The 72,089-nt window shown below is 36.0% G+C and overlaps 4 protein-coding genes and 1 non-coding gene across 13 annotated transcripts in view; 3 read left to right on the forward strand and 2 right to left on the reverse strand.

The window, feature by feature from the left end:
* The first annotated feature begins 18,907 nt into the window (after positions 1 to 18,907).
* On the forward strand, positions 18,908 to 24,800 carry LOC132040806 (heat shock 70 kDa protein 15-like). Its single transcript, XM_059431483.1, has 10 exons — positions 18,908 to 19,046; positions 20,613 to 21,827; positions 22,319 to 22,546; positions 22,669 to 22,764; positions 22,893 to 23,096; positions 23,243 to 23,437; positions 23,515 to 23,661; positions 23,737 to 23,886; positions 23,989 to 24,119; positions 24,331 to 24,800. The coding sequence occupies exons 2-10, from the start codon at positions 20,658 to 20,660 to the stop codon at positions 24,554 to 24,556; spliced, it is 2,547 nt and encodes an 848-aa protein (XP_059287466.1). The 5' UTR covers positions 18,908 to 19,046; positions 20,613 to 20,657; the 3' UTR covers positions 24,557 to 24,800.
* Positions 24,801 to 30,216: 5,416 nt separating this feature from the next.
* LOC132039841 (pentatricopeptide repeat-containing protein At3g16010) lies at positions 30,217 to 37,152 on the forward strand. Of its 6 annotated transcripts, none has more exons than XM_059430372.1 (5): positions 30,217 to 30,501; positions 31,732 to 31,854; positions 32,398 to 34,245; positions 34,317 to 34,504; positions 36,560 to 37,152. In XM_059430372.1, the coding sequence occupies exons 2-3, from the start codon at positions 31,779 to 31,781 to the stop codon at positions 34,233 to 34,235; spliced, it is 1,914 nt and encodes a 637-aa protein (XP_059286355.1). In that variant the 5' UTR covers positions 30,217 to 30,501; positions 31,732 to 31,778; the 3' UTR covers positions 34,236 to 34,245; positions 34,317 to 34,504; positions 36,560 to 37,152. The 6 variants fall into 6 exon arrangements, with proteins under 6 accessions (XP_059286355.1, XP_059286357.1, XP_059286351.1 ...); XM_059430368.1 differs by having other exon boundaries at positions 30,218 to 30,501; positions 34,356 to 34,504; XM_059430373.1 differs by lacking the exon at positions 36,560 to 37,152 and adding an exon at positions 35,582 to 36,542 and having other exon boundaries at positions 30,218 to 30,501; positions 34,356 to 34,504.
* Positions 37,153 to 37,781: 629 nt separating this feature from the next.
* On the reverse strand, positions 37,782 to 39,999 carry LOC132038962 (trihelix transcription factor ENAP1-like). The gene has a single exon (XM_059429469.1). It carries the CDS (start codon positions 39,199 to 39,201, stop codon positions 37,969 to 37,971), a length of 1,233 nt encoding a protein of 410 aa, XP_059285452.1. The 5' UTR covers positions 39,202 to 39,999; the 3' UTR covers positions 37,782 to 37,968.
* Positions 40,000 to 44,775: 4,776 nt separating this feature from the next.
* Positions 44,776 to 44,849, reverse strand: TRNAR-UCG (transfer RNA arginine (anticodon UCG)). The gene has a single exon. It is a non-coding gene; the product is annotated as a tRNA-Arg (tRNA).
* A 16,280-nt stretch (positions 44,850 to 61,129) lies between these two features.
* LOC132040319 (uncharacterized) overlaps positions 61,130 to 72,089 on the forward strand; it is a 12,777-nt gene continuing 1,817 nt past the window's right edge. For 2 of the 4 annotated variants that reach the window (XM_059430957.1, XM_059430958.1), the window contains exons 1-2: positions 61,133 to 62,405; positions 69,524 to 69,750. In XM_059430957.1, coding sequence (XP_059286940.1) covers positions 62,182 to 62,405; positions 69,524 to 69,750 — 451 coding nt within the window. In that variant the 5' untranslated portion in view covers positions 61,133 to 62,181. Of the gene's footprint in view, positions 62,406 to 69,501; positions 69,751 to 70,267; positions 71,245 to 72,089 lie in introns of those variants that run through there. The other 2 variants (XM_059430956.1, XM_059430959.1) reach the window with 2 other exon arrangements.

Consider the following 72,089-nt stretch of genomic DNA (forward strand, 5'->3'; position numbering starts at 1 on the left):
TTCAATACTTTTTTAAGAACCTTCAAAATTGTTGTCCATTCGTAAATCATGTGTGTCCTTGAATCAAGATTACATCAAAATTAAGGGAATTTAATTGGAGTTATCATCAAGACCAATTATAAACACAGGTGCAAACGAATTGGCTAATAGTGCCTACGCTTGAGCAAAGTCCATTTTCGTTGTTTTTCTCAAAGCATTCCTTTTTACAGTCATTGACACATCCCTTTGGATTCAGAAATTCAATATATATCTTATGTTCATTTACATGAGTATCTACCAATGCAACTAAAATAATGGGAAGGAAACAAAGAGCAGAGTTTACAAACTTGGCCATTGTTATAAACCATCGGGCTTCTGATGGTCAGCTTTCACTTGCTTACAATTTGGACCACTTGGCCACAAAATCTACTACGTTCTTTTTCATGTCGTTCCACTAGTAAATCTCTTTAAGATATTGATATATCTTGGTGCAACCTGAGTGAATAGAATACCTGGAATTGTGTGCTTCTAACATGATTCTTTCCTTAAGTCCAACCAGATCTGGAACATGTAACCTGCCATGGTACCTTAACGTACCATCATCTCCCCCTTGATTCCGAGACAACTATTTCCACCCAAATGCATCCCGATAGGACTTCATATGGCTAAAATGTCACACTAATACTCATTTAACACATTCTCACCTAACTCGGATTTACGGAGTGTTACATTATCTCCCCTTCGAGATCATTCGTCCTTGAATGATGGGTGATGGTTCTCATGGTCGAACTTGCACGCCGTAAGGACATGGTTGCGTGAATTCTGGAATGAATGTTTGTTAAACTGAACGTATTTACTATACTGACTGAATACTAAACTAAATGAGTAAGTTGAATGAGTACGAACTGAATGAATACCGAACTGCATGACTACTGAACTGAATGAGTACAGAACTGAATGGATATCGAACTGAATAAATGCTGAACTGATTGAGTGCTAAGGACATGGAGATTATAGCTTAAAGTCTGAATACAGAGCAGGCATGAATATTTGAGTGTTGAACTGACATGAATATCTGAGTACTGGATACATGAATGTTATAACATAAAATTTGAATACTGGAAACGTGAATGTTATAACATGATAATGAGTGTACGGCGACCAACTCTGGTGGAAATTTTAGCTCATAAACCACTTGAACAGTTCTTCATAGGATCCTTTATTGTCTAATAAATATGGGAATAAGATTCCCTTTCTTATCAAATTGCATGATGCTTTTCATAGGCAAAACTTTCAAGAAACTCCCAATCGTTGACAAGAAACTCTGCATCTCTGCGCTGCATATTTGAATAGGACTTTTGGTGACTCTTAGCCGCATTCAAATGCTCCTGAATCAATTTAACTTTTTTCCATAGCCTGATGGACCAAGTATGACCCTAGCAATTCTATTTTGCCAACTTCATACCACCAATAGGTTATCTACAACTTTTCACATACAATGCTTCAAACGGTGCCATCTTGATACTGACATGATATCTATGATTAGAAACAAACTCAATGAGGGGTAAATGATCATCCCAATTAACCTTAAATTCTAGCACTCATGCTCACACCATATCGCCAAACATCTGGATAGTGCGCTCTGCCTGACCATCTGTCTTAGGATGAAAAAACGGTACTGAGATTTACCTTGGTACCCAATCCTTTCTGGTAGGACTTCCAAAATTTGTTATGAACTGGGCACCTTGATCCGAAATAATGGACACTGGAGTCCCATGCAATCTGATAATTTCCTGAATATACTACTTGGCATAGTCTTCTGCTAAATATGTGGTCTTCACTGGCAAAGGTGTTCTTTCGATTTGGGTGATTATAGAGCCACATACTAAGTATTTATCATCTCCACTCAAGAATATTTGTATATTGTGCTAAACCGCCGGTTTTCTGATACTCAGCTTTCACTTGCTTACAATTTGGACCACGTGGCCACAAACTCTGCTACGTTCTTTTTCCTGTCATTCCACTGGTAAATATTCTTAAGGTCTTGATACATCTTGGTGAAACTTGGGTGAATACAATACCTGGAATTTTATGCTTCTGATATGATTCTCTCTCTAAGTCCATCCACATCGGGAACATGTAACCTGTCGTGGTACCTTAATGTACCATCATCTCCCCTTGTTCAAAGTTGTCGTCTTATGCTTGTGAATTCTCACATGCAGGTGTAATAAGTAGGGATCCCTATACTATTTTCTTCCACTTCGGCTACTAAGGAGGATTCAGCTCCGTTTTGAACAAAACTTCACTATTTTATGAGTCCAAGAGTTGAACTCCAAGATTTGCTAATCAGTGAACTTTCTCACCATGATTCCCTTGTCTGTCTCAACATGAGCTATACCCTTCATACTTGATTTCTTTCTAAGACACTTTCTGAAAGACTCATATTGGTGCACGTTAAGAATTTGACAAGTACCATGAAGATTACAGTCTCGTGCAATAGCACTACCCTAATAACACGTAACTGGGCATGATCTTATATTTTTTTATTGATCGCTTAATTGAATACAACTGGTCTTTACATGAGTCGATCGACGGTCATTCTATTCGCTTCGTGTTTCTTTGTACATGCGAGGCACATTCCTTGTGGAGACTATCTCATTATGCCCTTATTATTGAACTGTTGTTCTTCATATCTCATGCTAACCCTTCAATTTTTAAATACTCAACTGGACTTACTAACGATGCATACATCTCTCCCTTAGACCAAAGGTTAAGGTCTTATACTTGCCAATCCTTCTCTCATGTTGGGATCTGACCAGCTTTCCTTATCTTTTGCAATTCTTTGCGCTCTATATCACTGACAACTCATTTTTCACCTCAATTCTGAGCAACGTCCCTTACTAGGAACAAGTGAATTACTTACACGGACTGGAACTAATGTACTTTAACTGGCATAATCCGTTTTAACGACTTAACTTTTCTCCTATTGTCAGTCTTAGTGATAATCCTTTTTTTATAACTATTAAAGACTATTCTTCTGTTGTTTGCTCTCTTATTGCTTAGCTAAGTTTTTTCTACCACTTTCATAGTACTTCTGGTTTAACTTAAACTCGTTGGGTTCTAACACGCATTCGGTGTATTCAAACTGTTACCCACTCACTAGTGTTAACCTAACTAAGACATCAAATCGTACCTCTACTAGCTCTGCTAAAATTGCTAATTCACTGTATCTACTCAATACTCACTATTCTTCTACTAACCACCTGCTAGCATCATGTTCTCTAATTTTGCTTCGAATACTAAAGTGAAGCATAATGTTATTTCTAATTTTCCCGATCATCTGACCCTATTCTACGGTCGTATACTACTTTCCTGAATGATAGACATGGATCAAACTTAGGGCAATTACGTCTCTCTTAAATAAAAAATTGAAATACCTAGCCCCAAATTTTCTATACACTTTAAAATCATGTCCAATTATACACATCTGGGGTAAACATGTAATTACATAACCTAAGAGGGAACTATCAGATCTTCTTATCTCATAATAATACCTACTTGTTGTAGTAACTTACTAGCGTAGTACTATATAGTTCTGATCTCAATAAACTTGAACAAATTAAAATTATTACCTGAAATTCAATATCGTCTGCTCTTGGTTCTCATATCGTACACAATCTCTTCTTAGTCATGTGCATGGGTTGTACCAATAAATATACATCTTTGAAAAATCTAGACAATCTCGAATCATAGGTGGTTTTCCCTTAGGCTCTATTCTGTTCAAAATCATAGTGATCAACTTATGCCCACTGCGGCTAAATTCATAACGGGCTTCCCTATGGGGCCTTACGTTAGAGCTATCATCATACGTGTGGCAACATAAAGGATGCATCTGAAGCCTGACCACCTGCTAAAACATTCAAGCGGTTCTGACTTCCACCTGTATAACCAGACTTAGCTGCATTACGCCCGGCTTGGGCTTGAGAATTACGGGGAGCTGCTGAATTTGCGGACTGAGCCACGTTACCTCTGGTGCCCTTGCCTCATTGATGGGCAGTCCCTCAGATAGTGATCCTGCTGGCCACACCCAAGACACACATCCATGCCTGAACGATACACCCCTAGCTATCTCCTATCACATTTGTTGCACATAGGATTCTGAAAACCCCTGTGGCCTACACCAACCTGAGACTGAAAATCTGGTGCTCTGCAACTCTATTTCTGGCTGAACTGATATTTCTGATCATATCAGGACCTCGGGACTGGTGCACTGGCTGCAGATGGAGTGGGTCCTGATGACCTCTTATTAAGAAACCATCTACCTTCACCTCCCTGAGATCTTCCATGGCTAACGTTTCAGGTAGACTTAGCTCTTTTACTAATTTCTCTATCTTTCTCTTCTTGCAATTTTCTCATTCTCCTTTCTTAATTACGTCTTTATCATTCGACTTTCACATCCACGATACAACTGCCCCTTCTCGGGTGACATGCACCTTATTCCACTTTCAATATCATCTCAAGTCCCATCCGTTACTATCAGACACTTCACAAATTTACCCCAATAGTAATCATCCTTGCTTGGACCTTAGATTTCTTGCTCATTGCTTGCGCATTCGGTACGTAAGAAATTCGATAGAAAGAGAAATTTGCTTACTACATTAAGCTTCATGGCACTATCTATAGTAGAGATTAGTGAGACAACCCTGAATGTCTTGGTAGTTAACCATTTATATGTGTGGCCAGCACACACATATAAAGAAAACTCCATTGGACACGGTTTCATAGACTCCCTAAGACACTTGAACCTAATGCTCTGATACCAAGATTTGGCACACCCCAAACCATGACCTGGACTTAACACGGCACTCGGTGCACATTTGCATACGACCCAAATAACCATATGGCTTAATTTGAATCAACATGGGACATGCATTGACGCGGAATATAAGTTAAAACATGAAAAGTCTAAATAAAGTATGTGATATCATAATAATACTGAAAATAGTTTTAAAACATAAGTGCGGAACATCAGGAATATGTAGCCAAAAAGGCTAACCACCAGTGAGTGTCTAACATGACATGCTAAACTAGTCTAAGAAACCTCTGACATGAATCTGAATACCAAATTGTTCACTGGGGCAAGGCCCCCGGCATACCTCTACTGCATGACCTAATATGAAAGTTAAATAAGGATAACACCCTGAATTAAATGGGGCTCACCAATAGCTGATACGTGTGAAGTCCTAACGAGCTGATCCGTCATCCTGTAAATCAATGCCTGCATCGTGAAATGCAGGCCTCGGGCAAAAAAAACGTCGGCATATTTGAATTGTACAGATATGTAAAGCAATTAAATGAATAAACATGACACATGAAATAATAGAAACTGAGATTAAACTGTAAGCTGAACATGATCATGAGTAACATCGACATGAATATATATATATATATATATATATATATATATATATATATATATATATATATATAATTACGAAAGTATTTTAAGTGGGAGAGCATTAGTATAACCGACATGTAAGCACCCACGTGAACACGTGGCATCTGATCTCTGCCCGATCAGCTAAGCTATCTCGTACCTTGCGGGGGTACGAGACATGAACATGACATGAATAGATCCATAAAATATCCTATAATGGGAAACATGAAGGCGTCGTCCTAACTAGGTATAGCGACCCTTATCCTATGTCGGCATATATATTTTCAGGCTATCTGAGCCTTCTCGGTAATATGAGCAACTCTCAAAAACATGAACATGAATATAAGTGGAATCTGAGCCCATGGTTTATAAAACATAACTTTTGAGCATTGCTTGTAACATAACTTGTAAACATGGTTCATAAACATGACTTGTAAAAATAATCTAACATGTATATATATACATAATATAATTTGTATGAAACATGTAAACATCCATGACTCTTGGAGTAGAGTAATATTGGTTCGTGACTTATAATTGAGTACCCATATGATTCAAAGCATGGGTATTCATGGATTATAGACAGGTTCATCACAATCGTAATGATATACATGAATACAATTACCTGAAACATAATTAAGCATGACAATACATATATATAATTAACTTGTATCTGAGGTATTTCGTGAACTGAAGCATGATTCTCTAACTCTGAAGAGAAATAGGGTTTCATGAATTAACGTGGTATGGGTAAGAACATAAATGTTCCCACACGTAGATAGAATCCCTACATACCTGTAATCGCTGCAATCTAACGAACTAAACTGCTTCTCTGACGAAGCACACCAAAACCCTAGCTTTGAATCACTTGAGAAGGATTTACCTTGGAAATCCTATGTTTTGGTTGAAGAATTAATCATGTTACTAATCATGAATTAATGTTAGAATTGCCTAGGAATTGTTAGAGTGATCTTACCTTGACGTTAGAGATGAAGAGAGGAGAAAAATGACTGCTTAGGGCCTTAGAACGAAATTGGAACGTCAAAAATGACATAAAATCATCTAAGGGTCCCTTTTATAGGCCTGGGTCAAAGTACCCCTTGGCTCGCTGAGCGAGCTCACCCCTCGCTTTGGACCTCCCTGAGCGAGCTCTAGGGCGAGCTCAACCCTCTCTTTGGCACTCGCTTAATGAGCTCCCAGCTCGCTTTGGAGTTGCCAAGTGCACTTCAAGAACTGGGCATAACTCTTTGTACAGAGCTCCGTATCCACCATATATCGTTGGAAAGATACTTCAAAGGGCTACAACTTTCATGGTTTAAGTTTTCTCAAATTCCTAACTGATTTTCGTGAAATTAGGCTGGAAGACAGACCTATCGAAAACTTAGCCGATTCTATCGAATCTTATGCACCTCGCTATCCGTCTTGATTCCGAGACAACTATTTCCACCCAAACTCACCCCGATGGGACTTCATATGGTTAAAATGTCACACTAATACTTATTTAACACATTTACACTAAATCCGAATTTACGAAGTGTTACAAATGATATGACAAAAGAGTTGTACAACTGATGACGACAATGAAAACATAGTTTTTCACTATAATATAACATTGATGACATTTATATTTCATTGAAAACTTGACAGAATACAAAAGAGTTGAGAATGATTGTGTTCAGAATCAAGTCAGCATCTAATCCATCAAGAATAGCAGGTATATTACCCTCTACGTAACATTGAAAAAATGAATGGCAGCCCACCTCACACAATTGCCAAATCTTTATGAAAATGTCTTTAACCTACAAAGGTACTTCAGTTCCTTTTTTGCCATCTTGACTGACAATAGGAATCTCGAACATACTTCTACAAGGCTAACATTGAACTACATTACAGATTATTACAAGAAAAAAAAAAGATATTCTCTATGATTGCCTCAAGGAACAATATTATACCAAACTGTCAATGAAATTAAAAATGATCAGCATAACAACAGTAAGTTGTTACTAGATTGTCGCAAAAAATAAGTAACTATTTAGACTACACATATTCCAACATCTACTGGTTGGTTGCAGCCTTGATGCAAAAACAAATTCAATACATAGAGAAGAATTCCAAAATTTGCATGTTAAACCTATCTAACAAAATCACATTACTATCTCTGCCAATAACAACGATAATGAAGCACATATCTGAATTTTTTAGACCATGACTACGTTTGCATAAATCATTATCACCATGTAACATCTGTTTTTTCAAAGTTTCCACAATCAACATTGAGAATACTTGTTTAAATCATTAAATAAACATCCTGCAATTTTGAAGGGAAAAAAAAAGTCATATATCAATAGCAAAATAAGAAGAAAAATAAAACATATACGAAAAGTATCATAAATTGTGTTCACTAACTCTTCGGAGTTGAGTCAGACTTCCATTGGATGATCCTTGAGACACCTCTGAAGGACACCGTGAAGGAAAACTTCCTTCTACCATTCCACTAGTATTTAAAAGATAAAATAAGTTTTTATGTTATAACAATAAATAGGGAAATTTTTAAATAGCATGAGATATCGTAGTCATTGATGCATTGGATAAAGGTGGGAGTGAGGCTTCGAGGTATGAAAGGTGGTCTGGTTGTTGGTTTATTTGTCATTGAGAAGATTTTGGGGACGAAGTTATTTTTCCTCTGGGTCTTTTCCACAAAACTCTTTGGTAGAGTATTAGATTGATGAGTCGATTGCTTTCTTTTTAATCCAGTCACCTTGGTGACATTTACATTATCAACAAAAAATGTCCACTTGATTCATTTTGAATATAATCGCTTGGGGCTGACTTTTCATGTGATTCATCTCTCTTGTTTATATCCTTCAGCTTTGGAATTATCTCATTAGTACACATTGCAGCCAACTCATATCCTTCTCTGGATTCTGAAGCTTTACTTTAAATATGGACAAAAGTACGCATAAGTGTCTATACCTCGCAGTAACTTCAACTTTTGGATTAGAGTCTTTCGCTATTAGACTAACATCTATCTCATTCATATTGATAACATCTTTTATCCACCTCCTTAATATATAATGTGCATGAATCATAGCTTTTACATTCAGTATATTCAAGATCTTTAAAGCATGTCTATATAGTATACCCTTAAGATCAAACAATTTGCAGCTGCAGGAAAATTGAGTTATTGATCGCTTAATGGTTACTACATGCTCCTTAACACTTCCAACAGTGCTAACATTATATGTACATAATTGCCCTTTTGTTACACCCTGTACTTTCGCACGATATGTTTCTTCATGAGTTAGTTGCTATAGATTCGAAAAATGGAATTATTTTCGAGGATATGTGAGATTAGACGTGTTCATCTTGATTCCTGCACATTATATATTAAAGATAAAGAAATTTGATATTGAGGGGATAAATACGGACTGTAATGACCCGCTTGGTCGTTATAGTCTTTCCGGCACTTTCGCCCCTTTCCCGAGCTTGGTTAGCTCACTTTTGAACCGAGGGGACCGTTGACATGCTTCCCGAGGTGTTTATATTTGATTCGAGAGACATTTTGTGCAATTTGGGATTAAAAGAAAAAGAGTTGACTTTTAGGTAATCGGATCTTTTTCGAAAATTCGTAGATTTCGAGAGGTTTAGATGGTCTTTTAGAACTTGTGTGTATATCTGATTCGGTTCCCAATGCACTCGGATGCATTTTGGGACTTGGGTTGGAAAGTTAAAATTGTGGTATCGGGGTTGACTCAATCAACGAGACCTTTGTTGGAAATTTCGAGGCCACGAGCGCGTTCATATCGTATTTTTGTGTGTGTCTGTGTATGTGGTTTATGAGCAGATGGCCTCGGAATTAGTCAAAAATTTGATTTTAAGTGTGAAACTTGGGAAAGTTTCTGGTGTCTGGTGCCCGCTTTGGCGGCACCAGCACCGCGGTATCGATATCGTTGAAGCGGTCACCCTGCCGCTGAAGTGGTCTGTGCCTTTTGGCATGACCGTTGTAGCAGTCATGGGACTGCTGGTGTGGCACTGCTGAAGCGGTAATATGGTCGCGGAAGCGGGTGACAGGCAGTTAGTTCATTAAATGAAGTGTTAAATGCCTTAAGTCCCTCATTTATTTCCATTCCGAAAATTGAGCTCTTGGGAACAATTCTAGAGGATTCTTGAAGAAGATTCTTGGTGGTAAGTCCTTCTAATCCCCTCACTATTTCATAATCCCTAATCATCTTAGAATCCTTTCCATCTTGGTAGTTCATTAAGTAATGGAAGATTAAAAGTGTGTTTAATGGATATTCTATCTAGGCTTCTAAATGATAAAATTGATTGGGTTTATGCTAGATTATGATGTATCTAAGGTTGTTAATCATATACCTTCCTTATTAGTGTTGAATTCTTGAATTTAAGAGCTAGGGTTTATACCCAAAATTGGGGGTTTGCTTGGATGTCTAAATTGGGTGAATCCTTGAGTTAATTTAGCAATTAGTTGTTGGGTTTTGATCACCTAGTGTTTAATTGGATAATTCACCCCCGAATTTCCCGTTTTGACCTTGTGGGCCCCGTTTCCCCAAATTCTAGGGTTTGTTTTTGACCCAATTGAATGATAGCAATATAGGTATCGATCTTCATTATTTCTAATCTAGATTTCGAATATACCTAGACTTTCTTAATCTTGAGTCTCACCGTGAGACTTCGTTTAGCGAAGCATATATTTAGATGATATTGTCGGAGAAAGCATGTAAACCTTCGGGTATAAAGTCGGGTTGGATATTGTCTTAGGTTGGGCCCTGTTGTGTGATTGGGGCTAGGCACCCCGTTGTGTTGTGACTTGATTGATTTATTGTTATTGGCTTTATGCCACGTGGTAATAGTAGATATTGGAGACTATTGATATATCTTGTTCATGATATTGTGGTACCTCACTTGTTGATGTTGATACGAGGATAGTATTCTATATGACTTGTGTAGTCTCTCATGATATGGTTGGCGTACCCATGCTTGGTACTTGTGAGATTGATCTGATTATTGATGTTGATTCATACATTGCACGCATTCTCATCTCTCATGATATACTATTGATACATTGTTGATACTTGAGGAAACACTGTGATAAGTTGGACTCAGTTTGCACGAAAGTGATGTGAGAAGTCTGATATCCGATAGTTGTCCCGAAATCATAGATTGAGTGGAGTGATGTGAGAGCCCGATATCCGATGGTTGTCCCGGAATCGTAGATTGAGTGAGGTACATGGACTTCGTGGGTCCCTCATGGGCTATGCTACCGAGACGTCGATACTTCTGTCCGGAGTACATGTGTACACAGCATTGCATTGCATTTGCATTCATACATAATTGCATTGTAGTGCATTATGGCTAATATTGTGATGATCTGGTGATTTACTTGTGTTGTTGGGTTCGGATTGGATATATTGAAACTTGACACACTTGGGTTTAGATGCTTCCACCTAGGTGATGACGTGTACTTGGTTCTGATTGTGTTTGACTTATGCTTGTTAATTTATCTGCATCTCTTGCTTTATTGTTTGAATTATGTTAGCTATACTTAGTCGGCCTATAATACCTACCAGTACTGTGGTTTTGTACTGACCTGCACTTGCTATATTCTTTTATGAATGCAGAGTTCCAGGTTGGATCTGCTTCCATCTTCCGTGGCTGATAGTCGCTATCAATATAACTTAGAGTTTACAAGGTGAGCACGAGACATTCGTTGCCTTAAAGACTCCTCTTATTTATGTCTTACTTTCCATTCTGAGACATATACAAATTTGATATATTATTATATTTCCAGACTTGTATATTTCTAGTTAGATGCTCTTGTATGGATTAGACCAGACCCTGGGTGTACTTCCTTATTTCCACACATTTTCTATTTTATTATCGTCAGACTTACGTGATTTATTCTCTACCGCTTATTTGACTTATTTAATTACATCTTTATTATCATTGGTTGAGGGTTCGCTTATCGAGGTGGGAAAGGTAAGTGCTCGCACGACTTAGCCAAATTGGGTCTTGACACGGACTATATCTTGAGAGGTCAACTTCACTAATGGGAATTACAGTAAAAAATTATGGACTGTATTTAAATATATAGTCCGTATCTATGGTCGTATTTTTAAGTGGGCTGCAGTTATATTTTTTTATATATTTCATATACTTATCATTTTAAGTCATTTTTTCCACTTACCCTGATCTCGAACATTCTAGAACTCTCTCCAACAATATCTAATCAACTCCTAAGAAAAATCAAGGATCAAAAGAGAAGATCAAGTGTTTAAAGGTTCTAAAGTGATTATGGAAACTTGGTTCTCCTCTTGGTAGTGGTTTTGGAGGATATTTCAAGGTGAAGCACTCTTAGATTGATGTGTTCTTGAGTTTGAGGTAATATCCTATCTTAACTCCATGTTTATGAGTTTATATAATGGTTATGCTAGGTTTGGAGGGAAAAGAGTTGGAGGGAAGGTTCAAACATGAATTTCAGTTTATGTTGAGATGTAATCTAACTTGAGTCATTGTAAATGTATTTTTAAGCTAAGACCTTGTTGTAAGGATATTAGTTGGTGTTGAGATTGTATTGAGGATGTTATACTTGGTATAATTAGAAGAAGAAAGTGTATAAGTGTTATAGAAAAAACGTATATTGGGTTATTTTGATGTAAATCCTGGGGTGAGTAGTAATGTGGAATTAAAGAGACTCATATGGGATTATTGTTGTGTTGTTGGCTGCTAGGTGTACTGTAGTGACTAAGGAGATTCGAATACTAGCCCAATAGTTTCATTGTGGGATTTTGTTGATGTCTTGCGGTATGCTAAGGCTAACTTTCCTTCTTTTGGCATGATCATTATGAACAAAACGTAAACGTAACGCTACTCTATAATGATTCTATTCTTAATAGCTAGGGATGGTCCATGTTGATTCATGTTCTAGTAATGTTGTTCAGTACGTCTTTCTTCCAATTCAGTGTGATTCATAGAGTTACCTGTTGATGAAAATGCTATCTCATAACGATGTTCGGACAACGACCTTATGTCACTCCGACAGATTCAGGATGTACTCTTATCATATATATATATATATATATACATACATAAAGTAGTATGTAAGGCATGAAAGTAACATGAAGGAGACATAAAAGTACATAGGATAAAAGGAATGCAACCTGTATGTCTGAACTGCCTCTGAGGGCCAATGATATATATAAATATTGTGCATGTATACATATATGCGTATATAACACACAGTACACACACACACACACACACACACACACACACACACACACACACACACACACACACACACACACACACGCGTATATATATATATATATATATATATATATATATATATATATATATATATATATATATATCGTCATCACTACGTGACCGGATGATCGGGTAGTAGTGCGTATATAACGCCGTCACCTTCCCCATACCTCACATAGATAATACATAATATATGCGTATATAACGCACGAGGGGTCATAGGTCCGTATGTGTATATATATATATATATATATATATATATATATGTACTTATGTCTCCTTCATGTTACTTTCATGCCTTACATACTCGACTTTGTCCGTACCGACATCTCTCTCTTTTACGGGGCGCCGCGTTTTATGCGCCCGTGTTCGGGTAACGAGGTTGATGATCCGCCTCTGTAGGTTGCTGCTCAGCTGATATTGGAGCACTTCCCTTGTTCCGGAGTTGCTTTTGTGTTTTGGTACATTATATTTTATGTACATACGGGTATGGAGGGGCCTTGTCCTGACCTTTTTATGTCGTATACTCCAGTAGAGGCTTGTAGACATTTAGTGGTCGTTTGGGACGTAGACAAAATTATCCCAGGATCATAATCCTGGGACTAATTTATCCCATCTCTTGGGACTAATTTATCCCATTTAGGAGATGGGATAAACTAATCTCAGGATTAATGGGATAAGATGGGATATCTCATCTTTAAGTTTGGGATGCACTTTATACTTTGTTTGGTACAAGGTATAAATTTATGCCAGGATAAATTTATACCTTCTACCAAATATGGTACAAAATTAATTCCACAGTTAGTGCTGAGATATCCCAGCTAATACCGTATACCAAACGACCCCTTATGGTATAGGTAGACGTTGTTTGGCCCCCTTAGCCTATATTTTTGCTGTATAATATTCCATGATGGCCATGTTGGCTTGCACAGTTTTGTCCAGCATAGTTATATAGTATTTCTTTTCGGGCTCTTCCATTTTTTCAAAGATATTTCTCTTATGATCTAGCAGATTTCCATTTGATGACCCTCGTGGTCCACCCTTGTTTATGATTATGATATGAAAGCATGGTTGGCGGTGCTCGGCAGGTAGGGCCCGAATGCCGGTTATGGCCATCCGATTTGGATCGTGACACTCATCACAAAAACCTTTGATTGTAACTAGCAATGATCTTTCCCATTCATTTTGAAACATGTCAAATATAGTTGAGGTGTATACTTCCCTAGCATGAATCAATAAAGGAAGTTTAACCTTTAAAATAGAAATTCTTTGAGTCATGTCAAAATTTGATTTATTTTTAGTTGCACGCTTATCATCAATTGACCTTTGAAAATGCTTAAAAATTAAACAATAGCTAAATAAGATTTTAAATACCCCCTCAAAGATCCATTAAAACTCTCGCTTAATTGTGTGCTTCGCATACCTGCTGAGAATGCATTCCTGCCATATGTCATGGACCATTTCTCCCTTATAGCAAATATGTTTTTTCAACAAGCTTTTATCCTCAAGGTCATATTTCTCGAGCATTTCCTGCCTTGCACTTAAGAAATCCTCCTCGTACTCTTAATCATAAAGCAATTTGCTAAAATCTCTTGGAAATGATGCATTAGCTCTAAAGATATGATTAAGATGTTTAAACATATTTTTTTCCAAGTGTCATACACATAGGCGGTGATATGTCTCTCACATTACTGATGAGATAGCAGCAACTATTGCAGGATCTTGATCAGTCATGAATGTTTACAGTTTATTTACAGACATAATACTAAAGAATGCATTAAAAATCCATTCAAATGATTCACTTGTTTCTTGGTATGGAAGGGCTGCACCAAATATAATCATTTCCCTATGATGATTCAAACCAACAATGCCAAGGGTCGATACTCTTTATTTGTTCTATATGTTGTATCAATGGACACAACATCTCCATAAATCTTAAAAATCACTTATCATCTTTCCGTCAACCCAAAATACATTAGTTATCAAAACCATCATCATCTAAGTCTAAAGAAAATCGAAAAGCGGGATCTTCTAGTGTTCTTTTCTCAAAATATCCCACCAAACTACGAGCCACTCCATATTTCAAATTATCTTTTCTTTTGTCCCGGAGATAGTTCTTGAAATCTCTCTTTGTGTAACCTAGAAAACATTGTCCTCCAACTTGACGACCAACATATTCAAATGAAGCTTCAGAGCGTATTCCAGAATCATCTAATAAGTCCATTCCATATGCTTGAGCAACTTTTATCTTTCTTTGTGAAGGTAACATATGAGCTAAAGAAGAATCAGCAAGAGGATGATTATGGTTTTCTTTAAATGAAGTGCTGCGATACTTTTCATTCGATTGACGATTCATAGTAATATGAGCTAGGCACCCCGTCCTTGTTTCCTTTCTATGTTTTTGAATCGTCGGCTCTCGTTTGTCTTTGTCTCGATAGCCTTCTTTATAACAAGTAAATTTTCTTGAAGTCACGTACCCGTGGACTCTATGTTTGTTTGCATATTCTTTTCTAATACTAAAACCAATTGTAGCAGCGTATTCATATGCATGATCATCTGAGTCAAATTCCATCCCAAGTCTTATGGGCACGTTGCGTCCACTTTGAGACTCGCTAGATGCAATCTCCATAAATCTAAAACAAAAGGCACAACATGAAACAACATCATCTGTCATCTTGGATTTTTTTTTTTAAAACTGTAATTTTAAAGAAACCCGATTAAAAAGCAAGTCTATAGAATGAATCACAAAACATATGGTAGTAACAGATGAGAACGTTTCACAATGGAGTCTATTTTTTAATTAACAAATGGAGAGCAAATTTGATTTATCTCAGAGGAATTTTTTTGGCTACAAATACATATGTTTATGTCAACATGTTAATAGAAGCATGTCAATCAAATTTATGTGAAATAGTTTGCGAGCTTTATTCAATATATAGTGTGCTTTAAGGATTCTCAATTACTTACTGTAATATTTTTAAATGGTCCAATTGAGACATTTTATCAAGCACATTATAGACATTCTTTCGTAGTGACAATTTTCACTACAAGATTCACAGTTTGAAGCAACAAAAATGGTGTAAGAAGGAAGAAGAACCTGTTTTAATGCTATTACTTGTTCTCCGGAGAAAATTTGCTCAGCAACTTAGTTTTCTTTTTCCTTGCAATCTTTTGTCTTAGTTGTACCTTGCATTAGTTTCTCATTGCTACGAGCAGTTTAGAACTATAATCTCATGTGGTCATGAAAGTTACATAATTTTTGCATTACATCGTGTTATTATTTCATCTAATATAATGAATTAGACATTCTCTACATAAAAACCAGTAAGGTATAAAATTCAGAATAACTTATACAATATTTTGATTGGGCTTTTAAGAAAAGTTTAATTTTGATATAAAATTCAGAATAACTTATACAAAGTTTGTTTAGATTTTCCCTTTTCTTCAAATATAAATACTTGTATAAAATAATGAGGAACTTTATGTATTATTTAATATAGAATAGAATGTGAAATAAAAATACTAATATTAAATACTTTTGAATTAAATTACAAAATAGAAAAATACTTCTATTCGTTTAGAATTAAATCTTCCTTCTCTAAACAAATGAAAGAACTATCTGGATAAAGATTTCTTTTCGTGCATAATTTATTTTGCATTGTAGGACTAGTTTTTACAAGTAAAAGAACTATTTAAAGGAGGGCAACAATTTTAAACTTGAATTGATATGTGTGATTTTCATTGAATGTTTTTTTTATTTCGCCCTTTTACTATCTAAATTACATGATTTTTGCACGAACTTGATTTCATGTACAGATTTTCATGATACCCCTTACAACCAAAGACCATATGGTGGATTGGAAGAATACATATATGAACACACAATTTAAACTATACTAAAAGATGTACTAATTTTTAATACTACAAACTAAATATTTAATAAAAAAAATAATCTCTGTATTAAAATTACTGTATAATTAATTCATTCATTACTAATCAATGTATAATTAGTTATTTCATTATTATACAATATATACCATTTCTTTGAATCAAACCTTAAGCTATTTTTTAAAGAGCAAATTTCACATTTGACAGTTACGATCAAATATTATTACATTGGCATATATATATATATATATATATATATATATATATATATATATATATATATATATATATATATATATATATATTACATTAACATTAACATTAATATACAAAAAATATATATTTTTGTAGGCTATTAATTTAGTGTCGGCTATTTATAAGCCCGTTTGGCTTAGCTTATAAGTTGCTGAAAACAGCTTATAAGTTATTTTCAACTTTTGTGAGTGTTTGACTAGCTAACTTATAAGTCATTTTGTGCTTAAAATAAACCTAAAAAATAAATTGGCCCATTTAGCTTAAGCTTAAAAAAAAGGCAAACTTACAGAAATAACTACCTTAAAAGGTTCAACTTACTCCCCATAGCAACCTTTTCTAATTTACCATCCGTAGCTAACATTCAGCTGTATTTGATGTAGTTCAATGATTTTTTTAATGTATTTTAGTGATTTTTTTTTTTTACTTTGATGTATTTCAGTGATTTTTTTTTAATGTATTTCAATGTTTTTTTTTTTTTGCTTTAATGTATTTCAATGTCTTTTTTTTATGTATTTCAATGATTTTTTTAAATGTATTTTAGTGATTTTTTTTAATGTATTTTACTTTCTTTTTTTTTGGCTTTGATGTATTTCAGTGGTTTTTTTTTATGTATGTCTTTGATGTATTTTAAAATACACTGTGTACGTTCAAAATACATTTGAGATCAAACACATTCAAATTTTCGTGTATTTAAAAACATTGTTCATATATTCACTGTATTTTAATCGATTCAAACAAAATTTCAAATACATTATGAATATTTCAACTACATATGAAGCCAAATACATTCAAATTTCCATGTATTTGAAAATACTGTCTTTGAATGGATTTCAACAAATACATTTATATACAAGACAAACACATTCAAATACATGACAAATACAATAAAAAAATAGTGTGTTTGGCTTTTAACAAATATACTAAAAAATACACTCAAATCTGCAGATCTGAGCCAGCTAGAGCTCACAAACACACTTTTTTCCGGCCATATCTGAAACACAACGGCGACACCACCGTCACCGTCATTGTCACCATAGATCTGAGCCGCTGCAATACGTCGCCGTCACCAACAACCTCCCGTCACAGTCACCGTCACCAACAAGATCCCTATCTCTGGCGATGAACACGACGGTGAAGCAGATGTATATGAATACCACCTTGATGTATTTAAAAATTAAATAACAATATCCAAATAAAATACCCACAAAATTTTTACGTCTTAATCTTAAAAAATAAATGGGTGTTAATACTTAATAAAATTTTCTTCTTAATTGTAGTACTTGTACAACATGAGTCTGCAAATTGCTTAAAAGAAAAGATTTAAAAAGAAAGGGGAACGAAGTTGAGGACAACGAAGAGAGCACTGGTGTGAGTAGGCATAATATCCGTCTACAACTAAAATCCAACCAAAGACACCAACAAAACTCGTAGTAATGAACCCGTTCCTTTTATACCTTCATGTTGGTTTTCAAACAGAAAGAAAACGTTTGAATAGATCTGTATGAATACCTTCAAATATGTGTTTCACGCCTGGTTGAGAGGCTGTCTCCGGTGGTGGGGTAGTGGCGGCGCAGGCCGTGATGGTGGTGGTTATGGCGGCACAGATGAGAGAAGGGGAGAGAGAGAGAGTTTTATAGGGTTTTGAGAAATAAGAAATCTGAAATGAGTAGTGAGTGAAAATAGAGAAAAATATATGCATTTGGGTATGTATTTTTAATATAGCTATCAATTATAATTTAGAAAAATTAATTAGCTACTAAATATAATTAAATAAAAAAATAATTAATATTAATAATTAGATCTTAAAAGAAGCTACAATGAGTAAAAAAAAATTTAAGCGCATCCAAACAGGCTGTGTATGAGTTTCCAATTCCTTAAATATAGGTTCTAAATATGGCTGTCTTGGATCCACGAAGGAAGAGAAGTTTCTAGAATACGTCTAGAGACATCTAGGACCACTCGAATCTCCCCTGTCAATTAATTAAATTTAAAAAGAAAAAGAAAAAGAAAAAGAAAAAGAAAAAGAAAAAGGAGTAATATATTTTTAGTAATTTAAAGAATAAAACTCGAGAATTCTACACAAACCCCTCCTCTTCTCCTTTAAAACCCTTGTATTTTTTGAGTATTCCTCCGTTTGGCTCTTACACTAACAGAGTGCGTGGAACAGAGATTCCAGAAGATTCTATTCTTCATCTTCAAGGTATCGTTTGAATCACAAAACTTGTATCACAATTTTCAGATCTATGATTCTTTTTTTTTTTTACTTTTAGGAATTTGTTACTGTAGATTGTTTGATTGGTTTAGATTTAGCGCTGTTTAGCTGTGGATGTAATATCATCGGTTAAAATTTGACAGATCCCTTTGTAAATTGCATGCTGCATTATGTTTTCTTAGGAATTAACTGAATCTCGACTGTTTTATAGCTTCATGAAAGGCTTTATAATTGGTATTCCCACTTGTCACGTTTTGCCTATCGAGAGTCAAACTTTTTGACCTAACATTTTAAGATGTAGTTTTTCATCATCATATTAATATGACAAAGATTGCTATTTTTCTTATAGCTTCTTTAAATTTTAAATATTGAATTAATCTAATTCAATTTAGCTCCGAAGATTAGTCATGTGATAAGTAAAAGTGAACGGGGTGAGTAGGAAATTTGCAGTTAAGGGCAAACACTTTAATCTATCTTTAGAAAATAACAGAAAGAAAATGAAGTTTATTATCAAAGGTGCAAGATTGAAAAAGGGGAGGATAGCAAATCCGTTAGGCTAGATAGATTGGTGTTGTAATTTACTAGGTAGCCAGTCTTTGCTTAATCCTCAATCAGATCAATTCTCTTGTCATTGAAGATTCTTTTCGGGGGAAAATGAAGCATCGGCATTGGATCAGTGCTGACTAAGTTTATAATATCGAAAAAAATTGTCGGACTAGGTTTATACAAGTCAATGCAAAGAGTATTACATGGTGAATTTTAGGCATGTTTGGTGTATTCCTAGATACAACAACATACCTAGTATACTCCCACAGGTGTGGTCTGGAGAGGGTGGGGGTGTGCTTAGACCTTACTCCTACTTTTGTGGGGTAGAGAGGTTGTTCCCAATAGACCCTCGGCTCAAGAAAATCGTTTTCTCAGAAAATGGTTTGAAAGAAATGCAAGAGGAAAAAGTTATGATGAAAATTATCGAAGAAAGAGAAGTACTGACAGTCACAGAACAAATATTAAAGATAACCAAAGTGAAAGAAAAAACAGTGTAATAAAATCAAAGCATAAGATCATGCTAGTAGATTTAAAAAATCGAGTTCTCATCGGTCCTTTTCTAATCGTTTCCCGCCTTGTTGGTAGGTGTGCAAGGTCATTCATGCGTGAAAGTATCCTTGGAATGAAAATTAGATAAAATTGTAGTTGAACTTTGGATATTGGGGAAACTAAAAAGAGAATTGTTCTTGAATTTTGAGTCCACGTTATTTCGATCTGTTGACATTTTTCAATGACGTGTCTGGAGATTATTGATCACGTCACGCCATCTTATTTGCCCTCTTTACTAAAAAAGCAAAGAAGAAAATTTATTTGCTCTCTTTCGTGTATCCATGATTACTTTATAGTGTAATCACGTTCCAAGAGTGATCAGCTGTCTGTGTTTATTAATGGAACGGCTATCACTTTTTGATGTTGCTCTTGGGTGCTACCATTTAAAACTCATGTTGATTCACCTACAGTGGATGCTGATGTTTTAGTTCATTACATCTTATATTTGATGGTGTCCAGGTACTTTTCGTGCTGTTGGATATCAAGTGATCGCAGCCAGCAAGGATGAGTGTGGTGGGTTTTGACTTCGGGAATGAGAGTGGTGTCGTTGCGGTTGCTAGGCAGAGAGGAATTGATGTTGTACTTAATGACGAATCAAAAAGGGAAACTCCAGCCATAGTTTGCTTTGGAGAGAAGCAGCGATTTCTCGGTACTGCTGGTGCAGCATCAAGCATGATGAACCCAAAGAATACCATTTCCCAGATAAAGAGGTTAATAGGGCGGCAATTTTCAGATCCTGAGCTGCAAAGAGATCTTAAGGCACTGCCCTTCTCAGTAACTGAAGGGCCTGATGGATATCCCCTGATCCATGCGCGCTATTTGGGAGAAATGAGAACTTTTACACCTACCCAGGTTCTTGGAATGGTGTTTTCGGATCTCAAAACTATAGCAGAAAAGAATCTCAATGCAGTAGTAGTTGATTGTTGTATTGGAATTCCAATTTATTTCACTGATCTTCAGAGAAGAGCTGTAATGGATGCAGCCACCATCGCTGGCTTGCACCCTTTGCATCTAATTCATGAGACAACAGCTACTGCATTAGCATATGGTATTTACAAGACAGATTTACCAGAAAATGACCAACTGAATGTTGCTTTTGTTGACGTTGGACATGCAAGCTTGCAAGTTTGTATTGCTGGCCTCAAAAAAGGCCAATTGAAGATATTGGCTCATTCATTTGACAGAAATCTTGGTGGCAGGGATTTTGATGAAGCTATTTTCCAACATTTTGCTGCAAAGTTCAAGGAAGAATACAAAATTGATGTTTACCAAAATGCTAGGGCATGCATTAGACTTCGAGCTGCTTGTGAAAAGTTGAAAAAGGTTCTCAGTGCAAACCCTGAGGCACCTTTGAATATAGAGTGTTTAATGGATGAGAAGGATGTCAGAGGGTTTATCAAGAGGGATGAGTTTGAGCAAATCAGCATCCCTATACTGGAGAGAGTGAAGAAACCACTGGAGAAAGCTCTTGCCGAAGCTGGGCTTACTACTGAGAACATTCATTCAGTTGAGGTTGTTGGGTCAAGCTCTCGGGTCCCTGCAATTATGAGGATTCTGACAGAGTTCTTCGGTAAGGAACCAAGACGCACCATGAATGCAAGTGAATGTGTGGCCAAAGGAGCTGCACTGCAATGTGCTATTCTCAGTCCTACCTTTAAAGTGCGAGAATTCAAGGTAACAGCTTGTCAGCCTTGCATTCTCTTGGTCGATATACTGTTCCATAGTCATCTTAGATTCAGGGTTTTCAACCTTATAATGTGTTGCAATGTTGATAATTCCATATTATTTAAACCTATCAAAACAAAACTATTAAGTAGGCATCAATTTAGTCTGTGAAGATAAATACTGAAATATGCTTTTGATTTTTCCTTTGTTTTATTAGTTGTCTGAATGGGACCTAGGTTAACTTGAATGAAGTGTGAATACGAGGGTAATGAATGAGAAATTGGGAGGTAGAAGAAGTTGTCTTCTTGAAGGATGAAGGAAATGCACGATTTTTATTATAGAACCACTAATATTCTTGTTGAAGCAAATGCCAGCTGTGTTGCTTCTTACCTTTACTAAAAGAATATGTTGCTACTTGCATATCTACCTCCTAGCAGAATAGATTGTGGTGATTTCTGAGTGTAACAACTGTACTAAGAGTTCTAGTTGGCTTATTGAAGGTCAATGAGAGCTTCCCTTTCTCAATTGCATTATCGTGGAAGGGGCCTGCTCCAGATGCACAAAATGGAGCTTCAGAGAATCACCAGAGCACGATTGTTTTCCCCAAAGGGAATCCGATACCCAGTGTGAAAGCTCTGACATTCTACAGATCTGGCACGTTTACAATAGATGTACAGTATGCTGATGTCAGTGAGTTGCAGGCGCCAGCAAAGATCAGTACTTACACGGTATTTCTGAGTTTCACTCACTAATTAGATTCTATGTTTTCTTTTGTAATTAGAGGAAAATAGATCCTCTTGTTTCAGGCGAGTCCTTGGCTCACTTGGATTGTGTTTGGTATTTTTGACAGATCGGACCATTCCAATCTACAAAGGGTGAAAGGGCCAAACTAAAAGTTAAAGTCCGCCTAAGTCTGCATGGTATTGTCTCGGTTGAGTCCGCAACTGTAAGTCCAGAAATTTGTGGTTTATCCTTCTTTTTTTTTTTTTTTTTTTTTAAATTTTTATCTCCCTTAAATTATTTAGTGAATGGGAAGAATATCATCTAATCTTATGGTTTTGGTCTGTAATTTAGCTTTTGGAAGAAGAAGAGGTGGAAGTCCCAGTTGTAAAAGAGACAGCTAAAGAACCTGCCAAAATGGAAACAGATGAAGCTTCAGCTGATGCTGCTCCTTCAACTACATCGGAAACTGATGTAAATATGCAAGATGCTAAAGGAGCTGAGAATGGGGTTCCAGACTCTGGAGACAAACCTGTCCAAATGGAGACAGATGCTAAGGTAACACATCACTCTTATTTTAATCCTTAAAAGACATCAGCTCGCTAAATTAATGTTGGGGTAATAACTAATATTTCTCTTCTGCTTCAGTGTGTTAGCTCAAAGATGTCAGTAAAGCTTAGCATATCGTTTCATTTTTTTTGCAGGTTGAAGCCCCTAAGAAAAAGGTCAAGAAGACAGCTGTACCAGTGACAGAGATTGTTTATGGTGCAATGGCAGCTGCTGATGTTCAGAAGGCTGTTGAGAAAGAATTCGAAATGGCTCTTCAGGACCGTGTTATGGAAGAGACGAAGGACAAGAAGAATGCTGTTGAGTCATATGTTTACGACATGAGGAATAAGGTATTTGTTGGCTTTTTATGGTGGTTGTATGAAAACATTTGGTATGTCACTGACAACTTTCCCCTTAATATATCCAGCTTTCAGATAAATATCAAGAGTTTGTAACTGATTCAGAAAGAGAACAATTTATTGCTAAACTTCAAGAAACGGAAGATTGGTTGTATGAAGATGGAGAGGATGAAACTAAGGGTGTTTACATTGCCAAGCTTGAGGAGCTTAAAAAGGTTGGTGTTTCTCACATATCCTATTTTCGCTAGTCTTTTATGCATGTATGGAGCTGATTTAGTGTGAATCTGCAGCAAGGTGACCCGATTGAGCAACGATATAAGGAGTCCACGGAGAGGGGTCCCGTAATTGATCAATTTATTTATTGCATAAATAGTTACAGAGAGGCGGCCATGTCAAGTGATCCCAAGTTTGATCACATTGATTTAGCAGATAAGCAGAAGGTATGCAGATATCTGCTTAATCTTTATATTTGCCTCTATATGGTCATCTCTCTTCTTCCGGAAAGTGTGGTTTGATGCTTATGTTTCTCCTGCACTTCCTAGGTTTTGAATGAGTGTGTCGAAGCCGAAGCTTGGTTTAGAGAGAAAAAGCAGCAGCAAGATGCTCTTCCAAAATATGCCAACCCTGTTCTTTTGTCGGCTGATGTTCGAAAGAAAGCAGAGGCACTTGATAGGTACTGTTTGCTGATATTATTTTTCCATAACTTGTAGATTTAGATATTTGAGCTAATTGTACCCACAAGTCTTTGTTGATATCATTTCTTGCTTTGCTAGTCACTCTGTACGTCTTCTACATAGGAGCACCTGTTTGTTTCTTTCTTCCTTTGATATTTCTCCGCCTGCTTAGCCTACTTGTCATTTTCGAGGTACTATCTGTTTTTACAGGGTCTGTAGGCCTATAATGACAAAGCCTAAGCCAGCTAAGCCAACAACTCCGGAAACACCACCACCTCAATCGCCTCAAGGAGGTGAGCAACAACCTCAAGGTGCGGAGAGTCTGAATGCAGGAAATGCAAATGCAACTGAGGGTGCCAGTGCTGGCAGTGAAGTACCACCTGCTGCTGAGCCAATGGAGACGGAAAAACCTGAGACTGCGCCAAGTGCTTCGTGAGTTAAACCTGATGGTTTGGTCTTCAAATATTTTGTGAAGGCAAAGACTTGGTTCGGTTTGTATTACTTTTTGCATTTTACCCTCAAGTTTTTAAAGTACTTATAGCAGCAATCAACATTTTGTCATTAGATTGTTGTGATCATTTTCGGCTATTACCTGTCAAGCTATATCATTTATCGACTCTCTAAAATCCTGCTTTTCAGAGGGTTTTCCTTATGTGAAATTCAATTGCTGTTCTTCCCCACATTTCTGTTTTCACTAAAAGATTTGCCAAGTGATGTTCGGCTCCTTGTAGATAGACTAGATTAAGCACCTTGCCTTTCATTATAAAAAAAACATTCTCCTATCTGTTTGCTGCATCGATTATTGTCTCATCTAAAATGGTTTGGAGGAAGAACTGTACTTGCGATCAACTACTTGTTATACTGTTCATGATGTGGAATTCTTCCTTTAGAGGATTGCCAGATTGAATAGATTAAGATTTATTTGCTAGACATATGGATTTTCTTCGAAGTATAGTAAGTATAAGCAGGCCTGTATGATTCAGGAAGCTCATTTGCTGAAAATCATGTTATTTTTGGCAACATGAAGGTCGTGCAGGACTGTTCAAGACAGAACAACCAATAGATTATAGTTATGTTTGAGCTTATCAGTCTGAACTGAGGATCCTGTTTACGCGGTACACCAAACAGCATTGAACCAGATCAATCTTGTTTTATAATGGTCTTTCTGTTGATTTTGATATTGGATCTCAGTATAAATGGAAAAGAGGGTGAGTCGTATGGTCTACTTTGTTTCTTATATTATTGGAAAAAAACAAAAAATACAACTCCGGGGAAAGAATGGAACATACAATGCATTAATTAAAGAAATATGATAGTTACTGATCAACCGAGTCATTCTATACCAGCTCTTAAAAAGAAAAGAATTGAAATAAACACTCAATAGTACTAATAGTATTTAGGTGTATGTGAATCGGGTTGATTTGGATTTTTTAAAGGAATTTTTACTTGGTGTAGTTTCTTCTAAGAGGTAATTATTGATAATAAATACCTTTTAATTTATTTATATGTAGTAGCTATAGTGATTTTGTAAATTATCATTCGTAGCTACACCAAAATACATAAAGTTGGAGTGGCTGAAGTGGTTATTGGGCGAGGATCTCACCTTGCCCGCTCAGGTTCGAACCCGGCCAACAACATTTCTTTTCTTACATATTTTCCCTAGTTTCTTCTTCTTGTATTTGAGTGTATTTTGCCATATGTATTTGGCTCATCTATATGTATTTGGCCTGAGTGCCTTGTAACTGAATGTATTTGTCTTCATATACATTCAGATATAACACAAGAAGCTCAAATACGTAAGAGATGAGTGTGTTTGACCTAAGTGTCTCGTATCTGAATGTATATGAAGCTCAAATACGTAAGAGATGAGTGTGTTTGGCCTAAGTGTCTCGTATCTGAATGTATATGAAGAAAATACATTCAGATACAAGACAAGAAGCTCAAATACATATGGGATACAAGACATATGAGTCAAATACATATGACATACATTCAAATAAAGTTCAAATACACGTGACATCAGATACATGTGACATCAAATACACATGAGATACAATATGAGCCAAATACATATGACAAAAATACACTCAAAATACAAGGAGAAGAAGCTAAAAAAAATATGTAAGAAAAGTAATGTTGTTGGCTGGGTTCGAACCTGGGCGGGCAAGGGGAGAGTCTCGCCCAAATACATGCGAATACACAAAATACATATGGAATACACAGCTTTTGCTTAAAAGTAAGCTACGAATTGTAATTTGGAAAATGATAGCTACTAATGGTAAGATCCTCATAGAAGGTAGTTATATCTGTAAGTTTGTCTTTTTTAAACACTAAATCAAATTAATTGTGTCGGGTTTTTAAATTTAAACATCAAATCAAACCAATAAAATTTGAGTTTTTTAATGTTAGATTTTTCGGGTGTTTTTTTCGGAATAGTCTTGATACAAAATATATAATTTTTCTTTAAATATTTCTTTAGTTTTAGTAAGATAGAATAAAATGTGAAAAGAGTGATAGGCATTGTATTAAAATATTTAATAAAAGTTAATAAAATTAGTTAGAATAAATATTATTTATTAACAAGCTATAAAGAAAATGATCATAATTTAGAAAAATTAAGTCATGGTAAAATAAGTATGGTTAATAAGTATTAGTTACATGATAAAGAAAAAAACTTAAGTTATGTACTTTCACTCTCTAAATTAATTTTGCAAAATTAAAGAATAGATATTTAACATTATTCTCATTCTTAATGGTAAATTGAATTTCTTTTGTTAGTATTAATGTTGAGTTGGTTTTGGTTTGGACGTTATTTGAATTACTAAGATATAAAACTTATTGACGTTTAAAATTCTAAGTTCAAGCTTGAATAATATGATAATAGATAAAAAAAAATTAAGAAATATTTATAAATTACATTACAAATAAATATTTTTATGTATCAAATATTTTAAAAATTGAATATATGTAACGTCGGATTGATTTGATTCGATTTGATTTTTTTAGTTAAAATCAAATCAATTATGGTTAGATTTTTTTTTTTTAACACTAAATCACTAGTCGGGTTTTTTTCTCGGTTTATCTATTTGGTGCGGTTTGTCGGTTTACTTTGTACACCCCTACTCAATATCATGGCGTTAGATTTAAACAAAGCGTGGCGTTAGCAGTGTTTTAAAAGGCATTTTTGAGGCGAGCCCCCGGACGTGGCATACCAAAAATGCACCGAGGCGGGGCGTAAGTATCTTGGGGCGTAAGCCCCAACCTTCGGGGCGTTCGCCTAGGCGCAAGCCCCGAGAATCCTACAAGATCCGTTCGTTTTTTTCTCTGATAGATGGTCAGAACTTCATCTGGGTTCGAATCCTACTGAGAGGTCCACTAGAGATCAGAAATTATTGAAAAACAACAAGATCTTTCTTTTGTCCCTTTCAGGCGATCGGGAAAGAAAGAAATGGTGATAGGACCCTCATTTTTACGTCCCCATGTTCCCCCCGTGTGGCGACATGGGGGCAAAAAAAGGAAAGCGAAGGATAGGGTTGATTCAAGGGATTAGTGAACCTTCAAAATAACATAACAACATTCCTTTGGAAACCCCATTGACCTATTTGCAGAATTCAATTAAAAAAGAAAAAAATTCTATATTTTCATATCTTTTGCCCTTAACCTAATAGATAAAATTGCTTAATGAAATTCTGTATCACTAATTGTCAATTTTGAGTTATGCAAAATAGGTTCTTTTCTTTCTATTTTGTATGGATGGTGAGATTCCATTGATACAAAGCCAATTCCAATAGACTTATTGAAGGGTCCCATTGGCGTGCATCCAGTAGGAATTGAACCTACGAATTCGCCAATTATGAGTTAGGCACTTTAACCATTCAGCCATGGATGCTTAGCGGGGATCCTCGTACATGGTGAATAACCAAATTCCAAGTATCTTGGGGCGTAAGCCCCAACCTTCGGGGCTTTCGCCTAGGCGCAAGCCCCAACATTTAGGGCGTAAGCCCTGGGAACTTTTACAAATTTCAGCCAAAATTGCTTAATATTTTTTTTTAAAAGTTAAATATTCCATAATTAATTCATAGTAAATTTTCAAACTAAATATCTCAAAAAGTCAAAAGTCTTTTCTAATCGTTTATCCTAATTTCATAAGCTTTTCTCATTGTTGTTTACGGAGTAACATATGCACTTTACACCTTCGTATGCAAAGTAAACTACAAAGTAAACAGTTTTGTCCTCCAATTCTTACTATCTTCCATGTTTGCATTTTCCTTCTTTATGCTTAATTTTCTTCAAGATTAGCATTCTTCAATTTATCTTTTTCAAGATAGTTTTTAGTTTTAGAATTTCTTTTGATATCACTCTAGTTTAGAAGACTCAACTCTGGCTATTTTTATTATAATGAATATTAATTTGTATCTAGTTTTAGGTTTTAAAATAATAACTTTATATTATTGTCAATTTTATCTTTGAATTATTAGGACAGAGTATCGTTTTGTCAACTCTAATTATGTTTTATCATAATCATGTTATTGTGTAATGCATCTTTACATTCACTTTTTCAAAAAAAAAAAAAAAATTAATAGTTCATGCATATGTTAGCATGTTAATAATAAAGATATACATTTTTATACTAATTCTTTTTTATTTATATAATTTTAATATATTTTTTACTTATATTTTTATTTTATTAATTTAGAAAATATTAAAAATTAGATATCCATAGGGCTTAGGGCTTACGCCCCATGCCTCGGGCTTACGCCTGGGTGAGGCATATGAAAAACGCCTCGCCTTTTAAAACACTGGGCGTTAGATTTATACAAAGCTTCTACACTGTGCATATGCAATGAAATTGTAGATAGTCAAGTGAAATTTAATGCATAAAATAATTTGATTGTGTGATAAATTATCATACGAAGGCAGAGGAGGAGATCATATGCGGCTATTTCATAAAATCGATTTTTGATGGAATGAAGAAAACATATGATAGAATCGTAACTATAGAATATGAATTCTCAAATGTATGGAGACCAATTCCTTTTGCGAAGCAAGAACGTTTGGAATGAAATAGACCTGATAGAATTGTAACAATAAAATACAAATTCTCAAATAAGTGAATACGAATTTCTTCTGCAAAGCAATTACGTAACAACTATTTTTTTTTTTTGTCATTTATTATAGTCGATAAAAAAAAAAAAAATTCATAGCCATGGAACTAATAAAGGTTTAAACTTAAAGAATTTATTAAATTTATAATATAGGACTTAGGCATCATGATTCATGAGTGAAATGATGTTAAAACATTATTTTGTTAAATGCCAAGCGTGAAATAAGACGCTAAAGGATTACTTCTCTTAGGGTAATATATAGAGTTTCTTAAGTGAAATAGGTACTGTGTAGCAAAATGATTTGAAATAATGTTAAGAAATTATTTCATTGATAGTATCTTCTAATAAATTCTATATGCGCACCATGAGTGAGATAATATTATTATTTTCGTTATGGTATTTCTTGGTAATCTATACCTTCAAACTTAAAGAAAAATTGTATAGAATTTCAACTTCTATAAGTAAAACTTGAGGATATTAAAATGTATACAATTGAAGGTTCATAATAGTATTCAGTTAGAACTTTAGGAAGGTCATGAAATTCAGTAACAATACTCAAGTTCAAACTAGAAATAAAGTTCAAAATAGTGTAAGTGAAACTTCACGAAAATTCAATTACACTATCTTCTCATAGGAGACGGTTCAAATTACAAAATTTTCCTGAAATTTGAATTGCACATCTCAAACTCTAATTTTGTGGTTTAGCTACAATGTAGTTATATTTTTATCTAATTTTATTTTCACATTTAAAATAGATAAACTTTGAATAGTTTTAAAAAGTTGGCTAATATTTAACAAGAAAATTGACATGAATAACTGCTCATCAAAATAATAGTCAGTAATTTTTTTTTAAACTAATACATAATATATATTAATTATACAACATGATGTATAGTTTTTTATAAATTTAACTAGCAATGTAATTATTATTTGCAGACCGGCCAAATGTAACTTGTCCAACTTTAATAATCATTCAAAAAGCGGCAATTGTGCCAATTTTCATCCTCAAATTCATTGCCGCAAGCCGTAACAACTAACCTAAGCATTCAAACCTCACTGCTTCCATTAATTCCAATTCTTCATTCTTAGTAATCCTTTCAACTTTTTCATTTTACCCCAATCTCTTTCTCACTTTCTGAAATATCACTGCACAGTAAAAAAAGAAATCCCAACTCACTTTTAGAGCCCTATAAACTGAATTTCAAGGCAGGTGGAAAAAATATCTCTTCATCCATTATTTTTTGGGCTAATAGCATTTTTGGTCCCTCAATTATAGGTAAATTCTAATTTAGTCCTTATCATATTTGATCCAGTACATTTAACCTTTAATTACTTTAAATGTGATCTTTTGATCTCTGAATATTCACAAATTCTTATAACTATTAACCATTATACCGTTCAAGTTGAGGTTATTGTACTTCTAAAATAGTCTTAAGTATAACATATTTCCTATGTAAATGGACCAAAAACACACATTCTAATTAACTAAGGTTAAATATGTTGAGTCATATATTGGAAGGACCAAAATCGTAATTTTGTAATAACTGAAGGGACCAAAAGTGTAATTCTCCTTTTTTTTTTCTTTTTTTTTTCTGTTGAGTAGTGTATAGCAAGCCTAATTTTATACCTGCCACTGTAATTTTCTCTTGTGATTAAAGTGTGCAAATTGATCGTTGAATTTGATAAGTATGTAGTATACATATACTTATACATCTTGCTTGTTTGACCTTTTGGGTTAGTTCTACATGCTCTCTAATATATGCACATAAGGTGTTTGTGAATATGCTCAAGTAAGACTTTATGAGGCTTATATTGTTAGAATTGAGCTAATTAAGTCTTGTAATTTGTTGCTTTTGTATGCTAAAGTTAAAAGTGTTGGGTGACTATATATAGAGTTCCAGTCAAATTGGGTGCTCATGACATCTTAGGTTTAGCCTATATTTTGAGTTTGTTACCCGGTTTAGCCCATATTTGTGTATAAAAACCTTTTATACAAGGTTGGTACATTATGTATAATGCTTTTCCCCAGGTATAATGTTGTATAATACTCCCTCCGGATTAAAAAGAGTGTCCACTTAGCTTTTTTTTTTTTGGGGGGGGTGTAAAAAAGAGTGTCACTTATCAAATCAAGGAAGAATTAACTTTATTTTTTCAGATTTGCCCCTATTAAGTGTTATGCGATCAAATCTCAATACCTATTTAATTAGAGGCAGTTTAGTCAAATTACCTATTTTGTCTAGAAGTTAGTATTTTCTAGGAGTGTGCAAATGACTAAGTGGATACTCTTTTTGATCCGGAGGGAGTATAATATTGTATAAACTGAAAATATGGATACGTGGCGTAATATTTTATGTTGGGCTGTATATTTTTGAAAATTTCCCCTTTTTTGTTTCTGTCAGAGTAGTGTGTAGTACATTTACATCCGCCGACTATTTTAGCCTGAGATGCACTTATCTTCCTCTACATCGTATTGGGTGCTCATGAATTTTAGCGAATATTATTATAGGTACTGATTGTGGGCAGTATATTTGCTTCTTGAAGTTGAAAGTTACAATGATGATAGAAACAGTTTGTTCAAGGAGAAGTATATCTACATTTTCTTGTTTGTGCCAGAGAATTAAGCAGACAGGTCAGTATTTCTTCGTCTGAACTATATTATTGATTTTCAGTATTCAAAATGTACTTATCGATCATTTTGTTTGTAAATTCAGGAAAGAGCTTGTGTATTGATTGCGGTATATTACTGATGCATAAATATAGATGTACTACTAGATTCCAGCTTTTGGTATCTTTTTTCTAGTAACCGTCGCTTTATCTCTTTTCACGCTCATTAAGAAAAACAAAATACAAGGTACAGTTTACTCAGTTTGTTTTTTGAGAATTGAGCAGTATTAAAAAAAGAACTCCTTTAATGTTAAGGGTATAGTTGGAAACAATTGCCAACTTTAGTCTTGAATTTCTAAAGTGACAATTATTTATGGACTACTTTTTTGAGCTAAAATAACAGCTAAAATGGGACGGAGGGAGTAGTAGGAAATTTGAGGTTACTATGTGTGCCAAATGCAGATGCTGGGATTTTTCATGACACGTAGAACTTTGTAAAAAACATTGATTTTTTCCTAAAGGCACAAAGATAGTGATGGTAATACCCTTTATTTCTTTTATGTTGCAGAAAGTGAAATTGTTAAAATGTTTGAAATCTCAAGGCCTAAGGCCGAAACAGAAGGATTCCAAGAGAAGCGACCACCCTTAAGAAGGGGCTCTGTAAGGATATTGGATGAGAGGTTCATCAGGATTCTGAAGATATTTAAGTGGGGTCCTGATGCTGAAAAGGCCTTGGAGGTGCTACAGCTGAAAGTAGATAATGAATTGGTTCGAGAGGTTTTGAAAATTGACATGGAGATCAGTGTGAAAATTCAGTTTTTCAAGTGGGCTGGCAAAAGGAGGAACTTTGAACATGACTCAACTACCTACCTGGCTTTGATTCGATGTCTTGAAGAAGCTGGGCTGACAGGCGAAATGTGGAAGACGGTGAAAGAAATGGCACGGAGTACATGTGTCGTTACTCCTGCTGATCTCTCCGAGACAGTAAGAATTTTGGGCAGGGCAAAAATGGTAAACAAAGCACTATCAATATTTTACCTGATTAAAGGCCGCAAGTGCAAGCCGACTGCAACAACTTACAATTCCATTATTTTTATGCTGATGCAAGAGGGTCAACATGAAAAAGTACATGAGCTTTACAGTGAAATGTGTAATGAGGGCAATTGTTTCCCTGATACAGTTACTTACAGTGCTCTTATATCATCCTATGCAAAGCTAGGTCGTGATGATTCTGCTGTTAGGTTGTTTGATGAAATGAAGGATAATGGTTTACATCCCACTGCAAAGATATATACAACCTTGTTAGCAGTTTACTTCAAATTGGGTAAGGTTGAAATGGCTTTAGCATTAGTCAATGAGATGAAGAAGAATGCTTGTGCCCCAACTGTGTATACTTACACTGAATTGATAAGAGGGCTTGGTAAAGCTGGTAGAATGGAGGCGGCATACTCTATATTTGTGTCCATGCTAAAAGAGGGATGTAAGCCGGATGTTGTGTTAATAAACAATGTGATAAACCTTCTAGGAAGGGGAGGACGTATAGGTGATGCTTATAAATTGTTTAATGAAATGGAATCATTAAACTGTAAACCGAATGTTGTGACATATAATACTATTATAAAATCCCTGTTTGAGTCGAAAGCACCAGTATCCGAGGCTTCATCTTGGTTTGACAGAATGAAAGCAAATGGTGTCACTCCAAGCTCTTTTAGTTATTCAATACTTATTGATGGGTATTGCAAGAGAAATAGAGTTGAAAAGGCGTTAGCCTTGCTTGAGGAGATGGATGAGAAGTGCTTTCCTCCTTGTCCAGCTGCCTATTGCAGCTTGATCAATAGTCTTGGAAAAGCAAAACGCTATGAAGCTGCAAATGAGTTGTTTCAAGAATTAAAAGAGAGTTGTGGATCTAGCAGTTCTCGGGTATATGCTGTAATGATAAAGCACTTTGGGAAATGTGGCCGTTTGAATGAGGCTGTCAATCTTTTCAATGAGATGCAAAAACTGGGAGGCTCTCCTGATGTATATGCATATAATGCACTCATGTCCGGGCTGGTGAGGGCAGGTATGCTAGATGATGCTTTTTCCATGCTTCGTAATATGGAAGAAAATGGTTGTTCTCCTGACTTAAACTCATTTAACATAATACTAAATGGTTTGGCCAAGACTAGTGATCCACAGCGAGCGATCGAGATGTTTACAAAGATGAAACATTCAACAAATAAACCTGATGCTGTCTCTTACAACACCATTCTTGGTTGCCTAAGTCGTGCTGGCATGTTTGAGGAAGCTGCAAGGCTGATGAAAGAGATGAGGGCCGATGGTTTTGAATATGATCTTATTACATACTCATCAATACTTGAAGCAGTCGGCCATATTGATGAGTATGGTACATGTCAAACTTCATGAGAGAGCTTCGGTATGGTAGATATACACAGCTTTGTAAGGTTTTACGGTGCTCTAATAAAACTGAGTGGCAAATATTCGCAGCATTTTGGTTACTCTTACTGCTGGCTTTGGCTTCTGCAGATATGTGATTGGATTTTCACTTTCTGTTGAGGATTTGAAGTGGTATGTTCAGTACACATATTAGCATGCACGCAGCATCTCCCACCTGTTTTCTCAAATCGCTGGGTGGAATTAGCTTGGCAGCACCCTGTAACAAATGACGAAGGATGGTGAGCTTTTGACAGTTGATACCTGATTAGTTTCCTTTTGTTTCATGATTCTCTCTATGTTAGATATCTCTAATTCTGTCTGTGATTATGTGAAACTAGTTATATATTTCCGTTAGTCTATGTTTCTTCTACCTCCGAGGGTCTTTCGGAAACAGCCGTCCTACCTTGGTAGGAGTAAGGTCTGCGTACACTCTACCCTCCCCAGACCCCACGTTGTGGGATTTCACTGGGTTGTTGTTGTTGTTGTATGTTTCTTCTACCTGTTGGTAGCTCCTTTGTTCTAAGAACTTGCTTTGGAAAAATGTGGATGTGGATTTATATAAAGATATTCCTTAGTGATCTTTCCTTTGGAGGGGAGGGATGGAGAGAAGGTAGGTTTCGCTTGTCCTCTGCATCAGATACTTTCACTACAGAATTCCACTGCTTTGCCCTCCTGGATACTTCCTCCGTCCCAATTTATGTGGCACACTTTTCTGTGTTGAGAAAAAGCAACATATATCATATGTTAAAAAAGATTATAACAAAATCATTTTGTTTTTTGTAAGGATAGGCAGGTAGAGTATAGAATCCATGTTGGAATTTTTGCACTGCATGAGCTAATGTGTAATGGTGGAGCTGTTATCTTCTTTGTACATTTGCAGTACCTTCTTGGTACTATTTAGTGAAAGTTACCCCGAAAAAGAAAAAAGAAAAAGATGATTTGCTCAGGGATGTCTTGTCCTACTATATCCAGTCTGTAAAACAAACATATAAAAGAAGATGAGTATAACAGTCTAGTTTTGTTATGTCTTTACCTTAAAGGCATTGTTTTTCTCAACCATTCCCTGAGCGTCCTGTAGGTTTTTTTGGTCGAAAAAGAAACCTATATGTACATGAGTGTTCGTACTATCATCTGGGTTAAATTCCAGGACCATCTGTACATACCTTCTCTAGGTTAGAAAATGACAAAACCTGCCTGATATGAGAAGCTAACAGATACCTTTGCTTTAATTTAATGAATTTTTTTTTTTTTTTTTTTTTAAAAAGGTAATGATTTGATGAGTATATGTGCTAGGATCCAGTTTTGACATGGTTTAGGGTGCACGATGTCATCAAGATTTGTTTGAGATATTGCCAACCACCTCAGAGATGTCCGACTGTATACAAGGAATACCTCGACTGTTTCACCTGTATTTTTTCGAAATAGGTATAAATTTGGTGTACACAGACATCCTCCTCTTGGAGCTTCTTTGGGAGAAGTCAATGGTCTCTGGAAGGAAGAAACGGTAGTACAACAACATACCCAGTGTAGTCCCACAAGTGGAAAGGAAGAAACGGCAGTGAATTCAAAAATACAAAAGGGGTTCATAAATGATGGGAGATCATGAAGAGTTACCACTTGGCATTGCTAATGGTAGTGGCTGTTACTGAATAGGGACCACATAGAGAATGAAGGAAGACAGTACTGTAACAAAAAATGGTGGGAAAGGGGAAAAAAGAAAGAAAATGAAACACGAGGAAAAGATGAAAATGAGGATGAAGAGAGTGGAGGGAGAGGAAACAAAATGGAGGACTAAAGAAAGGAGGAGCAGGTTTAAATCATGGTGGCTGGGTTGTATCGTTTTATACTGGTCTTTGGCGCTATGTTTCTTTGGCTTGTATAAGATGCTTATCACCTGGAACTGACAAACTCAAGAATTACTCCAGTTCTGTCTGTCTTGAGCAACGAATAGAGTCAGAGTCTATTCGTTCAAAAGATAAAGATGAATGACTTGTAAACTAGTAAAATATTTCTCAATCAACAATATTTTGTTCCACTTCTATTATTCAGTCATGGAGGTGTCTGTCATTCTCAACCAGAAGGAAGGTCCATTTAATTTCGTCAAACTAGAGTGTAGTTCCTTGCAGTTTCCTAGTTCATACTTCTGATACTGAATGTAGGCTTATTGCCATGGTTCTCTCTAATCTATGCTGGTGGTGTGTTATCCTTGTGTGAAATTTGTATAAAACTGAAATGGAAATGCCATTGATTTTGTTGTCAGATCAAGAAAATAATATGACAGATTTCTTTTGTAGGATATCCCGCTGGTGTTGGCTGCCGTAATTGTTGCATCTGGTCTAGAATTTTTCTCATCATCCAAGCTGCAATAATATGTGCATTATGCAGTTTATAATAGTCCCTTGAAGCCAGCAGCACTTGGGACCATCCTGAAATTCATGAATATCTGGGGGAAAGCAACCAATTAAAAACCAAAGTTATTCTTGTCTTTTACAAGTCTCGCCGAAGGAGGAAGAAGCTGGGCTTAACCGTCTTGAGGTTCAACTATTGATACAGATATTGTCGATTGGGATGCGTGGCAGATTGAAAACGTAGGAGGAGCTGACCAATTGCCATAAATCTCTTGGACATAGGCTATCTATACTTTCAGAAGGAGAGCTAGAAAATGTAAAACTAGCTGACCAATTGCCATAAATCTCTTGGACGATAGGCTATCTATACTTCATCAGGAGAGCTATCATATGTCGTGTGGGTATCACCAGGGAATGCTTAAATGTAACAATCTTGGGAACTCTTAAGTTATGTTTACTATAGAAAGTCTGATAGATGTAAAAGAATATTGAAGGCAATATATTTGATAGTGAGAACACATGTAACAATTGTATATGAAAACATTGGTGGTGTGTGGTTACGTTTAGAAATGTCTCCAATTGCAGCTTCTATTAAACCACCAGCAGCCTTTAGATGAATTAGTAACACATGCTACAGTTGGAGCATATGGATGATGGACCAAGTCCCAGGGGACTAGGAAGGTGCATAATTTTAGAATGTCATTAACAATAAATGTGAGGAAATTAATGGGCAGACATTGCTTATTTGCCCAAAAAGTGAAGTTACTTGTGGTAGTTTGCACAGTAAAAGTAATGAGCTTAAAATGTGAATTGGGCTACGTGATGGCTCCTCCATTTTTTTCTTTGGTTTTCCTGTGAATATTCACTATGGCGTTTAGCTCGGACAATACACAAACACAAAGAGACTTCTATATAAAGACCAGAACTCATTGACATCGACTCTCAAACAAAATGACTTGTGTGTAAAGACCAAAACTCATTGACATCGGCTCTAAATCTTGGATTCGTCACTGACTTGCTTCCCCAGCATTGCTTCATGCTATTTCCCGTATCTTGAGAAAACTCAGATGGTTCCTGATTGAACTGAGAGTAAGTGCTTAACCACAAAACAGCTGTAGAGCATAATTTAATAATAGCGAATCAGGTTAACAGACATATTCTACAGTAGTGAAAGAAGAATTTGTGATCTCTATTATGTTATTATTGCTGCTGAAACTACAGTCAAATACATTCTTACACCACATTAAGTTGTCTTACATATTGCCATCCCTACCTGCGAGAGAATGACATGCAAGATATAATACAACAATGGAAAATAGCCAACATACAACGAGTCGAGAGATAGTCCGGCTAAATCATCCACTAACATTTTCAGCAGACATGTCATTCTCTTCATCGCTTCCTTGACGAATTCTTGCAATTTCCGCATGAGCTCTCTCCACAATCTGCCTCTTTTGCAGTTCCAATTCTCTGTGGAAATCCATCCTCATTTTCTCCAGTTCCAGCATTTGCTGTCTCTTGCTATTCTCAATCTTCACATATATCTCACTAAATTTGTGGATAGAATCTGCTATTAGTTTGAAAGAACTTCCATTTCCATTCCCTCCTGATTGTACATTTCTTGATCTTTTTGGTGGAAGATCCTCAGAATCAGCAGATCCTGAGTTAGCAGGACTGTCCCTCATCTCATCCAAACCATTAGCACGATTCAGATAAACTTTAGGGCTCCCGAAAACATACTCTCCAGAGTCCATTCCACATGAAACACCCGCTTGCTGAGGAGTTGATGATAGTAACATGTCCATCTTTTTGAAGTACACCCATTTACTACTAGTGGTACTACTCCCTGTCTCCGCCGCAAACTTCATCTTCTCCTTTTTGTATTTCTTTTTCAGAGTATCCAAACGGTTACGACATTGAGTATCCGTTCTCTCAATTCTGGACCCTTGCGATACTCTCTCTGCAACTTCTTGCCATTCCTCTAATCGAAGACTCTTCCTCCCATGTCGAACAAACCTAGTACCCCATGCATCAAGCAAAATAAACGTCTCGTGTTCAGTCCAATCAGAAAGTGGATTCCTCCCGCCAAACGAAGGCTTTGGAACGGTTGCAGCTGTAGTAGATGATGGAGGTGGTGGTACTCGAGGTGCAAATTCGTAACTTGATAACAAGCTCTTTAACTTCCTCTTCTTTTGATGCCTCTGCGAATCACCATAATCATCATCATCGTCATCCTCAAACACATCTTTCCCTATCCGCTGAACACCATTTTCATCGCCATCATCATCATCATCTTCTTCTTCTCCTCCTTCTTCTTCCTCTTCTTCTTCTTCTTCTTCTTCTTCTTCTTCTTCTTCTTCTGCCTCTGCTTCTGCTTCTGCTTCTGCTTCTGCTTCTGCTTCTGCTTCTGCTTCTGCTTCGTTATCAACATCGTCATCATCATCGGCCTCCTCAACATACTGATTGTTCACATGCCTTGAATAAGAAGTGTCGCGAACAGGAAGCTTGTGGCGGTTGGATGTCTCATAACCCTGATTCATTCCATAAGGGTTGGGAGGATATCTCCCATTATCCTCAATGTCATCCATTGAAGCACAAGAAACCAAGAGACTACTACTATACCACACTAATATCTACCCTCTTATTAGAGAACCTAACGTAAAATTCCAAATTCTAAGCACAATGTTTTCTTGATCAAATTTGACCCATTGTTAACCCCAAATTAACATTTTATTCCTAGCAACTAGATGAATAAGTTTCTCCAACATACAAGCAAAATTCATTAATCAAAATCAAGAAAATATGCCTACAACAACCCAAAATCCATACAAGAATTATTCGTTTTCAACGGATTCAATCCAATTGATACAAAAACCCTATAATCCCTTACCTTATAAAAGGGGAAATTTGTGCTTGAATAGCCTTAAAGCTGGAAACTTAATCAAACCCCTAAACAACAAATATCCATCAAAAACACAAGAACTTCTCATTTTCAGAAGATTAAGTGCCAATTAGAAGAAATACCCTTACTTCAAGAAAGGAATTCTTTTTGGCTTGTCCTTAAAGATGGGAACTTTGAGCGAAATTAAACACCTTAACAACCAAAATCCATCTAAAAAACAAAAACAAAAATACCCTTTAACTCCCTTACCTCAAAAAAAGGAATCTTGTGCTTGAAATTGCCTTAAAGACGGGAACTTTGAGCAAAATTAAACACCTTAACAACCAAAATCCATCTAAAAAACAAGAACATCAAATACCCTTTAACTCCCTTACCTTAAAAAAGGGATTCTTGTTCTTGAAATTGCCTTAAAGTAAACTTTGAGAGCAAAATCAAACACCTATCACCAACAAAATACAAAAAAAAAAAAAAAAAAAAAACTTACGTACACTAAAAGACAACTACTTTAGGATCTGAGGTTGTAAAAGGATTCAAAGTTTACAACAAAATCCAAAAATTTCCAAGATTTGTAGGGTTCATCTAAAGATGTGAGAGAGAGAGTCGCAAAAATCAGGTGGGAGTGGAACCACCAAAGTTTGCTGAAGTGCAGAGAGTGTGATTATTTCTTCCGGCTGCATCTCACCTGTCTATTGGGCCCCACAACAGCACAGGTCTAAGAACCCGTCCTGTTGTCATTATTTGGTTTGTTAATATTTTTTCTCTTTTCTTAACTTTTTCAACAATCTCTTCTTCTTTTTTCTGAAGCAAACTCTTTATTCGGAAATTAAATTTGACCACATACCTAGGCTTGATTTGTTTTTATTAAAATTTAGGTGTCTGAATTTGAATGCTCCTCGTAATAATAAGATGTCTAAATCAGAATACATATCTGAATATTAAGATATTATATTAAATTTTGAATACTGAATAGATAAGATTATTTGTTTTCTCAACATCTGAATATATAAAACTTGTTTTTACATAAAATTTTATAAGTATGAACTTTAAGTAAAATAATAAATTAATTTAATACTATATTAATAAAATATTTTTAAAAAATTATATAACAGTTGAAAGGTGATGATGATTAGCAATGGTGGTAGTGAATGCTGATTGGGGATTGTGTTCGGTGATGGTTGTGAGTTGTGTTCTCGGTAGTAACTAGTGGTGACGGTGATTGACTATTTTGATTAATAGTGGTTATTGGTTGTGGTAATTGGTGGTGACAACTAAGGGGTCGTTTGGTAGCTGGTTAGAGTTATGCAAGTATTAGTAATACATGAATTGATTATGAAGGAATCTATGTATTAATTGATGCAGGTATTAGTTATGCAGGGTTTAGTTATTCGTGTATTAGCTATTCCACATTTTGCCCTTCATAAAATGTTACACAGATTCCCTCATAACTTAAATATGTTAGTTATGCAGATTTCTAAACTGCAAACCGAACGTCGTACTAATTTTATACATGGATAACTCGCCTCATAACTAGCTACCAAACACAATATTACTTATGCAGGATTTTAAAACACAAATAACTTACTCCTAACCAGCTACCGAACGACCCCTAATAGTTGTGGTGAACTATAGTGATAGCTAATGGTGGTAGTGAATTGGTTGGCTACGTATAATGGTGATTGATTGTGGTTATTGTTGTTAGTAGTTGGTGGTGATGATTGTGGTGATCGGCGGGTGTGTTAGTTGTGGCTAATGATGGTGGTTCTTGTTGGTAGTAATTAATAATGGTGGGAGGCGACAACGACGGTTACCAATGAAAATAGATGTAGTAGTATCAATTACAAGCCATCTTTGTCGAAATCTTTGAATAAGCAACTTAATGATATTAAGCCATTATCATAAGTCTTAATAGGCGTTTGGCCATGCGTTTTCAAACCATGGTGTAAAACCATGACTCCAAATCAGCGTTTGGACATGCGTTTTCACTCATGGTTTCAAATTCCAAATCATCCAAAAAGGCATGATTTGGGGTTTGAAACCATGGTTTCAACTTTTTTAAATATAAAATTTAACCCATAAGTTTATATGTTGTAAAAAAAAAAAACCCATAAGTTGGTAAATATTTTTAATAATTACCCCCATCAATTATTTACCAATCTCATTAACTTCCACCAACTTTTATTTATGTCTACCAACCTTTAATTTATGTGGGAGGATTATATTAAAGAATAGTTATATTACTATTCATATTAAATTTTCGTTTTTATTGAACTAAAGTTTGATTAATTGATTCTTTATTTTTTAGAAAGGCCTTCTAGTAGTGTACTAATTTTGTTATGAACTATGACTTGCTCATTTGGTAAGATTGTATAAGAATTGAAAATGTTTTGATAGTTTTCACAATTTGTGGGGTTTTTATGTCTATAAGAGAAAACACAACTTAAAATATCCAATTGCATGTCCAAACATGGTTTGAAACCATGGTTTCAAATCATGTCCAAACGGGGCCTTAATCATTCAGATCTATCCATATTCATTAAGTGATTATAGAATTATAGAAACAAACACACTTAATGATTAAAATTTAAATCTAACACACAAACACATTGATGACTGAAATTTGAATGATAAGATTAGGATCATCATTAAGTGCAAACAAATAAGGCCTTAATGTGATATTTTTCTCCACGTATTATTATCTCCATTTAACATTTAGTGGTTTTAAAATTTTAACAGGTTCATTACGAAAAATATTGAGTATAAGATGTAATATATCGAATTTTCCTTTATTAGTTGTTATTGAGAGGTCCTACAATTGACAAATGAATACTATTATTAGTTACTACTTTTTACCCTGTAACAAAAAGGGTAAAACTAAAAGAAAAAAGGTAATCTATTCTATCTTGATTTTAAATAAATCAAAACAACAATTGTTTTGATTTTTCTGGACATAAAAATACTTAATTTGAGACCGTGAGGGAGTATTAGCGTAGTTCGGATAGAAGTTTTTGCAGGGATTGCTCTTCAAAGCACTGGTTTTAAATTTTTGTCCCTCATTTATGTGGTCTTTACTTTTTGTCCCTACTACTCATTTAATGAAAATATTCAGACTTATTTCGCTCTGTATAAGTTCTGTAACATTTAGCTTCGGAAACTGAACTTCTTCGCTTGACAAAAGTTATGTACAAATTAAGTTCGCTCGACATAAAGCAGGTTTTTGTGGAGTTTGAAAGTTTTGTAGTGTCCGACATAACTTGAGTGATATAATCTAAACTATGTCGAGCGAAATCTAAAGTGATAAAAGCAAAATTAAAAACCACAAATTTGAGGGCCAAAAATTAATGGAAATATTTTAAAAATATACGGCTTTTAAAAATACTTACGCCACGTAGCCCAATATGCAATATTATACAATATTATACAACATTTTACCTGGAGAAAATCATTATACTAATGTATAAACCTTGTACAAAGTTTATAATAGTGTATAAAAGGTGTTTATACACAAATAGGAGCTAAATCGGGTGTTTATACATAAAGTATGAGCTACGTAGCGTAAATATTTTCAAAAATAGACATAGAGCGTAATTTTTCCAAGACGACCCCGAAATAGGGGCATTTGTGCGAATGACCAATCTGGATATAGTCGGGCTCTTATGTTGGTATTGGACACCGGGTGGGAACCCAATTTTTTTTTTCTTTTTTTTTTTTTTACTCTCCAGATCACAACTTATGTGGCACCTTTCGGATTCGAGATTCAAACTAGTGTTTCTTTTGCTGTAATTTTGTCATATATCTTAATATATATTTTCAATTGACAATTATTGTGCCTTATAGCCCCTCCGGTTCAAAAAGAGTGTCCACTTAGGGTGTGTTCGGTACAGAGGGGAAATGCTTTCCTAGAAAATGTGTTCTTGGAAAATAAGTGAATTTTTACTTATTTTTTCATGTTTGGCTGGGTAGTGGAAAATAAGTGAATTTCTTACTTATTTTTTCATGTTCGGTTGGTTGGTAGAAAACATTTTTTGAAAAACACCCACCTAAGCCCCCCAATCCCACCTCAACCCCACCACCCCACACCACACCCACCCCCACTACCCACCCTCCACTTCCCACCCCCAACCAAATCCCACCCCCACCCAATCACCACTCTCGAACACACTTCATCTTCACCCACCCCACTTGCCCCCACCCCTACCTCATACCAAATATAACCACGCAAACTTCCCATTTTTATAATTTTTTTTATAAAAGTAAAATTAAATATATATGAAGTAGAAAATTCGGAAAGGGGTAAGGGTAGGGGTGGGGGTGCAAAAAACAAAAAAACTTTTAAGAACTTTTTTTTAAAACAAAATAATTTTTTTTTGGGGAGCGGGGGGGTTGGGGTGGGGGGAGGTGCCAAAAAAAAAAAAACTTTTCAAAACTTTTTAAAAAAGAGAAAATTAAATTTTTTTTAGGGGTGGGGGGGGGGGGTTGGGTGGTTGATGGAATGCCTCTGTGGACTTATTTTTCCTACTTTTATTAAGTAATTCATTTTCCTCATTTTTAAAGAACTTGTTTTCCTAAAGAAAATATTTTTCAAAATTTTTGACCAAACGAATACGAGAAAATTGAAAATGTTTTCCTCCATACCGAACACACCCTTAGCCTTTATTTTTGGTTCAAAAAGAGAGTCCACTTACCAAATCAAGAAAGAATTAACCTTACTTCTCTAAATTTGCCCTTATTAAGTGGTAAGTGATAAAATACCAATTACTTATTTAATTAGGAGCAATTTAGTCAAATTATTTATTTCTGCCTAGAAGTTAGTATTTTCTTAAGGGATGTATAAATGGTCAAGTGGACACTTTTTGAACCGGATGGAGTAATACTTTTTATGTAGTTTTCAAATTTGTAACTTTTATTTCCAAAAATATAAAGGTTTCATGTCCAAATTTACAATCAAAATTAAACTATTTTACTCGTGAAATTCGAACTGTGCCACATAAATTGAGACAAAGGGAGTATAACTCTTGGTAATTTTGATGTGTTACAAATTGAACTGCAACATCATAGAATTATGGTTACTTCCAACTCCTACGTGACTAAAAGTGGCAAAAACTGCTACTGTACCATTAACAGTGGAGCATATAATATGCAATTGCAAGAAGACAAAAAAGAACACATCGTGAAAGTTGAAACACCCATTTGCTCGGATAAAGGAGAAAAAAAAAAAAGTCCCGCAAGAAGAACCATCCGAAACAAAAGAGTTATACACAGTCGACCACAGTGGGAGTCGAACCCACGACCTTTTGATCCGAAGTCAAACGCGCTAATCCACTGCGCTATGCGGTCTTCTTGCTTCTGCAATAACTGAAGAACAAATAGGCTTGTGAAGTTAATAATTTGTGTGGGCAATATGCTGCGAAGGCGGTAATGGTATGACATCGACAAGTAACAAGGCTATGTCATGTTGAAAATGTGGATAAAGAACACAATGTTATAAAATAAAGACTATAAAGTAAATATACAAGAGAGAAGTATATAGAGAGGAATTGATTGTATATATAACTTCTACAAATGAACTCCTATTTATAGGAGGAAATAAGTTAATAACTTGGTGGGTGGAAATGAGTTAACAACTTGGTGGCCACACATACTTGGTGGGCAAGTATTCTTGGTGCCCAAGTTCATGTGATGGGCATCCAACTTCGAGCAAACACTTCCCCAATGGAACAAAACTTGGTTAAGGAAAAAAGAGTACAACACGTATTTCACTCCCCCTGACGAAGACCAAAATTCAGACGTCGGAGTCTTCACATTCCAATCTTGAATATCATCTTCTCAAGAGTTGAAGTTGGCAAAGATTTGGTGAACAAATTTTCAGGATTGTCACTTGAACGGATTTGTTGCGCATCAATATCACCATTCTTCTGGAGATCATGTGTGAAGAATAACTTTGGTGAAATGTGCTTGCGTTATCTCCTTTTATGAAACCTCCTTTTAATTGAGCTATGCATGCAACATTATCTTCATATAATACTTGTGGTTATTTTTGTATCACACTTCAAGCCACATCTTTCTACGATGAAATGTATATTTGATCTCAACCACACACATTCTCTACTTGCTTCATGAATAGCGAATATCTCAGCATGATTTGAAGAAGTAGCAACAATGGACTGTTTTGTAGATCGCCATGATATAGCAATACCTCCGCATGTAAACAGATAGCCTGTTTGAGATCGAGCTTTACGTGGATCGATAAATAACACATCCGCATAACTAACAAGATCTGTACTACTTTTGTTAGTATAAAACAGACCCATATCACTAGTTCCCTTCAGATATCGCAATATATGCTTAACTTCGTTCCAATGTCTTCATGTAGGAGAAGATCTATCTCTTGCTAGCAAATTAATAGAGAACGCTATGTTAGGTCTTGTATGTTATATCCCATATTTTTATACGACGGATTACTCGTGAGTTATCGACATAAGTCCAAGGACAAGATTATTTTTGGATATGAGACAAGGACTTTTAATCTCAATTTTAATAATTGCACGGTTTGCTAATTAATTACAATTAGTGGAAATATTAGTGGAGATTTGGGATTAATTAACCATGATTAGATTATTAAGTGGGGATTAAGAATTAATTAAGAGGGTAGTGGTTATTCGGACAAATGTCCACACGTGTCCATAGTATGAGATAAACTTGATGAAATATACATTTTATCAAAGTCATCAACTTTATGCAATTTAGCAATATTAACGTTATATATATATATATATATGCCTAACCATAAAATGTATATGTGTTGTAATTAGGCTTATGTGGCACAAGGATAGCACTCCCACCTTGAGGTGCTGCCAAGTAGGAGTATAATATTAATTGCTTAATGTTAAGATGACTAAGTTGAAGGGGCAAAACGTACCAGCACCCTCTTCTTCATCTTCAATCTCATTTCATTCATGTAAACAATTTCAATTTAAGGGAAATTATATAGGAGAAGAAGAGAAACGTTGCCAGCAATATTGATCAATTTATGGATTCTTTGAAGACCCAAAAAGTTGGCAGCAACATGTGTTTTTTTTTCGGTGATTGTAATTAATCTCAAGATCATTAAAGGGGTTACAAGTAATCTTCTTGTTCCAGCAAACTCGGGAAGAAGTGGGCTGGTTTCATTATTGTTTATGGTGAGTAATCACTTCTTATCATTGTAGAGGTTATCATAAAGGTCGTCGTTAAGGTGTCTATCGTATAGGGCTCGTGGGACAGTGTCCAAAAGTCGTGAATTTGATTGTTTGATGTTGTTGTCGTGTTATTATTGATATGGCTCATAACGTTGGGAGAAAGAAGTGTATAAAAATATTGTATACGAGTGTATATTGGGCTGTTTTGGTATATGCTCTTATGTGATGATGATTTGAGTTCAAAAAGGATTAATGAAGATTATAGTTGTCGTTGATGGTTTTGTTAGTTGGGATATTATAAACGTGTTGTTGTGTTGTTGTTATTGCCGATGTGGTTGTTGTCGTGTAGGTTATTGGTGGTTGATTGAGTTGTCTATGGGCTGGAATTTAAAGATTTGATATGATTATTTCTGTTATCGTTGTTGTTGGTACTATTATGATAATCAGAGATTAATTGGAAGTTTGGGTTAGGCAAGTTATATAGAGGAAATCTTTTTTGATTTAGTTAAGTTCTTAACTAATCAAAATACAAATCAAGAGGTATGAACTAAGATGTGATTGGTTGCAGATTTATAAGTTTGGGAAGTCATAGTTTATTAACAATAGTGTTACTCTCATATTAAATAGGCTAAAGGAGCGACGAAGCGAGCTTGGATTCACGATTGATCTCTGACGGTATGTAAAGCTATCCGCTTCTTTTCTTTTGGCATGTCTTAGATGTAAGTGGTGTACGATATGAGCTTGGGGGTAATTACATTCATAAGTTAAGGTGATTCATGATTCTTATTGGATTACATCTTGATGTTAGAACTTTTAAGGAATTGAGCTATTGCCCTCGAGTTTTCTATACGTTGGATAGTAGTTGGTATGTAAAGTTCCTATTCTTAAAGACTCTACAATGACTAATGTCCTTAGCTTGCCATGGTACAACCCCGGCATTATCTTAATACATGTCTATGATTCCTGAGGCTCTATTTGATATAGTTCATAGTGACATTCAAAGAGTACTTAATATGACTATCGCCTTTGATACCAAAAAGTGCAAGTTTATTCTATTTATTCTATTGAGTCTCAGATGATGATTTAATTTGCATATGGTTGCTCACTACTGCGCTTTCGTGCATCTTTGTTATTATCTTTCCACGTATGTCCGGACGGGTATGTTATCGTGCACGGATTGTTTGCATTGTTCCTGGAAGGTCCCTCGGCTAGAGGGCCGGGTATGTTATATGATGATATGATGATATAATGATATGAGGATATGATGATACGATGATATGATTATGGCACCAGAGTCCCGTGATAGGACGGGTATATACATGTACACGACTTTATTCATAAAGTCCCGTAATAGGCGGGTATGGTATATGATAATGATATGCATGATTTAATCTCATAAGGTACGAGTACGGTGACTTCTTGATTATCATACTTGTCTCACGGAATCTCTACTTCGATTATGATCTTCCTTATTGTATTTCATGCTTTATATACTCGGTACGTATCTCGTGCGGCCCGCTTTTTTCGAGTTTGCGTTTCATGCCCGCGGTACGGATACTCGATTTGGTGATCCTCCGGCTTAGGACTTCTACTCGGTTTTGTCTTGGAGGTGCTTTCCGTTATTCCGGAGGCTAGATTTTAACCTGAGCTTTTTGATATATGTATATGTTTATCAGTACGTGCGGGGCCACTGTCCGTCATATGTCATTATTGCTTTACTCTTGGGAGTACGTAGACATATACGTGGGTTGTATATAGATGTTGTTCGGTTGTGTCTATATGATTTATCTTGGGGCGTTCCCGTACGTAGTGGCAGCCTTGTCGGCTTGCATATATGTGTATTTTGGGATGATGTTTGTAGTGACAGCCTTGTCGGCTTGCATATATATATATATATATATATACATTTGGGATGTTCCCACACGTTATGGCAGCCTTGTCGGCTCGCGTATTGTATTATCTCTTGATTGGTTGTGACTCCTCAGGAGACCGGTTACCATGATCTATGTATGTGACGTTTTGAGACGACGTATGTGTTCATAAGGTTTTTATATAATGTTCAGCTTCAGTTTGATTATGTCTAACAGATATGTATACGAGTGTCCAGTTCGGGCACTAGTCACGGCCTACGAGGTTGGGTCGTGACAAAAGTGGTATCAGGGCAGTTCATCCTCGGAGAATAAGAGAGTCTTGTTTATCGGTGTGTTGTGCACCACATCTATAAACAGGAAGCTACAGGACATTTAGGATGTTACCTTTCTTTCATATCTAAGATTGTGCGATAGAGCCAAGACATAGGAAATGAGATTCCTCATACTAACCCTTGATTTCAGCAGAAGAACGACATCGACAGAAGCAAGTGACTGATGATATTGGAAGTTACCAAGTACGCAGGTAAGCAACGGTATGAAAGATGTATGTCGGGCAAGGTATTTGAAGTACGATTGAAATGTAAAGTTGAAGATTGAAAGGGAAAGTAAATAGGAAAGTGTAACAGGTGCAGTTGAGTTGGACATACGAGGTAAGTTCATCATTTTCATACTGTTGTTGATATTGGGAAACTGTGTGGCTTGTGATATATATATATATATATATATATATATATATATATATATATATATATATATATATATATATATATATATATGTTGGCCTGTGAGGCATTGTTGGTATTTCTGCGTGCGAGTTTTGAGATAGTAAGAAATACGAGAGGAAACTACGCAAAATTTTCTAGAAATAAAAAGAGAATGAGATATAGGTTTGTAATATGTCTTGAAAGGTCATGCCAATAGTAATGATAGGATTTGACTAAATTGCGAGTACGGCTGACCTCGAGAAATAAGTTAATTGCTGAATTGATGGTAATAGCAATTAGGAGGTCGATATCGATATGGTAAAAAGAATTTGGAAAGGGCTTGTGGTACCAAGAGATGATTTAGAAAAGGCTGGCAAACCTTGATAGAGAGTTATATTAAGGTACCAACTGAATTGATAAGCAGGGATAGATTACGACGAGCTTATAGTTAAAAGAAGTAATAATACAATTAAGACGAGAGTATAGAGGAAAAAGAATAGTGACGGATATGAATGTATTGATAAGACAGCTTGTGAGATGTTAAGGATAAGATTGACCAGAAAGGGTAAAAGGTTAAGTACGCTTACTCCACCGAGTGTAATCAACCCATAGTAAGAATCGTGAATAAGGTTAAGGAGTATTATATTATAGGATTGATTACGAACAGGATATAATGTGAATATAATGAGGATTGTTATAGTGAGGAAGTGGCCAAAGATATGACGTGATCTATGTGACTAGAATATAAAGGTAAGTGTGAAACGGAAAAGCGAGCTATAGAACGAATAAGAAAGACTTATAAAGTCCTTCTATAGGGAAAGTTCAGAATAAAGACCATGTGATAACATAAGTGATAGCGAGCACAAGAAAAGAAAGAGTAATTGAAAGAAGGAAATAAGAAGAAAGCGAGATAACAGTATAGTAATAGGTCATGACATGTGTAGCTAAGGATACGAGTACTATAAGTGACGGAACTGTGAAAGATCAAGTTATAGAAAGATGAGAAACGAGGTAGAATGAGTGCTAGAAAATGACTGGTATGATAAGAATAAACATGGATGAACAAAATACGTTTTGAAAATGAGAAAGGGATTATGCAGAAGTAATGTTTTCTGAAGGATACAGAGGTAGCATAAGATTCCTCGTGCGCAGAAAAGAAGGATGGACATAGATTGGAGAGTAAGGGAATTCTAAAGGAAGCATCCAAGATAGACTTAATTAATTGAGTACGAGTATAGAACGAAAGGGAAATATATAGTTATGAACTTAAAGGTATAGTACAACGACAAGGTTATAAAATAAGACTATCATTAAGATGAACTTGATATGATTTTGAGTAAGTTAGAAGTCGATACTAAGCACACAACAAGGGAAAAAGGGCATAAGGCATAAAGGAGTACTGCGTGTACACGATTTCACCTCGAAAATAGTGGAATCCTCAAAGAACAAAGGTTGTAGGCTTGAGAAAGAAATGGGTATTGTAAATTTATCAAAGGAAACAGATGATATAGATTGGGATGAAGATAATATTACAAGAGAACCTTGGACACTTATCGTCGGAATATAAGTGTTATCTAATTGAGATTGGAACGACTACAAGTACTAATGAAGTATCGATTGGAGTGAGTGGAATGTAGCCTTGGATGAGTTGCTACATTGGTCGCATTACTCGAGTACAGATTATCAAATGAGATTTTGTACTATATATAGGAAGGCTTTCGTCGCTTCGTGATTTTGTTAAGGTTTCGTATGTAGATAATCAAGTTATAAATTATAAAGAAAGACATGGATATGGTACAGTATACCAAGTGAATTGGAAAAAGGATCAGATGGATTTGAGATTGGGAATAGGGACATAGAGCAGAATATAAACGGATAATGGTATAAGTACACCCTTAAGGGGGGAAGCGGGAAAGAGAAATGCAAGTATGAGATGGCAACAATTGACACTGCAATATATTCGATATGGATGCTTAAACTTCAAGTGAGATCCCTTGCTGAAACAGGTTAGTAAGATTCGAAAGCCAGCAATAAATTGATAAAAGTCAGGATAGTAATTAAGACAGTGCTGAGAATTATTTGTAGAGTCTTGAATGATATGACATTAGAAAGTGGGTGCGTATAAAAAGAAAGAGTACGACAAGAGAATGGTATCGAGTAACTTAAGAGATATTATAAAGGATAGCAATGCTAAACTAGATTAGAGGCTAAGATGTTAGCAATAGAGTATTTCGCTAATGATACTGCAACATATAAGTGGCAAAGGATAAGGAATAGAAAATCTCCTTAGTAGGAAGTGAGAAAATTAAAGGGTGAATAAAGGAAGGGAAAGGAGTATGATAAGATAGGCTACGAGCGAATGTTAGTACGGAGAAGATGTGTAAAGCAAAATGAACCAGGAGAAGGATGGATTGTGACGAAGATTGAGTATACTTCATGCAAGAGGTACAAGAATAGTTATGCAACCTACGAATATTTGTATACTAAGAATGAGACCAAGTGAGTACTTGATAAGAAGAGTAAGGATTTAGTAATAACAATGCAGTTGTGATATTTTAAGTACATTAAGGAAAGATGTAAAGATGGTTTAAGCTAAATTACTGAGATAGAATTAATACTAAGGGCAAATAGGATATGGCCATGGTTGAGTCGAAAGTTTATCCCGATACCGATTGTAAGATAAGAGAGGAGAAGGCAAGGTAAAGCATGAAGACTAGTGAAACGACGCTAATTTGAGCACCTTCGCATATTCTTGTAAAGATTGCAACATAATGTGTGACAGGAAAGTTAAGAGCAAAATCTAAGTAAAGGGGCAATAGAAGAGTTTGAATTAAAGACAAAGAAATGACACCAGATGATGTGCCTAGAGTGGTACAAGTTGGGTTAAGGGAATTCTAAAATGGTTTAAGTGAGACGATCAGAACTAGGCGTTACTAGAAAGTGGATTTATATGTCAAATAAAAAAAAAAAAGGAATTCTTTTAGAATTGTACCAGTTAATGATAGAAAGAGCACAGGACAGCTATGTAAAGTTATTATATGAGGGAACTCCAGTGCTACTCGGTAGCCAACTCTAAGGATTGAGATTAAGAGATAAAAAGTAGAGTGATAGTTAAAGTCTTTTAAAGAAGTCGAGAAGTAATACATGAGGTTGAAGATTCCAGAATATGGACTTCATTACAGGCTTACCTCGCACTCCACGGAAGTATGACTCTATATGGGTTATTGTGGATAGGCTGACAAAATCAACCCATTTTCTTCCAATCAGGACTACCTATTCAGCTGAGAACTATGCGAGGTTATATACCAAGGAGATAGTGAGACTTCATGAGGTTCCCACATCTATTATATCGGACAGAGGAGCTCAGTTTACAGCTAACTTCTGGAGACCATTCCAGAAAGGATTGGGGACACGAGTGAGTCTTAGCACAGCATTTCATCCTCAGGCTAACGGGCAGGCCGAGCGTACTATGCAGACGTTAGGAGATATGTTGCGGGCCTGTATTATTGCCTTCAGAGGTAGCTGGGACGATCATTTGCCACTTATCGAGTTTGCTTATAATAATAGCTACTATTTTAGTACCAAGATGGCACCGTATGAGGCCTCATATGGCAAGAAGTGTAGGTCACCTATTGGTTAGTTTGATGTCGGTGAGACTAAATTAATCGGCCTAGATATGATTCAGCAAGTTGTTGATAAGGTAAAGCTTATTCAGAAAAGGTTATTAGCAGCCCAGAGTCGACAGAAGTCATATACAGATAATCGACGTCGACACTTAGAGTTCCAGGTTGGTGATTGGGTATTCTTGAAGGTGTCACCCATGAAGGGTGTAATGAGATTCGGTAAGAGAGGGGAGCTTAGCCCGAGGTATATTGGGCCTTATCAGATTATTCGTAGGGTAAGCAAGGTTGCCTATGAGTTGGACCTACCATCTGATTTGGAAGCAGTGCACCCAGTCTTTCACGTGTCTATGCTTCGCAAATGTATTGGTGACCCTTCTAGAGTATTACCCGTGGATGATGTCCAGGTAACGGAGGAATTATCTTATGAGAAGAACCCTATAGCTATGCCTTAATCGCCAAGTGAGAAGGTTGCATACTAAAGATGTGGCTTCCGTCAGAGTATTGTGGCGAAATAATAATCGGGAAGAGATGACCTGGGGAGCCGAAGAGGGGATGAAGAATAAGTATCCTTACTTGTTCCCTATACCTACAGGTAATCTAAATTCCTCACTTGATTATACTAATTGGTGGATGAGACTATATGTTATCGCAATAAAAGAGACTCCCCAAAATCTTTGTAAGACCTTATAGGACTAGTTTAACATTCGAGGACGAATGTTCTAAAGGGGGGAAGGATGTTATATCCCATATTTTTATACGACGGATTATTCGTGAGTTAATCGACATAAGTCCAAGGACAAGATTATTTTTGGATATGAGACAAGGACTTTTAATCCCAATTTTAATAATTGCACGGTTTGCTAATTAATTATAATTAGTGGAAATATTAGTTGAGATTTGGGATTAATTAACCATGATTAGATTATTAAGTGGGGATTAAGGATTAATTAAGAGGGTAGTGGTTATTCGGACAAATGTCCACACGTGTCCATAGTATGAGATAAACTTGATGAAATATACATTTTATCAAAGTCATCAACTTTATGCAATTTAGCAATATTAACGTTATATATATATATATATATATATATATATATATGCCTAACCATAAAATGTATATGTGTTGTAATTAGGCTTATGTGGCACAAGGATAGCACTCCCACCTTGAGGTGCTGCCAAGTAGGTGTATAATATTAATTGCTTAATGTTAAGATGACTAAGTTGACGGGGCAAAACGTGCCAGCAACCTCTTCTTCATCTTCAATCTCATTTCATTCATGTAAACAATTTCAATTTAAGGGAAATTATATAGGAGAAGAAGAGAAACGTTGCCAGCAACATTGATCATTTCACGGATTCTTTGAAGACCCAAAAAGTTGGCAGCAACATGTATTTTTTTTTCCGGTGATTGTAATTAATCTCAAGATCATTAAAGGGGTTACAACTAATCTTCTTGTTCCAGCAAACTCGGGAAGAAGTGGGCTGGTTTCATTATTGTTTATGGTGAGTAATCACTTCTTATCATTGTAGAGGTTATCATAAAGGTCGTCGCTAAGGTGTCTATCGTATAGGGCTCGTGGGACAGTGTCCAAAAGTCGTGAATTTGATTGTTTGATGTTGTTGTCGTGTTATTATTGATATGGCTCATAAAGTTGGGAGAAAGAAGTGTATAAAAATATTGTATACGAGATATTGGGCTGTTTTTAGTATATGCTCTTATGTGATGATGATTTGAGTTCAAAAAGGATTAATGAAGATTATAGTTGTCGTTGATGGTTTTGTTAGTTGGGATATTGTAAACGTGTTGTTGTGTTGTTGTTGTTATTGCCGATGTGGTTGTTGTCGTGTAGGTTATTGGTGGTTGATTGAGTTGTCTATGGGCTGGAATTTAAAGATTTGATATGATTATTTCTGTTATCGTTGTTGTTGGTACTGTTATGATAATCAGAGATTAATTGGAAGTTCGGGTTAGGCAAGTTATATAGAGGAAATGCTGCCCGATTTCCGTTAAGTTCTTAACTAATCAAAATACAAATCAAGAGGTATGAACTAAGATGTTATTGGTTGCAGATTTATAAGTTTGGGAAGTCATAGTTTATTAACAATAGTGTTACTCTCATATTAAATAGGCTAAAGGAGCGACGAAGCGAGCTTGGTTACGATTGATCTACGACAGGTATGTAAAGCTATCCCTTCTTTCTTTTGGCATGTCTTAGATGTAAGTGGTGTACGATATGAGCTTGGGGGTAATTACATTCATAAGTTCCGAGTGTGATTCATGATTCTTATTCACATCTTGATGTTAGAACTTTTAAGGAAATTGAGCTATTGCCCTCGAGTTTTCTATACGTTGGATAGTAGTTGGTATGTAAAAGTTCCTATTCTTAAAGACTCTACAATGACTAATGTCCTTGACTGCCATGAGCTGCTTCGCATTATCTTAATACATGTCTATGATTCCTGAGGCTCTATTTGATATAGTTCATAGTGACATTCAAAGAGTACTTAATATGACTATCGCCTTTGATACCAAAGTGCAAGTTTATTCTATTTATTCTATTGAGTCTCAGATGATGATTTAATTTGCATATGGTTGCTCACTACTCTGCTGGTGCATACTGTTATTACATCTTTCACCGTGTCCCGGGCCGGGTATATTATCGTGCACAGTTTCACTGCATTGTTCACCGAATCCCTCACTAGAGGGCCGGGTACGTTATATGATGATATGATGATATAATGATATGATGATACGATGATATGATTATGGCACCGAGTCCCATGATGGGCCGGGTATGGTATACGTGTACACGACTTTATTCACCAAGTCCCATAATAGGCCGGGTATGGTATATGATAATGATATGCATGATTTCATCTCATAAGGTACAGGTACAGTGACTTCTTGATTATCATACTTGTCTCCTGGAATCTCTACTTCAGTTATGATCTTCCTTATTGTATTTCATGCTTTATATACTCAGTACATATCTCGTACTGACCCCCTTTCTTCGGAGGGCTGCATTTCATGCCCGCAGGTACAAATACTTGATTTGGTGATCCTCTAGCTTAGGACTTCTACTCAGCTGTCTTGGAGTGCTTCGTCGTTCCGGAGGCTAGACTTTTGGCACAGAGCTTTTGATATATGTATATGTTTATCCAGGGGTACGGCGGGGCCCTGTCCCGTCATATGTCATTATTGCTACTCTTAGAGGTCTGTAGACATATATGTGGGTTTTATATAGATGTTGTTCAGTTGTGTCTATATGATTTATCTTGGGACGTTCCCGTACGTAGTGGCAGCCTTGTCGGCTTGCATATATGTGTATTTTGGGATGATGTTTGTAGTGGCAGCCTTGTCGGCTTGCATCTATATATATACATTTGGGACGTTCCCACACGTTATGGCAGCCTTGTCGGCTCGCGTATTGTATTATCTCTTGATTGGTTGTGACTCCTCAGGAGACCGGTTACCATGATATATGTATGTGACGTTTTGAGACGACGCATGTGTTCACAAGGTTTTTATATGACGTTCAGCTTCAGTTTGATTATGTCTAACAGATATGTATACGAGTGTCCAGTTCGGGCACTAGTCACGGCCTACGGGGTTGGGTCGTGACATTGTAGCGTTAGCAAGATACATAAGTGCACCAATTGCACTAAGATATGGTACTTCAGGACCAAGAAGCTCTTCATTTTCTTCTTGAGGTCGGAACGGATCTTTACTCACTTCAAGTGAGGTAACAACCATTAGAGTACTCAAAGGATGCGTATTGTCCATGTAAAATCGTTTTAAAACTTTTTTGGTATAAGCAGATTGATGGATAAAGATATCGTCTGCTAAATATTCAACTTGCAAACCAAGATAAAGTTTTGTTTTTCCGAGATCTTTCATCTCAAATTCTTTCTTTAAATATTCAATCGCCTTTTGGAGCTCTTCTGGAGTTCCAATTAGGTTTATGTCATCAACATAAACAACAATTCTAACGAACTTTAATTTTGTTTTCTTAATAAAAACACATGGACAAATGACATCATTTATATAACCTTAATTTACCAAGTACTCACAGAGGCGATTGTACCACATGCGCCCTGATTGTTTTAGACCATACAACGATCTTTGTAATCTGATTGAATGCATCTCCCGAGACCTTGAACTAATTGCTTCAGGCATTTTAAATCCTTCAGGAATTTTCATATAGATTTCATTATCAAATGAGCCATAAAGGTAAGCTGTAACCACATCCATAAGATGTATTTCAAGGTTTTCATGTACAGCTAAACTGATGAGATATCGAAATGTTATACCATCCATAACAGGTGAATATGTTTCTTTATAGTCGATACCGGGTCTTTGAGAGAATCCTTGTGCAACAAGGCGTGCCTTATATCTCATAATTTCATTTCTCTCATTCCTTCCGCACAGAGACCCATTTGTGGCCAACTGGTTTTACACCATTAGGCGTTTGGACTACCGGTTTAAAAATCTCACGTTTGGCAAGTGAATTCAATTCTGATTGAGCTGCCTCTTGCCATTTTGGCCAATCATATCTTCGTCGACATTCTTCGACAGATTGAGGTTCCTGATCCTCAATGTCTTTCATAATATTCAGTGCAACATTATCTGCAAAAACATTATACACCATAATCTTCGATCGATTCAAATCTATCCCATCACCAGAAAAACCCAATGATAGTTCTTTACTCACTTGAGTCTCAAGTTCCCTAATATCTTTAGGAATATCAGGATTAATCAGGTGTTGAATATCTTCATGATATGCTTTCATAGTGTCGTTCTGATCATTTTTCGTGTTTCTTTTTCTAGGATCTTTATCCTTAGAACCCAATGGCCTACCACACTTCAGGTGTGTATGAGATTCAGAGGCTATGACACTAGTAGATTTTCCCTTTGGGACATCAATTCGGATAGGCACATTCTCTGCAGGGATATGTGACTTACTAATTCTTTTCAATTCGATAAATGCGTCTAGCATTTGATTTGCTATTTTTTGCAAGTGAATGATCTTCTGGATCTCCTGTTCACATATAGGGGCACGTGGATCAAAATGAGATAGTGATGAAACTCTCCACGCAATTTCTCTTTTGATTTCTTTTCTCTCTCCCCCTAATTGTGGAAAATTTGTTTCATCAAATCGACAATCTGCAAATCGAGCAGTGAATAAATCTCCCGTCAATGGCTCAAGATAGCGAATAATAGAGGGTGATTCAAACCCAACATATATTCCTAACCTTCTTTGGGGGCCCATCTTAGTGCGCTGTGGTGGTGCTACCGGCACATATACAGCACAGCCAAAGATTCGGAGATGAGCAATATTTGATTCGTGACCAAATACTAATTGTGACGGGGAGTATTTATTATAATGAGTCAGTCTAAGACGAATAAGAGATGCTGCATGTAAGATAGCATGACCCCAGACGGTAGTGGGCAACTGTATTTTCATAAGTAATGGTCTTGCTATCAATTGTAGTCGTTTAATAAATGACTCAAAGAAGACCATTTTGGGTATGAACATGAGCTACAGGATGTTCAACTTTTATCCCAACTGACAAACAATAATCATCAAAAGATTGAGACGTAAATTCTCCGGCATTATCGAGGCGTGTAGCCTTAATGGAATAATCCGAAAACTGTGCCCTTAAGCGTATTATTTGTGCCAATAATTTCGCAAACGCCAGGTTGCGAGACGATAGGAGGCAGCACGAGACCATCTTGAAGATGCGTCTATTAGGACCATAAAATATCTGAATGACCTACAAGGTGGATGAATAGGTCCACATATATCCCCATGTATACGCTCTAGAAAAGTAGGGGATTCAATGTCAACTTTCATTGGTGATGGCTTAGCTATCAATTTACCCTGATAACAAGCGGCACATGAAAATTCACCACTTTTAAGAATCTTCAAGTTTTTAAATGGATGCCCATTTGAATTTTCAATAATTCGTCTCATCATTATTGATCCAGGGTGACCTATTCGGTCATGCCAAAGCACAAAAGTACTTGAATCATTAAACTTCTGGTTTACAATCGCGTGTGCTTCAATTGTACTAATTTCTGCATAATACAGACCAGAAGACAAAGTTGTTAATTTCTCCAAAACATATTTCTGGCAGGAGACATTCTTTGTAATGGCAAGATATTCATCATTTATTTCGTTTAATGTCTCAATGTGATACCCATTACGGCGGATATCTTTGAAACTCAATGAGTTTCTTGGGAATTTAGAAGAGAATAATGCATCTTCTATAACAAGTTTCGTCCCCCTAGGTAGAAATATAGTAGCTCTTCCGGAGCCTTCAATCACTTTCGAATTGCCAGAAATTGTATTAACATTTCCCCTTTTCCTACGCAAGTGAGAAAAGTATTTCTCATCTTTGAATATGACATGCATTGTTCCACTATCAATCACACAAATATCTTCATGATTGGTCATTGATCTAAATAAAATTTGAGGGATTTTCATATATTCTTCAAAATGAAAGAATAGACAAAGTGAGAATGAAAGTAGATATTATTATTAAACAAAACATTACGCAAACTTTATTTACATAACTATGGGAACATAACTATTATAGCTAATAGTAACAACATGGATGAAAATATCTAAACTATTACAGATCCATCACCGATCAGATGATCTATTTTTCCTTCGGGAGTTCAAAGAAATCTGCCACATCTAGATGCATGGGCTCAACATTATCTTCAGAAATAAAATTTGCTTCAGCATTCTTTTCTGCCTTTTTGAGGAAGGCTTGATAAAGCTCAACTAGATGCTTTGGCGTACGACAGGTACGTGACCAGTGCCCCTTTCCTCCACATCGGTAGCATTTATTTTCTGAATCTTTCTTTTGCACAGCTTCATGCTTTTCATCCTTCTTTTTACACTGCTGGTGGTGAAGGGTGTTATTTGGTGTAAGATGAGAATCATGATTAAAATTTCTTCCTCGACCACGGCCATGACCACGACTGGGGTCATGACCTCTTCCAAGCCTAGAATGGCGAAAATTTGCCTCATTCACTTGTGAATGGGCGTACCCGACTGTCACTTTCATGATTTTTCATTAATAATTCATTATGTTGTTCGGGCCACTAAGATGTGAGATTAGATCAGAATATTTCTTGAACTTCATCTCTCGGTATTGTCGCAAGAGCATACTCTAGGCAGGAAAAGTGGAGAATGTTTTCTCCAGCATATCATGATTAGTGATATTTTCACCACATAGTTTTAACTGAGAAATAATTTTAAACATGGCAGAATTATACGCCCAAATAGATTTAAAATCTTGTAGCCTCAGATGGATCCAACCAAACCGTGCTTGTGGAAGCACAAATGTATCTTCGTGTGGTCATATCTATCTTTTAAATTATTCCACAAAGATAAGAGATCTTTAACGGTGAGATATTCCATTTTCAAGCTCTCATCAAGGTGATGGAGAAGGAATATCATTGCACTTTGGCATGGTCTTGATTCGATGCTTGATTTTTATCTTTGATGGTGTCTCGCGTACCCATCGTATCAAGATGAATTTCGCGTCAAGAACCCAAGACAGTAGCTTTTGCCGTATATATCTAAGGCAACAAATTCTCGTTTAGAAAGATTTGCCATTAATTAAGAAAAAGAAAGTCAATACCTTCGAGACTTTCAAAGTATTTGCTCGAAATGGCAGAGTCTCATGCTGATAACGTGTTATAAAATAAAGACTATGAACTAAATACACAAGAGAGAAGTATATAGAGAGGAATTGATTGTATATATAACTTCTACAAATGAACTCCTATTTATAGGAGGCAATAAGTTAACAACTTAGTGGGTGGAAATGAGTTAATAACTTGGTGGCCACACAAACTTGGTGGGCAAGTATTCTTGGTGCCCAAGTTCATGTGATGGGTGTCCAACTTACAACACACAAAAGATTGTCTTGACAATATGAATTGCGAACAAAATTATTTTATACCAATTTGTCACTTCTTCTATCTCAATTCATGTGTCTTAGTTTGACTGGTATAAAGTTTATAAAGAATATAATGAGATTTTTTAATCTTGTGAACCTAAAATAGAAATGTATATAATATATTAAAATGTCCTTTGAATTTTATTGTATTAAACTTGCGAGATAACATGTTTAAATTGCTAACTTATTAAATATTGAAATAATTTTTTAAAGGAATAGTAACACAGTTTGAGAGGATGCAAAAGGGAATATTAATACAAAATTAATAAGCCCGGATACAACACTAGAAAGATCAAAATCAAACACATCTTTCAATGGAGCAAGCATTCCACTAAAACCGCATATATTATGCATTTAATAATCATAATTTCTGCCTCTATGAACCAAAGGAACTGCTACTAGTAATAATATTCGTCACACTTCATTTTCTGCTATCAAGTGTACTCCGCTACGGTGCGGTTGCTCACTGCAACCCTTTTATTATCCAGAATTAGATTCAGATTTAATTTTCAAATTGCTTTATTGCAATTTTCAATCATTGCAATTCATGCTTCACTATTCGTTTTCCTTCAATCTTGACCAATCTTGATTTAGATCAGATATTGTCATGTTGGTGTATTTTTTAGGTGAATTTTGATTTAAATGAAAGAGTACTTTGGTGGGTCTTTATTTTTGTGGCAAAACTCAGAAAGAGTCAACAGAGATTGTATTTTTTTTGTGTTTGGAAAAACAGGCATTTTGTTTTTGAAGAACCCGGCTAAAAACATGAAAGATTGTGTTTTTGTGTGTTTTGAGGTTGAATTATAATTAAGATATGATAGTACTTTTTTGGGTTTGGAGGGAATTGGAAAAGTACGCCTTTTGGTTTTGAAGAACCCGGAAACAAACATCAAAGGTTGTATTTTGAAGTTGAATCTTGATTCAGATTAGATAGTATTTTGGTGGCATTCGAGGGAGTTGGAGAAATTGTGTGTGTGTGTGTTTTTTTTTTTTTTTTTTTTGTGGGGTGGAAGAACTCAGCAAGACTAATCAAAAGATTTTATTTTGATTTGTTTAGAGGTTGAACTATACTGCAGATCAGAGAGTACTTCGGTGAGTTTTGAGGAAATTGGAAGTTTGTTTCTTGTTTGTGTGGAGGAACTCACTAACAGTCATAAAATATTGACCTTTGGTGTATATTGAAGTTGAATTTAGGTTCATCAAAGATTGTCCTTTTGGTGTGTTTTGTAGTTCAGATTAAAACATACTTCTTGTGGATTTGAGGGAATTGAAACATTGTTGGTTGTGTGTTGTTGGGGAAGAATTCAGCAAAAGTCATGTTCTATGGTTCAGTGTTGCGGGATCCATGGCTAATTGTTGCCCAAATTGGGTTTCTTCAATGCATATACTATTTGACATTAGGGATATTCTTGGAAACTCTTGTAGGGAGTCGGGTTTCTCGGATGAGTTTTGTCTATTTCTTTGATTATGCCACTGTTACTGCTTCAACTGTCACCGGATGGTGCGTCATTGCTTCCTTTCTTCTCAGTTCACTTGCAGGGTGAGATTTGTTTTATTTTCTTTGTGTTTGCATGTAAGTTCTGCTATTCCTTGTCAACGGCGTTCTGGTTAAGCGTTTTGTTATCGAGTCATAATGATAAATTGTGTTTTTTTTTTTATTCTCTTTCTTGTGAAGTTAGGCTGTATTTATTTTCATTAAGATTAAGACGTCTGAATCTGAATACACATCTGAATATTAAAATGTTGTATTTAGATATGAAAACAGAATAATTAAGACCATTTGTTTTTTAGTATCCGAAATTAAAAGACATACGAAATTATTACGGCTAAAGAATAACTTGTTTGACTCTTGAAAAGCGAAAAATATCAAACAAATTGAGACGGAGGGAGTAATTTTTTTTAAAAATTTGACTCTTGAAAGACATCGAAATTATTATGGCCAAAGAACAAAGTGGGATATTTTTAAATAAAATATACATATTTGAAAGGGAAAAGGGTCAAATTTATTACTCCCTCCGTCCCACTTTGTTCTTTGGAGGGTAAATTTGACCCTTTTCCCTTTCAAATACGTATATTTTATTTCAAAAATTTAAAGATTAAGTGTCAAACAAAGTGGGACGGAGGGAGTAATAAACATAATTTTAAAAAAGATACAATCTTTAACTGTGAAACACCAGTGAATTTCGACATTCTTGTAGCCAACCACTAGAAGAAAAATCATTGAAAACCTTTTTAGTCTCCAATTCTTAAATCGTAAGTATGTTTTCCTAATCCCTTAAATTTTCTCCAGCACCTACTCCTATTGGCGGAACTAACCATTTATGTCGCCATAACTCCACAGAAAACCACCATTGTTTTCTTGAATATGACCTCCTTCTTGAAAGATTTGCCTGTTTCTTCCCACACAAAAGACCCGATTTTGGAACATGGGTGTTTGTATTCTCTATTTTTACATCTGTATTTGCTGGGAAGAAGGTAGCTATGGTGATTATTGTGGGTTGACAACGACGGAGGAAAGGCGGGATGAACATAAAGATGGAGGAGTCTGCCGTGGCTACATGGAGATAGATGCAAGAGAAATTTTACTAATAATTAAATTTAATATTAAAGACAGAAGACCAAGAATTTAAAGTATCTGAATGAATTTCAGACTTTATTTAGGATCTGATTCGGTCAGATGTAATAAAGAGCTATTAAGAGGTTGAATCTTAAAAAAACAAATACACTTAATGGGTTGACATCTGAACCATTCAGATTCAGACTCCCATAAGTGCAAACAAATGAGGCCTTAGTCAGGTTCTAGTTTTGGTAGTGTGGTGAGAAAATTTTCACTATAAGCCTGTTTATTAAAAGAAAAAAAGAATCAAAACAAAAATGGTATAGAAAACTAGTTAGTCTGTACAAAAGGATGGTTCCTTACAAATAATACCTAGTCAACTTCATGGTGCACCAAGAAAGTAACTAATACTGTCATGTGTTCATTTATTCCTATATTTGTTGATTTAAAACCGTTGAGTGCTTGTTGTGGCTCCGTTAAATCAAGAATGGACCAACCTTTTGTGCTGTAAAGACTGGTTGAGGATTAATTCTATTTGTGATGCTTTATTTGGTTGGTTGTTTAGTATATTATGTTAGTGAATTGCCAATTTTTTCGTATGTTCGCTCCTAACTGCAATAGGGGAAGTATGAGAAAGGATATTATTCTGTTGATATCTCTTTTTTTTTTTTTTTTTTTTCCAAAAATCTACCCACCTCCACTCTTTGCTGGACCTAAAGTAGAATAAAAAAGAAAAAAATTAGATAGATGAAGACCTTATTGCCCAAAACCTGCATCACCAGTCAGTGATTTGTAGTAAATCAGTTTAGGATTGAGGTTCTATTTATAGAGCATTTTTAGTTTTAGAGTACCCCTAATATGATCAAATCTAATTTATGAAGGGCTGATTGGAATAGGTGGTTTGGATTGAGGCATAGTACTTAGTATTGTTGATATTGTATGCCTTCATTAGTGAGTGAAAGCATGCTAATTCCCATATCATAAGTCATTTTTGTTAGGAATAAATTGGCCACAAAAATAATATTCGCGGTATATATTAGCAATAAAAGCAGAATGCTAAATTCGATTAATCAACATGAATTAAAAGATCGATAGTGACTCCAAGATTTTTACGTGGATACCCTTCTGAACAAAGGAAAAACCAGGGGGCAATAGAAGCAACTGATATCCACTATAATGAGGAATTTTACACCTTGTAATGCCGACTAAAAAACTCTGAAGACCACTACGCACTCAAAAGAAATAACGCTCTTTTGATTTTCCCACCTCACTACAATATCGCTCACATCTATTTTTTCCACAAACTATTTTCTTATACGCTATTTGTACAATTTTCTTATTCTTAGATATAACTCTCTGAGTTTTCTCGCTCAATCGGTGTACTTACAAATGTGTTGAAGCTCTCAATTTTGAGGGGTGAAATTGACCGGCAGATGTCATTGATTACATCATCTAAATGCCAAAAGTCAAGTTGACATTTGTGAATGCAATGAAAACATGGCTTGCAACCACCATCATTTAAAAATAGGAAGAATAGCTTTCATGTTCATTTTGCATGCTTTCATTTTCATTGATGGGCTGGGCCCCACAAATCTGGTATCAGAGCTTCGAGTAGCCGTGATAAATCCAAAGGTCGTGGAAAGTCCAAGTACCGTTCAAAAGGTATAAACTAGTATGGTTGTGGTCAAACAGTTCACGATGAGGAGGAATGCTTACACCTAGCAAGCCAAGAGTCAGAATGAGTGGTTGACGCAGCAGCATCCTACCATGCTACTCCGGTAAGAGAACTGTTCTATAGGTATAGAGCAAGAGATTTTGGTACGATGAAGATGGGAAATACTAGTAACTCGAAGATCGTGGGGATCAGTGACATTTGTATCAAAAACAAATGTCACATGCACGTTGGTTTTAAAAAATGTGCGTTATGTACCAGACTTGCGAATGAATTTGATTTCAGGAATTGCTCTAGATCGAGATGGGTACAACTATTCAAGAATTATTTTGCAAACCAGAAATGGAGGCTCACTAAGGGATCATTGGTGATTGCAAAAAGAGTTGCTCGGGGCACATAGTACAAGACGATGGCTGAGATATGTGAAGGTGGATTACCTGCTGCTACAGATGACACACCTGCTGATTTATGACACCAGAGATTGAGTGAGAAGGGGCTGCAGATTCTAGCCAAGAAGTCACTCATGGCATAACTATAAATCCCTGTGATAATTGTTTATTAGAAACAACACAGGGTACCCTTTCAAACAACTCCCGGCAGAAAATCAAATATACTTGATTTAGTATATTCTAATGTTTGTGGTCCACTGGAGGTTGAATCAATGGGAGGTCAAATATTTTCTCACGTTTGTTGATGATGCTTCACAAAAATTGTGGATTTATTTCTTGAAAACTAAAGACCAGGCGTTTCAAGTTTTTAAGAATTTTCATGATCGAGTAGAAAAGCAGATAGTAAAAAATTGAAGCGCCTCCAAACTGTTAATGGAGGTGAGTATACTTCAAGGGAGTTTGAAGAATATTTCTCAATCCATGTGATCAGATATGAAAAGATTGTTTCTGAAACTCCACAACACAATGGTGTAGCTGAAAGAATAAATCACACCATTGTTGAGAAGGTGAGAAGTATTCTCAAAATGGCTAAATTAAATAAGTCATTTTGGGGTGAAGTAGCTCGCACAACATGTTTTATGATTAACCCAAGTCTATCGGTTCCATTGGGGTTTGACGTTCCGTAGAGTGTTTGGATGGGTAAAGAGGTGTCCTACTCACATCTGAAGGTGTTCGAATATAGAGCTTTTGCACATGTACCAAAGGAGCTGAGAACAAAGTCAAAGGATAAATTTGTTCCCTGCATATTCATCGGATATGGAGATGAAGAGTTCGGGTACTAACTGTGGCATCCTCTAAAGATGGAGGCCATCAGAAGCAGAGATGTAGTCTTCCGAGAAAGTGAAGTTGACTGCGGCTGATTTGTCAGAGAAGGCCAAGAAAAAGAATGGTGTAGTCCCTAACATTGTTACCATTCCTACTACTTCTAACCATCCCACAAGTGTAAAAAGTACGACTGACGAGGTTGCCGAGTAGGGGGAGCAACTTAATAAGGTTGTTAAGCAGTGGAGCAACTTGGTGACAAGGTCGAGCAAGTGGAACTCCGTACTATTGAAGAAGAAGAACTATCACAACCTCTGAGGAGATCGGAAAGACAGAGTACAGTCATCCAAGTACCCTTCCGCAGAGTATGTGCTTATTAATGATGAGAGGGAATCCGAAAATTTTAAGGAGGTGTTGTCTAATCCAGAAAAGAACTGGTGGATGAATGCCATGCAAGAAGAGATGGTATCACTGTAGAAAAATGGCATGTACAAACCGATTGAACTTCCAAGAGGTAAAATACCACTCAAGTGCAAGTGGGTCTTTAAGCTCAAGAAAGATGGAAATGGTAAGCTCTTCAGATACAAAGCTCGAATGGCGGTAAAAGGGTTCGAACCCAAGATATGTATTGACTTTGGTGAGATATTTTCACTAATTGTTAAAATGACTTCTATTCGAACTATTCTAAGCTTGATAGCTAGCCTAAATCTTAAGGTGGAGCCGTTAGATGTGAAAACTGTATTTTTGCAAAGAGATTTGGAAGAAGAGATCTACATGGACCAGTAAGAAGGATTTAAAGCAAAAGGGAAAAACACATGGTGTGCAGATTGAAAAAGAGTCTGGATGGGCTGAAATAGGCGCCAAGATAGTGGTATAAGAAGCTTGACTCATTTATGAAAAGTCAAACATTTACAAATACTTTTTTAGATCAATGTGTATACTTCAAAAGCTTTTCTGCTAACGAATTTATCATATTGTTGTTGTATGTGGATGGCATTTTGATTGTAGGACAAGACAAGAAGTTGATTGCCAAGTTAAAGGAAGACCTATCCAAGTCATTTGACATGAGCAAGAAGACATGTCATGAAATTGAGCAAGAAGATATGTCCTAAAACAAAGGAGGAGAAAGAGAGCAGGCCAAAATTCCATATTCCTCTGCTATCGGAAGTTTGATGTATGTAATGGTATGCGCTAGACCAAATATTGCTCATGTAATCGGTGTTGTCAATAGGTTTCTTGAAAATCTTGGAAAAGAATGTTGGGAAGCAGTCAAGTGGATACTCAGGTACCTGAGGGGTACTACAAGAGACTCTTTGTGTTTTGGTGGAACTGATCCAATCTTGAAGGGCTATACGGATGCTGATATGGCAAGTGACCTTGATAACAGAAAATCCACTACTGGATATTTGTTTACATTTTCAAGAGGAGCCATATCATGGCAGTCGAAGTTGCAGAAGTGTGTCTAACTATCTACAACCGAAGCAAAATACATTGTCGCTGGTGAAGCTGGCAAGGAGATGATATGGCTGAAATAGTTCCTTCTAGAGGTTGGATTGCAACATAAGGAGTATGTGGTATATTGTGATAGTCAAAGTGCAATAGACTTGAGCAAAAACTCCATGTACCACGCAAGAATAAACACATAGAGGTGAGCTATGTTGTTGGGACCCTTCGAGAATGTTGCCGAACTCGTGTCAGATCCTCCAAAATGCATAGCTTTTGAAGAATCCGACGCACCCAGAAATGTTTTCAAAGAGTGAGAAGCACCGGAGGTGAGATATCATTGGACTCGTGAGCAAGTGGAGACGAATCGTTCCAAGTCAAGAAGATTCATCTGAGTGAAAATCCTGCAGACATGTTGACCAAGGTGGTACCAAGATACAAGTTCGAGCTATGCAAGAAACTTGTCGGCATACACTCAATCTATGATATGACCCCAAAGAGCACAAGGCCTTTTCACCCATAGCCAAGGGAAGGAGCTCCAAGCCTTGCAAGCTATGTTCATGAAACGAGGAGCGTTGGAGGCACTTGAAGAGCAATTTGGGGTTATTTGTGCAGAGGCCACTTTTGGGCCTTTGTTGTAATAGGAAGACTATATATAGTTGCCTTCGTATTATTTTATCCCACACCTTGACAATTGATGAAAAACCTATTTCCTTAGTTTTCTACTTAGTTCATAGCTTGAGTGACTATTCTAGTTTAGTGTGTGATTCTATTGTTGTGGATTGAACCTTAGTTTATGATTCTCACATGAACTTGTTCACTTGTGGAATCATCCGTATAGTGTAGTTGCTTTTGATTGTTTCTAATTGAAGGGTTTGGTATCCAATCCAAGCTTGTTGTTAGATCATTATCTCTTGTGTCTCACTCCTATCTTCCAATTTCTTGCAATTTCCTTTTTGTTCATCTTTCATCAATTTGAAATTCTAGGGTTTCACTTTAGGGTTCCTTAAAAATCTGAGAACTCTTACATGTTTTATGGGAGGATATTCGACTTGGAATTGGTGAGATAAAGGTTATATCTTTGAGTTATTAGGGTTTCAGGTGTTAGAATTCGAACAAATGTTACCTGTGTTTTAAAGTATTGATCTTTTCAGCTTCTTCTTTGTTTTGGAGATTTTATTCTTTTTGCTGGGGAGGTCTGGATAAACTCTGGCATCAAATTATTAATATTTGTTAAATTTTAATTTAGTTGAATAGTACTTTGCTGTGTGTTACATATTCTTCAGTTGAATTTAAGATACGTATCTTTTCAGTTTCATCCCTTGTATTCCTAATGGCGTTGTATTCCTATTATCTTTCGTTCCTATAATATTCATTAAATTTTGACTAACATCAAAGAGTACTTTACTGGCACTCCTTGTGTTACATCTTCTATAGTTCTATTTGCCAAATATAAATTGGTGGAAACGGGGAAGGTGGACCTTATAATGGAAAAAAAGACAACAAATGCAAATGCAGTACCAAATAAGGCCAAAAAAATAGTGAAGAATGAATTATGTATTTTACTTCTCCTCCAAAGCTGTATACTCTTTTTTCTTTCTGGGATAAGGTAGATACTCCAAAGTCGTATACTTGTGCCACCCCTTTGTGGTTTTTTCTTACACATGTTGTTCCTCAGGTGACAAAATATTGATCTGTGAATAGCTTCCAAATTTACAGAGAATTTGATTGACCTGTATAATTATATTTCCAGTTTGTCTTGTTGCCCAAAACAGAGCTGGCGTTTTACTATATTTAATTGAGAGAGCAAAGAAGTGCCGGGATTTTTCTGCAACACTCTACATCATCCATCTTTTTATATGCATTGTATATGGTGGTTGGCCTTCCTCAATAACATGGTGGATTGTGAATGTTACTGGGCTTGCTGTGATGGCATTGTTAGGTGAATATTTGTGCATAAAACGTGAATTACGAGAAATTCGCATTTCAAGATACCGATCAAGTAAGCTCCTTTTCCCTTCATTTCCCACCTAACTGACTATAGAATCACCATCGTTTTAGGAAAAACTTTATTATTTTCTATAATCTCTCTCTATCTTGTTGGCATGTGTTGTCACTTTGATTTTGGTCTCTTTCAGCTATTCTAATGTTTTTTCCTTAGGATTTGTGATTGTTGCCGCTTCTTAATTATGATGTGAATTGGCATTCTGTTGATGTTCTATGTCCATTCTTATCTATATCTACTTCTTTATATTTCCTTGTTAGTTCTTGTACATTTAGGTATTACACTTGAGTGGCATGAATTGATTGAACCTGTTAAGGTGAACTACAGTGGTAAAATTAGTTTTGTATATGTTGTATGTCGCCAGAAGTTCATTGTAACCTCATCTTCCTCAGTATTCCATAGCATGTAAACATTTGTATCTATATATTTGATTTTATATCTATTCATTGAACTATACTGGTAGTTTTCTAGAAAATTTCACTTACTATGGTGCTTTGGCCACTGGTTGTCATAGCTACGAATGACGTGTCATGGATGAACCTTGAGAACACTAACCCGAGTGTTTTGGAATTCATATAGTGGATACAAGTTAGTACTTATATGTGATGTGTTCAAGGTTATGAACAAAATTAGAGCGTTGCAGTTACAAATTTGGGATTATTACCACAAACACAACAAAAAAGAAAGGCAGGGAGAGGGAGTCAGTATCTGAAGAAACTGATGGGAGTTAATGGGATAAAATTGCAGAATATTGCTCTGAGACCTCGAGGTTGACTTTGCCTTGAACGTGATTCTCTTTTCTACATGAAGTAAAGTGTCTTTCTTCCACTTGCCAGTTAACTTCCCTTCAGTAATTGAATAAGATGCTGGGCTTTATAACTGAGAGGTTCGTCATTGTCAGCGTTATGGAAATTAAGTTGCCATGGATAAAGAGGGATCTTTTAGATTTTCTGACAGTAATAAATAAATTAGAGTAAAAATTGTCAAATTGTACCAGGTGTTTGGGATTTGTTCTGATTGTGTCCCCTTCATCCATCAGATTTTGAATTAGTTGATGTCATTTCTAGAATTTGAAAAATATGTCTGGGATGCCATTAGCCTTATTCAGTACCTATTTTCCCAAATGTGTATCTTAGTGTTTTAGCTGATCCCCAGTGTTGCAGTATCAATGTGAAAATGGTGACATCGTAGGATGACTTTTCATTCTTCCTGTAATTTGGTTAAAACTTCTTTTTCTGTGAAGGAAACACTGTGCCGAGCAACTCAACCGCTGATATATCTCCATGAACCCCCTCTTTAGAAACTTAAGGCGGATTCTTCGTAGAACTCAAGGCCAAGTACTATCCAATTCATGTCATAAGAGGACTTGGCCTTTAGTTATGCTTAGGATCCATATTTGCTTAGCAAAAGTGTGAGGGGCCACAAACCAAAGAAGGAATTGAGGGTTTAGTTTTTCTGTAACCATGGTTACCCCCCAACCCCACAACAAAACCCAAAAAAAAAAAAAAAAAAAGAAAAAAAAGAAGAAAGAAAAGAAAAAAGAAAAAGAAAAAGAAAAAGAAAGAGACAACTAGATTTTAAGAGAAAATGGAGAGTTTTCTTAATGTTACCTTTTTGTCGTGCTTGAATCACCTGATCGGAAGATACTGGTAATGCGGCCAAAAGCATTTCAAATACAACAACAACCCAGTGAAATCCCACAACGTGGGGTCTGGGGAGGGTAGAGTGTACGCAGGCCTTACTCCTACCAAGGTGGGACGGCTGTTTCCGAAAGACTCTCAGCTCAATAAAAAGCATAAAAGGAGGTCAGATAATGCTAAGAAATTCAAAGCGATATGGAAATGCAAATAACGAAAGCGACACAGATAAAATAGGATAATTAAAGTACAAGAAATAACAGATAATAGCAGAAATCAAAGCACAAGAAATTATCTTTTGCGATAATGCGACTACTAATAAGGAAGGATAACGAGACTATCTACCAGCCTTCTACCCTAATGCGGTCCTCCAAACCCTTCTATCTAAGGTCATGTCCTCGTTAAGCTGTAATTGCGCCATGTCCTGTCTAATCACCTCTCCCCAATACTTCTTCGGCCTACCCCTATCTCTTTTGAAATCATCCATGGCCAACCTCTCACACCTCCGCACTGGGGCATCTGTATCTCTCCTCTTCACATGCCCAAACCATCTCAGTCTCGCTTCCCAAAAGCATTTCAAATACGTATCTTATATAGGAACAAAATTAAGAGATTAGGAATACACACAACGAATTTGAAACCATCCAGCATTATGGAAATTGAGTTGCCATGGAGATGGATCCGTTTCCTTATGCTTTG

This window comes from Lycium ferocissimum, chromosome 12, assembly GCF_029784015.1.
Source record: "Lycium ferocissimum isolate CSIRO_LF1 chromosome 12, AGI_CSIRO_Lferr_CH_V1, whole genome shotgun sequence".
NCBI classification, from domain to species: Eukaryota; Viridiplantae; Streptophyta; class Magnoliopsida; order Solanales; family Solanaceae; genus Lycium; species Lycium ferocissimum.

Excerpts from the sequence above, each read along its gene's own strand:
- LOC132040806 (XM_059431483.1), top strand. The coding sequence starts at position 20,658 with ATGAGTGTGGTGGGTTTTGACTTCGGGAATGAGAGTGGTGTCGTTGCG. Across the intron at positions 22,547-22,668 it reads CAAAGATCAGTACTTACACG|ATCGGACCATTCCAATCTAC; the intron begins GTATTTCTGAGT and ends TATTTTTGACAG. Across the intron at positions 24,120-24,330 it reads AAAGCAGAGGCACTTGATAG|GGTCTGTAGGCCTATAATGA; the intron begins GTACTGTTTGCT and ends CTGTTTTTACAG.
- LOC132039841 (XM_059430372.1), top strand. The coding sequence starts at position 31,779 with ATGATGATAGAAACAGTTTGTTCAAGGAGAAGTATATCTACATTTTCT. Across the intron at positions 31,855-32,397 it reads CCAGAGAATTAAGCAGACAG|AAAGTGAAATTGTTAAAATG; the intron begins GTCAGTATTTCT and ends TTTATGTTGCAG.
- LOC132038962 (XM_059429469.1), bottom strand. The coding sequence starts at position 39,201 with ATGGATGACATTGAGGATAATGGGAGATATCCTCCCAACCCTTATGGA.